Source organism: Ursus maritimus, unplaced genomic scaffold (genome assembly GCF_017311325.1).
Source record: "Ursus maritimus isolate PB19 unplaced genomic scaffold, ASM1731132v1 scaffold_30, whole genome shotgun sequence".
NCBI lineage: Eukaryota > Metazoa > Chordata > Mammalia > Carnivora > Ursidae > Ursus > Ursus maritimus.
This window is the reverse complement of record NW_024425564.1, coordinates 31,383,340-31,455,428: the sequence shown is the minus strand read 5'-3', so window position 1 is coordinate 31,455,428 and position 72,089 is coordinate 31,383,340. Positions and strand designations below refer to the sequence as shown.

The 72,089-nt window shown below is 42.0% G+C and overlaps 1 protein-coding gene across 1 annotated transcript; it reads right to left on the bottom strand.

Moving 5' to 3' along the window:
• Window positions 1-26,649: 26,649 nt before the first annotated feature.
• Window positions 26,650-49,669, bottom strand: LOC121106093 (60S ribosomal protein L31-like). The gene is given in 4 exon segments (XM_040645124.1): window positions 26,650-26,890; window positions 26,892-27,051; window positions 49,102-49,227; window positions 49,528-49,669. Coding segments are annotated over 4 exon segments (669 nt in total).
• Between the last annotated feature and the right edge of the window lie 22,420 nt (window positions 49,670-72,089).

Genomic DNA, 72,089 nt, shown 5'->3' with positions numbered 1-72,089 from the left:
ACCCAGGTATTTTGTAATGTAACTTTACTACCCTAAAAGAAAACTCATGGATCATAAAACCTACTTGCACCTGATATGTTTATAAAAATCAACATAATGGTCAAACTACAATATAAAGGAAAAATACAAGGTACATAATTTATAATAAAGCAATATACATTTGCAATGTGCATCCTCAGACTCTGTTTTACTAGAACACTCAAAATGTCTAGAATTTATAAACTACTCCCCAGGGGGTACTACTGCCCAGGTGTGAATTATGGGCTGTGGATGTCAGGCAAGTACTAAGTATTGGGAATACTATTGATATCCTTATCCTTAAATTCTTAAATTTATAGTGGAGGTGGTCCATTTTTATGATAAATCAACCTTCTGGTATTCTTGCCTCTATGTGGCCCTTCCCCCCCTCCTCCCTCCTTGACTCTGGATTTGGTCATAGGACTTGTTTCGGCCAGGGGGACATTCGTAAGCAAGACTCATGCAGAGGCTTGATAATTATCAATGCCTCCATATTGGGATTTGTCCACTTGACACCATGAGACTTTCTTGTTGTGAAGAATCTTTAGCCTAGCTTACTGCAGGGTGAAAGGTCCTATGGGTAAAACTGAAATGCCTTGCTAGTGCAAGCATTCCAGACATGTGACCGAAGCTGTCTTGGACTTCAGTGGGATTGTCAGATGACTGCAGACACATGAGTGAACCCAGATGAATCCAGCAGAAGAATCACTCAGATTAACAAACCCACAGAATTATGAGAACAATAAATCGTTGTTTTAAATCACTGTTTGGGGTGGCTTGTTATGCAGTAATAGAGGACAAGGTGGTATTAATTACAATAACCTGTGATAGATGCCAAGATACAAATCCACCCAAGAAGGTTGTCTTTTTTCTCTTTTTGAAAGACTTGATGATGTTTATGATTTTTTAATGGAAGTATAATTGACATAGAACATACTAGTTTCAGGTGTACAGCGTATTGATTCATTGTTTGTGTATGTTGCAAAATGATCACCACAATAAGTATAGTTAACATCTATTGTCATACATACATTTTTTTAAAGATTTTTATTTTTAAGTAATCTCTACACCCCACGTGGGGCTTGAACTCACAACCCTGAGATCAAGAGTTGCATGTTCTTCTGACTGAGCCAGCCAGGGATCCTGTCATACGTATTTTTTACCTTGTAATGATAACTGTAAAGATTTACTCTTTTTAGGGGTGCCTGGGTGGCTCAGTCAGTTAAGCTTCCGACTCTTGGTTTCAGCTCAGGTCATGATTTCAGGGTCCTGAGATCAAGCTCTGCCTTGGGCTCCATGCTCAATGGGGAGTCTGCTTCTCTCTCCCACTCCCTTCCCCCCCCCCATGCTCATGCTCGCTCGCTCTCTCTCAAATAAATGAATCTTTTAAAAAAAGATTTACTCTTTCTTTCTTTTTTTTTAAAGAATTATTTATTTCTTTGAGAGAGTGTGAGCACAAGCAGAGGGAAGAGCAGAGGGAGAGGGGCAAGCAGACTTCCCACTGAGCGTGGATTCCAACTCAGGGCTCAATCTCAGGACCTCAAGATCATGACCTGAGCTGAAATCAAGAGTCGGAAGCTTAACCTTAACTGACTGAGCCACCCAGGTGTTCCAAAAAAAGATTTACTCTTTTTAATGTCAAATATGCAATATGGTAATATTAACTATAGTCACTATGCTGTACATTACATCCCCAGGACTTATTTACTTTATAATTGCAAGTCTGTACCTTTTGACCCCTTTCACTCAATCTCCACCAAACCACCAATCTGTTCTGTGTATCTATGAGCTTACTTTTTTTTTTTAAGATCCTACATATAAATAAGATCTTACAGTGTTTGTTTTCTCTCTTATTTCACTTAGCATTATGTCCTCAAGGTCCATCCATGTTGTCACAGGCAGGATTTCGTTCTTTTTTTACCTTTGAATTGTCTTCCATTGTATATATCTACCACATCCTGTTTATTCCTTTATCAGTGGACACTTAGGTTGTTTCCATATCTTGACTATTGTCAGTAATGCTGCAATGAGGTATGTATGTGGGGATGCAGATATCTTTTCAAATTAGTGTTTTCATTTTCTTTAGATAAATACCCCAAAGTGGGATTGCTGGAACATAGGGTAACTCTATTTTTAATTTTTTGAGGAACCTCCATACTGTTTTTCCATAGAGACTGAACCAGTTTACATTCCCATCAATAGTGCACACGAGTTCCCTTTTCTTCACATCTTCACCATCACTTATGATTTCTTATCTTTTTGATAATCATTCTAACAGGTGTGAGGTGGTATCTTATTGTGGTTTTGATTTGCATTTCCCTGGTAATTGGCAACATTGAGCATCTTCACGTACCTGTTGATCATCTATAAGTCTTTTTTGAAAAAAAAAAAGTCTATTCAGATCTTATGCCTGTTTTAAAGTTTATATATACATATATGTATTTGAGTAATCTCTACACCCGATATGGGGCTTGAACTCACAAACCCTGAGATCAAGAGTCGCAGCCTGTTTGTCCTAATCTTATGCCCATTTTAAAATCAGGGTTGTTTTGTTTTGTTTTTCTGCTCCTAAGTTGTATGAGTTCTTTATCGAATTTGGATGGTAACTCCTTATCAGATACACGATTTGCAAATACCTTCTCCCATTCCGCAGGTTGCTGTTTCGTTTTGTTGATGATTTCTTTTGCTGTGCAGGTTTTGAGTCTGACGTAGTCCCGCCTGTCTATGTTTGCTTTGTTGCCTTTGGTTTTGGTGACAGATCAAAACCAAAAACCAATTGCCAAGAGTGATGTCAAGGAGCTTGCCGCCTATGTTTTCTTCTGCAAGTTGTATGGTTATCTTTTTTAATGACTCCAGGTCTTCATTATAAGTTTAATCAATATACTCATCACTGCATACAGTGGATATAGGTTTTAGCTAGACATCAGCAACTCCACACATCTTGTCTAGTCTAGTTCGAAGTTGCGCTCCTTTGCCTTTTCCCACATATTCCTGAAATTCTTCCTCCCCTCAGGGGGCTTGCTACTCACCAGCACTGTTATTTTCATCTCTCATTCCTGCTGTCTTTGGCCTTTCCTGGCTAGCTCTTCTCTTTAGACTTTTTTCTTCCTTTCCTTTCCTTCTTTTTTCTTTTCTTCTTTTTTCTTTTCTTTTCTCTTCTTTTCTTCCTTTTCTTTCATTAATTCATTCATTCATTCATTCATCCTGGTCTCATTTGTCTTCATTTTCCACTGTTGCTTTAACATTTATTTACTTTTGGTCAGTAAACCAGCCAACCATATTAAACCTTCAATAGTTTTCTTCTTTAGCTTACCTTGGCTTTTTTGCTATTGCTTCTGCTTGTAAATTTCTTTCAGTCAGTTGTTGGGGGTGAGATAAGTATCAGATCTGTAGACCCTGGAAAGGTGTGGTGTTCACATACAGGGTGTAATTCTAATGCCATGGGATGGTGTGTTAGGGTTCTCCAGAGAAACAGAACCAACGGAAGATCTGTATCTCCATCTCTGTCTATATATCTGTATATCTGTATCTATTATGGAGGCTGAAAAGTCCCAAGATTTGTAGTCATTTAGCTGGAGACCCAGGAGACCTGATCGTGTGCTTCCGGTTCAAAGGGCAGGAGGCTCAAGACTCAGGAAGAGCTGGTGTTTCAGTTGGAGTCCTAAGGCAGGGGGAAAAACCAATGTCCTAGCGTGTAGGCAGTCAGGCAGGAGAATTTCTCACTGACTTGGGGAGAGTCAGCCTTTTTGTTCTATTCAGGCTTTCAACTGATGGGATGCGGCCTACCCACATTAGGGAAGGTGATCAACTTCACTCATTTTATCAATTTAAATATTAAACGCATCCCGAAACACCCTCACAGAAATACCCAGAATTGTTTGATCAAGTATCTGGGCGTCTCGGGGCCCAGTCAGGTTGACGTGTAAAATTAACCATCACAGACAGTTACCAACAGTCCTGCCTTAGAGAGTTGACCTTACTCAAGCTTGACCTCTATGTATAGGTTGAACAAGTAGCACTCAAAGAAAGGTATTTGGATGCAAAATGGAGATTTTTAGTCTTCCCTTCTGAAATCTTACCCTTCCAACCAATAAATGATAGCAATGCTTTCGGATTCATAAGTAGGATTCGCCCCTTTAGATCATACCTCTATTTCTCGAATTAGAATGTAGGTCATCCAAGAAGAACTGTACTGAGGCACTATTAGGCAATACTAGCTTATAGTGCAGTTCTTTAAACTAGCTTTTCTACTAGGTTCAGGTAGGATTTAACGTGGGTGGGAGGGGCTGGGGAGAAGGAAAGAGAAGAACGCTTTGAGAAGGGGAGACTCGAATGCAGCACTCTTAGCTAAAGGGTATGGTATGAGAGATGAGAAAAGGAAGATTTAAGGTTAAAATTTGCTGCCCTCTTTAAACACAGAGCTTTAATTTCTTGAGACTGGAAAGTCCCTTATGTTAATATGCAAGATTGTATCACTAAAATTACTTTAAGTTTAAGGTATGATATAGCATAGCTCAGAATAGATAGTTTTCCTTTTCATGTTTATGCCTCAAGGGTAAAATGGGAAAAAAAAAGACTCCTAAGGAAACTCCATACCATGTAATTAAAGGATATTCTTTACTAACCATCCTTTACACGTTATTTATTATGATAACCATTGCCTATCATATCTAGTAGTAAAAACATAGTTTCTAGATTATTAAAATTTCAGGGATTTTAAAAAAACCAATAATCAGAGAAAATGCTATGTCTTTGTGTAGTTTAGGTATTCTTTCCTATATTTATTTTAATATAGAAATGTAGGTATGTCCAGAAAACTCAATGACTCCACACATGAAATTATTTCTTACTAATGCGAAGCCCACTGTGGGGCTAGAAACTCTCCAAAGTGGTTCCCCTTTCCCAGCAGTGGCTCATAGAACCAGGCTGAGTGGCTCCATATCTAAATACGTGACATCCTTCGTTGCCCTGAAAGAAGAGTGAAGAGAACTCTCACTCACTCTTAAATGCCTCCTCCCATAAGTGACACGTATCATCTGTGCTTGTAACCCACTGGGCTTAACTAGACACGTGGCCCAGCCTGAAGTCTTGGAAATATGACTCTGCTCTGTGCCCCAGGATAAACGAAAAATGGGTATGGGTGAACACTAGAAATCAGTGCTACATTACTTATAGAACCAATATACCTCATCTAAATTTCCTATAAAGTGAATTTAAGTAAATCCTATTTGCCTTTCAGCTGCATGTAAAAATCAAAGTTATGCTATTCCAGGAAAAATGTTTACCTGGACTGATATTTTAGGATATTTCCCTTTGTTTTTACAAAACCACATTAAAGGGTGCCTGGGTGGCTCAGTCTATTAATTGTCTGACATTTGGTTTCAGCTCAGGTCATGATCTCATGGTTGTGAGATCGAGCCCTGTGTCGGGCTCTGTACTGAGCATGGAGCTTGCTTGAGATTCTCTTTCTTCCTCTCCCAGCCCTGCAACTTGCACTCTCACTCTCTCTCTAAAAATAAATAAATAAATAAATAAATAATTAAAAAATTAAAAACCACATTAAGATTTAAAAATCATTAGAGACAAGAACATTTATGCTTCTGAATACATGATAGTAGCAGAAAGCTATCACAACTAGAAATGAAGAGAGATTACAGAAATCATATTTTTAAAGATACTGGGGAGCTGTAGAAGCCTGTGAGATTAGAAGAAATAAATTTTAGAGAGAGAAGTGGCTGAGGCTGCTGACCATTTTCTTGCCTGGGAGCATTTGCTGAGTCTGGACAAAGGCTGTCCTAGGAAAGTAAAGGGGGAAACCAGAATTTTTTATATCCATGATGGATGGCATGGACAAATTAGAATCTACATGGTCATCAAACAGCCATTTTCTTTTTTTTTTTTTTTAAAGATTTTATTTATTTATTTGACAGAGAGAGGGACAGCCAGTGAGAGAGGGAACACAAGCAAGGGGAGTGGGAGAGGAAGAAGCAGGCTCCCAGTGGAGGAGCCTGATGTGGGGCTCGATCCCATGACACCAGGATCACGCCCTGAGCCGAAGGCAGACGCTTAACGACTGAGCCACCCAGGCGCCCCAAACAGCCATTTTCTTTCACAGGATATGTGTTGAGTGCTGGGGAGTATTAGAGGCTGAGTCACAAAGACGGAGAGAAATTAGCTTCAGACGAAGCCATGCTAGGGGAAGGGGCATGCAAAAAGATGTTTATTTATCTAACTCTATCTATCTATCTATCATCTATCTATCTATCTATCTATCATCTCGCTTTTAAAGTATTTGCCAGATATTGAACCTGGATGATGTGAGAAGCGAAAGAGCAAAGCACCAAATCTCTGAAGGCCAGAACTTTAAAGGTGGAGGATACAGAGACAGAGACCCTCTAGTCTCTCAATCAAAACTGTAGGAAGGCCGTGCTTAAGAAATGGGCTGGGCAAGAAACACAATATAAGATTTCCTAAAGTCTCTTTGTACTAAGGAGACAGAGTTCCTCTGAAGGGTAGTGTCAGGAGCAAACACCAGAAGGCCTGGTCCTCAAGACATTTGAAACCACAGATGGACTGAGTCTAAGTAAGTGTGTGAGCCAGTCTCAAACTAGCACCATTCTTAGTTGGGTTGAGATGATCAGCTCCTCACTTTGTCTGCTTAATAGACAAAACCACAAATCTCTTTGGAGGGAGAAAGAGCAGCAATTTCAATCTCTATGGCTTTTTTGTATACAGTGGCAATTATATGATACCAAACTATGAGATATGCAAACAAATATAATTGACCAAGAGGAAAAGTAGGCAATAGAAGCAAATCACCCTGATTTAGAGTTAGCAGATATGGACTTTATTATAAACATTTTATAATAGAAGAAAACATAGAAAAAGTATATGAAAAGATAAAGTATTTAAGCAGAGCATTGGAATTTTTAAAAGAGAAACAACTGAGAATTCTAGAAATATTAAGTACACTCTCTTAAATTAAGACCTCATTAAAAATGTTTTACATATGGGGCACCTGGGTGGCTCCGTTGGTTGAGCGTCTGCCTTGGGCTCAGGTCATGATCCCAGGGATGGGATCTAGCCGAGGCCCATGTCGAGCCCTGTGTCAGGCTCCTTGCTCAGTGGGGAGCCTGCTTCTCCCCCTCCCTCTGCTTGTGCGAGTGCTGTCTTTCTCTGTCAAATAAATAAATGAAATCTTTTAAAAAAAAGTTTTACACAGGACTAGAAAAAGGAAAAGACAGCATTAGTAAATCCAAAGACAGGTCAATAGGAAATACACCAATGTAAGTACAGGAAAAAATAAATGGAAAGAATAAAACTGAATCCAAGAGATGTGAGGGATAGAGACAAATGGTTTAGCATTGTGTATTAAAGTCATATAAAAAGAGAAGTGAGAATGGGTCTGAAGTGATATTTGGAGAGATGATGACTGAGAATCTTACAAAATTGAAGATATATATGCCCAAGAACCCTAGTGAACTTCGAGCAGCTTAAAAACAAAAGACACATCTTTGCAAACCCAGAGAATATCTTAAAAGCAAAGGGGGGAAAAAGACACATTATACTAAAAGAAGAAAGAATGGATTTATGACTAACTTTTCAACAGAAACTATGGAAGTCAAAAGAATATAATTATATCTTTCAAGTTCCAAAAGACAAAAAATAAACTAGCTAGAATTCTAACCAATAAAAATATCCTTCAAAACTAAGGTTAAATGGAACAGAATAGAGACCCCAGAAATAAACCCACGATTATACGGTCAATTAATTTATAACAAAGGAGGTAAGAACATACAATGGGGAGAGGACAATTTCTTCAATGAATGGTGTTGGAAAAACTGGACAGCCACATGCAAAATAATGAAAGTAGATGACTGTTTTACACCATACACAAAAATTAACTCAAAGTTGATTGAAGACTTGAATATGAAACCCGAAACCACAAAGCTCGTAGAAGAAAACATGGGCTATAGGCTCCTTGACATCAGCCTTGGCAATGAGTTCTGAATCTGATACCAAAAGCAAAGGCAACAAAAGGAAACATGAATGAGAAGAACTACATCAAACTCAAAAGCTTCGGCACAGGAAAGGAAATCCTCAATTTTTAAAATGAAAAGGCAACCTACCAAATGGGAGAAAATGTTTGCAAATCATATATCTGAGAAGAGAGTAATATCCCAAAATATATAAAGAACTCATGCAACTCAAGAGCAAACAAAATAAAACAAAACAATCTGATTAAAAAATGGGCAGGGGATCTGAATAGACATTTTTTCAAAGAAGACATACAGATGGCCAACAGACACATGAAAAAATGCCTAACACCGCTCATCCTCAGGGAAATGCAAATCAAAGCCACGATGAGAAATCACGTCACAACTGTTAGAATGACTATTATCCAAAAGAGAGGAAATAACAAGTGTTAGTGAGGATGTGGAGAAAAGGAAACCCTTGTGCACTGTCAGTGGGAATGTCAACTGGTGCAGCCGCTATGGGAAACAATATGAAGATTCCTCAAAAAATTAAAAACAGAGCTACCATATGTTCCAGGAATTCACTTTTGGGCATTTATCTGAAGAAAATGAAAATGCTAATTTGAAAAAAATATATGCTCCTGTATGTTCATTGCAACATTATTGACATTACCCAAGATATGGAAATAACCTAAGTTTCCATCAATAGATGAATGGATAAAGATGTGGTATGTATATGTGTGTGTGCGTACACACAGTGGAACCTATATACCATTCAGCCACAAAAAATGAGTGAAAGCTTGCCATTTGTGGAAATATGGATGGACCTTGAGGGCATTATGCTAAGTGGAATAAGTCAGACAGAGAATGACAAATACCTTATAATCTTATTTATATGTGGGTTCTAAATTGTTCCGTTTTTTAGAAATAAGAAATTATTTAGAATTAAATATTTCTAAATAATTATTTAGAAATAAATAAGATTTATGTGTGGGTTCTAAAAAACAAAACAACAAACAAACAAAAACAAGCTCGTAGGTACACAGAACGGACTGGTCATTGCCAGAGGGAGATGGGGTGGGGAGTGGGCCAAATGAATGAAGGGGGTCAAAAGGTACAACTTTCAGTTATAAAATAAGTAAGTCATGGAGATGTAATATATTAGCACCATGACTATTATTACTATACTATATTGCATATTGGAAAGTTGCTAAGAGAATAGATCTTAAAAGTCCTCATTACAAGAAAAAAAAATGTAATTATGTGTGGTGATGGATGTTAACTAGTCTTACTGTGGTGATCATTCTTCAATGTACGCAAATATTGAATCATTATTTTGTACACCTGAAACTAAGATAATGTTTATGTCAATTATACCTCAGTAAAAAATAGTTAAAAAGAAAAATAGGTTAACAAACAAGAGATTTTGTTTCTAGCAAACACATACTGTGAGAAAGATGAAAAGTTCTTCAGGCTACAGGAAAATAATCCCAAGTTACAAGCACAGAAGTATAGTAGGAGTGAGCACATAAGAAAGGGTAAATATGTAAGAATATTGACTACTTAAAGCAGTCTTATGTCTTAGGGAGCTTACTTTTAGAAGGAAGATACCTGGCAACAATAGCACAGAGTGGGAGGGGTATGAATGTGATGGAGTGGAACTGCTGGAAATTTCTTGCCCTGTTTGAGAAGGAGACTGTAATAAGTCAAGGATACATATGCACATTTTTCATGTAGCCACTAAACCACTAGAAGGACAATACAAATTGATATAATTGAAAGCTAACAGAGGATATAAAATAGAATATTAAAAAATATTTGATTCAGAAGTAGGCAGAGGAGGAGAAGAAAGGAACAAAGCACAGACAGAATGAATAAAAATCAAATAGCAAGATCACAGACTTACAAGCAAACCAAATTAGGAATGACATTAAATAGGAATGGACCAATCACTCCTATTAAAAGACCACAATTGCCAAATTGGCTTTTAAGAGGACGTGGCTCTATGCTGTTTACAAAAGATGCATTTTAAATATAAGAATACAGACAAATTAAAAGTCAATAGATGAATAGAGCTGTGCTGTAAATGCTAACCAAAAGGAAGCCGGTGTGTCTATATTAATGTGAGAGACTTTTAAGTAGAAATATTCCCAGAGACAGAGACATTTCATAATAATAGATGGGTCAACAGAAGACAATAAAAAATTGACTTGTGTGCACCCAGTAACATAGCTTTGAAATATATAAAACAAACACAAAATGACAGAACTGAAAACAAATTCAAAACTGAACTTGGAGATTTCAACGCCTGTGAGTAACTGATAAATCAAAATAATAAAACACCAGTAAGGATATGAAGGATTTATACAACACTGTCAACTAACTGGACCTAATTAACACGATAAAACAGTACACCCAACAACTGCAGAAACACGATCCTTATCAAGAGAGATTAAATTGTATGTAATAAATCAACTTTTAGTAAATTTCAAAAGCCTGGTATTTCAAGAGTACACCTCTGATTGTGTAGTAGTAAACTAAAAATCAGCAATAGAGATGTAACCAGAATATCCCAACATGTTTCAAAATTAGGCGATCTCCTTTTAACTTTTTTCAAGAAATTAGCTCAATGCCCAACGTGGGGCTTGAACTCACACCCCAAGATTGAGTCTCATATTCTGCTGAGCCAGCCAGGTACCCCTAGGCAATATACTTTTAAATGATCCACACTCCAGGGGCACCTGGGTGGCTCCGTCAGTTAAGCGTCTAGCTCTTGATTTTGGTTCAGGTCATGATCTCAGGGTCCTGGGAACAATCTCCAAGTTGGGCTCTGTGCTCAGTGGGGAGTCTGCTTGAGGATTCAGCCTCTCCCTCTCCCTCTGCCCTGCCCCCAACTCATGTTCTCTCTCTCTCAAATAAATAAATCTTAAAAAAAACCAAAAAACAAAAAACCAAAACCCACACTCCAAAGGAGTATTCATGTTAGAAATTAGAAATTATTTGACCAACGACGAGCACCATTGAAATTGGAAGGATTATTAGAAATTTTTATCAACAGCTATATGCCAATAAACTAAGCAATCTGGAAGAGATGGAATCCTTCCTGGAAACCTATAAACTACCAAGATTGAAACCGGAAGAAATTGATTCCTTAAACAGGCCAATTAATTATGAAGAAATTGAGTCAGTGATAAACAACCTTCCAAATAACAAAACTCCAGGCCCGGACGGTTTTCCTGGGGAATTCTACCAAACATTCAAAGAAGAAATAATACCTATTCTCCTAAAGCTATTTCAAAAAATAGAAACAGAAGGAAAGCTACCAAACTCATTCTATGAGGCCAATATTACCTTGATCCCCAAACCAGGCAAAGACCCCATCAAAAAGGAGAATTACAGACCGATTTCCCTAATGAATATGGACGCCAAAATCCTCAACAAGATACTTGCTAATAGAATCCAACAGTACATTAAAAGGATTATCCATCACGATCAAGTGGGATTCATACCTGGGATGCAAGCGTGGTTCAATATTCGCAAATCAATCAGCGTGATACATCATATCAACAAGAAAAGACTCAAGAACCATATGATCCTCTCAATCGATGCCGAAAAAGCATTTGACAAAATACAGCATCCTTTCCTGATTAAAACCCTTCAGAGTGTAGGAATAGAAGGTACATTTCTCAATCTCATAAAAGCCATCTATGAAAAGCCTACTGCAAATATTATTCTCAATGGGGAAAAGCTGGAAGCCTTTCCCTTAAGATCAGGAACTCGACAAGGATGCCCACTCTCGCCACTATTATTCAACATAGTACTAGAAGTCCTTGCAACAGCAATCAGACGACAAAAAGGGATCAAAGGTATTCAAATTGGCAAAGAAGAAGTCAAAATGTCTCTCTTTGCAGATGACATGATACTCTATATGGAAAACCCAAAAGAAGCCACTCCCAAACTATTAGAAGTTATAGAGCAATTCAGTAACGTGGCGGGATACAAAATCAATGCTCAGAAATCAGTTGCATTTCTATACACGAATAACGAGACCGAAGAAAGAGAAATTAGGGAATCCATCCCATTTACAATAGCACCAAAAACCATACGTTACCTTGGAATTAACTTAACCAGAGACGTAAAGGACCTATATTCTAGAAACTATAAATCACTCTTGAAAGACATTGAGGAAGACATAAAAAGATGGAAAGATATTCCATGCTCATGGATCGGAAGAATTAACATAGTTAAAATGTCCATGCTACCCAGAGCAATCTACACTTTCAATGCTATCCCGATCAAAATACCAAGGACATTTTTCAAAGAACTGGAACAAACAGTCCTTAAATTTGTATGGAAACAGAAAAGGCCCCGAATCTCCAAGGAACTGTTGAAAAGGAAAAACAAAGCTGGGGGCATCACAATGCCGGATTTCGAGCTGTACTACAAAGCTGTGATCACAAAGACAGCATGGTACTGGCACAAAAACAGACACATAGACCAATGGAACAGAATAGAGAGCCCAGAAATGGACCCTCGGCTCTTTGGGCAACTAATATTTGATAAAGCAGGAAAAAACATCCGGTGGGAAAAAGACAGTCTCTTCAATAAATGGTGCTGGGAAAATTGGACAGCTACATGCAAAAGAATGAAACTTGACCACTCTCTCACACCATACACAAAAATAAACTCCAAATGGATGAAAGACCTCGATGTGAGACAGGAATCCATCAAAATTCTAGAGGAGAACATAGGCAGCAACCTCTACGACATCGGCCAAAGCAACCTTTTTCATGACACATCCCCAAAGGCAAGAGAAACAAAAGATAAAATGAATTTATGGGACTTCATCAAGATTAAAAGTTTCTGCACATCCAAGGAAACAGTCAGAAAAACTAAGAGGCAGCCCACGGAATGGGAGAATATATTTGCAAATGACACTACAGATAAAGGACTGGTATCCAAGATCTACAAAGAACTTCTCAAACTCAATACACGAGAAACAAATAAACAAATCAAAAAATGGGCAGAAGATATGAACAGACACTTTTCCAATGAAGACATACAAATGGCTAACAGACACATGAAAAAATGTTCAAAATCATTAGCCATCAAGGAAATTCAAATCAAAACCACACTGAGATACACCTTACGCCAGTTAGAATGGCAAAAATAGACAAGGCAAGAAACAACAATTGTTGGAGAGGATGTGGAGAAAGGGGATCCCTCCTACATTGTTGGTGGGAATGCAAGTTGGTACAGCCACTCTGAAAAACAGTGTGGAGGTCCCTTAAAAAGTTAAAAATTGAGCTACCCTATGATCCAGCCATTGCACTACTGGGTATTTACCCCAAAGATACAGATGTAGTGAAGAGAAGGGCCATATGCACCCCATGTTCATAGCAGCAATGTCCACAATAGCTAAATTGTGGAAGGAGCCGAGATGCCCTTCAACAGATGACTGGATTAAGAAGTTGTGGTCCATATATACAATGGAATATTACTCAGCTATCAGAAAGAACGAGTTCTCAACATTTGTTACAACATGGACGGCACTGGAAGAGATAATGCTAAGTGAAATAAGTCAAGCAGAGAAAGACAACTATCATATGATTTCTCTCATCTATGGAACATAAGAACTAGGATGATCGGTAGGGGAAGAAAGGGATAAAGAAAGGGGGGGTAATCAGAAGGGGGAATGAAACATGAGAGACTATGGACTATGAGAAACAAACTGAGGACTTCAGAGGGGAGGGGGGTGGGGGAATGGGATAGACCGGTGATGGGTAGTAAGGAGGGCACGTATTGCATGGTGCACTGGGTGTTATACACAACTAATGAATCATTGAGCCTTACATCGGAAACCGGGGATGTACTGTATGGTGACTAACATAATATAATAAAAAATCATTTAAAAAAAAAAAAAGAAAGAAATTATTTGACCAAATTTAAAATGAAAATGTGACATATGAAAACATATGTATTCACAGGAAAGTTTATAACTTTAAACATAAATGTTAAAAAGGAAAATTAAAGACCTCTGTGATTCTTGGGGCGCCTGGGTGGCACCGCGGTTAAGCGTCTGCCTTTGGCTCAGGGCGTGATCCCAGCGTTATGGGATCGAGCCCCACATCAGGCTCCTCCGCTGTGAGCCTGCTTCTTCCTCTCCCACTCCCCCTGCTTGTGTTCCCTCTCTCACTGGCTGTCTCTATCTCCGTCGAATAAATAAATAAAATCTTTAAAAAAAAAAGACTTCTTTGATTCTAACTGAAGAAAGTAGAAGTAGTAAATTAAACCCAATGGGAAATAGAAGGAAGAACAATTATAAATATAAGTTCAGAAATCAATGAAATAAAAAGCAGATGTACTACAGAGAATAATAACCAGTTGACTTCTGGAAGAGGTTAATACTCCTAGCAAGAATGATCAAGAGAAAACAATGAAAGAAGAATTGCCAGTATCATAAGTTAAAAGGGTATATCCATAGAAATTATATAGATATTTAAAAGATAATGAGAAAATATAATCAACAGTGGTATACCAATTAATTAACAGCATAAAGGAAATGGGAAAAATCTTTAAAAAAATACAGCTAACAAATATTGATACAATAAGAAGCCTGAATATTTCTATACTATTAAAGAAATTGTATCTATAATGTAAAAACCTTCCCACCAAGAAAATGCAAAACTCACATCAGTCCACTGGTGAATTTTCCAAAAATCTAAGAAAGAAATAACACCAGTTTTGCAAGAAAAATTTCAAAGACTCAAGAAAGAGGGGAGTCTGCATAATTTCAATACCAAAACCTGGCAAGGATATTACAAGAAGAGAAAATTACATTCTAATATTTCTACTGAGCCTAGATCCAAAAATTATTTTAAAAATATTAATAAATCAAATCCAGCAATATATAAAAAGGTAATACATCATGACCAAGCAGGGTTTAGTCCAGGAATGCAAGGTTGGTTTAACACTTTAATCAATATAATACATCACATTAACAGAATAAAGTACAAAACCCATATGATAATCTCAATAGAAGCAAATATTAAAAATAAAAAGCATTTGACAAAATAAAGCATCCAGTTAGGATAAAAACTGTCAGCAAACTAGGGATAGATGAGAATTTTCTCAATCTGATATCCCTAGAATTATAGAATTTTGAACACTTCCTGCCTGCAGTAGAAAGAGTACAAGGATGTCTATTCTCATCACTTTTATTCAGTCTTTATATTGGAGGTCCTGGCCACTATAGTAAGAGAAGGAAAAGTATTAAAAAATATATAGATCAGGAAAAAAAGAAATAAAGCTGTTTTTATTCAAAGATGATATGACTTTTTATACAGAAAATCGAAATACTCTATCAACTATTAAAAGGTGAGTTCAGTATAGCCAGGGAAGCAAAAATCAGTTGTATTTCCAAGTACTAATGACAAACAAAACAAAATGTAAATGATATGCCATTTACAATAGTATTAAAAATCATAAAATACTCAGGAAGAAATCTAATGAAAGAAGTGAAAAGCCTTTATCCTGAAACCTAAGGAGATTTTCTGAAAAATTAAAAAGACCTCAACTAAGAGGTATATCTTGTTTCTGGATTGGAAAACTGAATATTGTAAAGATGTTGATTCTTCAGAAATTGATTGATAGATTAAATGCAATCTCAAATGAAATTCTGGTGTTTTGTTTGTTTTGTAGGATAGCCAAGCTGATTCTAAATTTGATGTAGATACAGGTCTCCCTATTTTCCAAAAGTTTGTGTCACACCACTTGGCTCTTATGAAAGACCTACATTAGTATGTTAATGGATTTTTTTCCCCCATAAAAGTAAAAATCCTCTTTGGATTTCTTTCAGTTAGCAAAAACAGGTACTAATGTAGGTCTGTTGTGAAAGCAAAGTGGCCTAATGCGAACTCCTACAAAGTCTCAGATTATACAGCAGCTTGGCTTCCAGAAGGTTTCATAGGAATGCTGTACTTTAAGATGGCAGGGAAACTTGTGTAGCCAAGCAGATTATAAAATTAAATGGGAATGCAAAGGAACCTAGCAGTCAAAAAAAAAAAAAAATCCAGAAGAATGAAAACAAAGGTGGAGAATTGATTACAATCCCAGATTTTAAGAGCTTCAGTAGTTAACATACTGTGGTACTAGTGTTAGAGTAGACAAATTATAGGCCAAATGAACAGAAAAGAGATTCAGAAATATACTCACACTTGTAGAATTACTTAATTCCTAACAAAGACACCATTGCAATTCTGTGGGGGAAAGGATAGTGGGTTTATTTGGCCCCCAAAATGATGCCAAGATAATTGTATATTGACATGGCAAAAAAATGAACCTTGACCTCTATTTCATACCATCTACAAAAAAACTTACTATATATCATAGTTGTAAATGTGCAGAGAAGACATAGGATATCTTTATGATCTTGGAGTAGGAAAAGATTTTTTGCACAGGACACAAAAACACTAAGCATAAAAAACCCAAATACCGATAGAAGATATTGATACTGCAATGAAGGATATATTCTTCCCCCCCAGGTTTAAAAAATGGGCAAAACACTGGAATAGCCACCTCACAAGAGCATTAAGCATATGAAAAGATATGTATCAGGGGCGCCTGGGTGGCACAGCGGTTAAGCGGTTCAGCGTCTGCCTTCGGCTTAGGGCGTGATCCTGGCATTATGGGATCGAGCCCCACATCAGGCTCCTTCGCTATGAGCCTGCTTCTTCCTCTCCCACTCCCCCTGCTTGTGTTCCCTCTCTCGCTGGCTGTCTCTATCTCTGTCGAATAAATAAATAAAATCTTTAAAAAAAAAAAAAAGAAAAGATATGTATCAGGAAATACAAAATACAATGGCAGTGAGATTCTTCTATGGACCCACAAGAATGGGCCAAAATTAAAATAGTAACAGTACCCAGTGTTGACAGAAATGTGGAACATCTGAAATTCTCATGTGTTTAGTGGGTATGTACACTGCTACAACCAGTATGGAAAGCTGTCACTACTTACTAAACTAATATGTCCAGCAAACTCACCCCCCAAACATATACTCAAAAGAAATGAGTATATGGACATACATATTTCTCTCAACCTCGAGGGCACGTACACGAATGTTCATACCCCAAACCTGGAAACAATCCAAATGTCCATTAACAGGAGAAGGAATAAACATCTTATGGAATTTTCATCTGATGGAATTTGACACAGAAACAAAAGAACAGACATTATGTTGAGCAAAAGAAGTTAGCAAAAAAGAGCATGTGCTGCATGATTCCATTTATTTATTTTTTATTATTTTTTAAGATTTTATTTATTTGACACAGAGAGAGAGCACAAGCCGGGGGGGCAGCAGACAGAGGGAGAGGGAGAAGCAGACTCTCTGCTGAGCAGGGAGCCCGATGTGGGACTCGATCCCAGGATCCTGAGCTGAAGGCAGATGCTTAAACGACTGAGCCACCCAGACGTCCCACATGATTCTATTCGTATGAAGCTTATAAACAGGCAAATATAATTGTAAGTGATAGAAATTAGAAAAGTGGTTATCTGTCATTGAAGGGTTGACTGGAAATGGCCATGAGAGAACCTTCTAGAATATTCAATAACTTTAAGTAATGCTTGCATGGGTGTATACATATACAGAATTTTATCAAGAAGTACACTAAAATCATGCTGTGTATGCCTTTAGTGTGTGTATAACTCAATAGGAAGATAAAAACAATTCTGAGAAAGACAAAGATATTTAATGGAACCTACTCTTCACTACTTTAAAGCAGGAGGCAGCTCAGGTTATCTGTAAAGGTTCAGATAGCAGATATCTTAGGCTTGCAGGCCATTTTCTCTGTTATAACTATATAAATCTGCTGTTGTGCCAAAGCAGATACAGACAATATATTCTAATAAACTCGATTTACAAAAAACAGCTTACCAACTCCTGCTTGAAAACGTTAGCAAATATACCACCCCACAGTTAAAATAAGTCACAAAATACAAATCCTTCTTCTGTAATATGAGATTATTGTGGTAAACTCTCTTGTAGCCCAAATATAGTATGATTGGTTTTTTTTTAAGATTAAAAAAAAAGTTTGTTTTTAAGCAATCTCTACACCCAACGTGGGGCTTGAACTCACAACCCAGAGATGAAGAGTCACACAATCCACTGACTGAGCCAGCCTGGCACCCTAGTATGATTGTTTTTGAAGTCCTGAAAGTAAGGTGTTTGTTTGTTTGTTTGTTTGTTTGTTTTGGTAAAGATGAAAAGAGGTGCCAAGTAATCATACTAAAATAATTGTAGAATATCTCTCCCACCTATCTCTCTTTCCCATTCTCCTTTCTTACTAAATCAGGAATGAATTTTCACTCAGCCTTAGTTTAACAGATACTTCTGGGACACTCATTATACAATATGTACTATGTTAAGAGCTAGGATGTAGTGAAAATCAAGTTGTTTATGATTCCTGGTCCTCAAGGAACTGTCTGATGAGAGTCAGAAACAAGCAAATACACAAAGAAGTTACTATGTAGGTGTTGTAAAGAAAAAGAAATTGGCAAGTTGGAAGGAATAGAAAGGGCATAATTTAAAGATGGAGTTGATCAAGCAGACTTCTCTAAGATGGAGTCATCAAATGTGAGGCCTAAAGAATGAACAGAATTCATCTTCCTGAATGGTGAGGAATATGGGGGAGGCAGGGAGAGCACATCATGCAGAGGCAACAGATGGTGCCAAGGCTGGAGAAGGGAGAGCTTAGTCCATGAAACTAGTATGCCTCGCATGCAATGAGCAAGAAGACAAGTGGCAGAGATGAAAATGAAGTGGTGGGTCAGGCCCAGACCACACAAGGTACTGGGTTATAGGAAAGAGTTTAGACCTTATTCAAAATGCAGTGGGAAGTCATAGACTGGTTTTAAGTAAGTGAATGGCGTGGTCTGATTAACATTTTTTTTTTTTTTAGAATTTTTTAATTTTTAAGTAATCTCTACAGCCAACATGGGACTCGAACTTACATCCCTGAGATCAAGAGTCACATGCTCCACCAACTGAGCCAGCCAGGTGCCCCAACCTGATGAACATTTTAAAAACATCACTCTAGCTCCTCTGTGGAGAATTATGGAGAGGGCACTAAGATGGCAGGGACATGTAGAAGACTACTGTGGTGATCCAGTCTAGAGATGATGATGATGGTTTGAATAGGAGGAGAGAATGAGAGAAGTGAATGGTTTGTGATATATTTGGGGTGTAAAATTGATAGAATGTAGTGATGGACTCGGGGAAATGAGAGAGAAAAAGATTTGGGGATTAAGGAAGTACAAAATAATCACTTAGGGAGTGATCAGCTGAGTTTACTAGAGATACATCATTAGGTTGGAGACATTGATTTTTCATCTATACCAATCAGTTCAGTGGTGTGTTTTCTCCAATTTGTGTGAGAACAGATAGACGGTTGGGGTTTGTCTCAGGTGGGGTTCGGTGTATTTGACAGGGGAGAGAGAAGCATGGCAATTGCTACAGTGTTTGCAAAGGACTTACCATATTGAGAATGACTGAAAGTATCTATGTACATAAAGAAGTAAAGGCAAGAGGGGCTGATGGGCAAAGAGAAAGCCAAGGGGTTGTGGATGGGGAATCTTAATGAGAGGAAAGATGGCGGAAGAGCAGGGTGATGAATTGAATAAGTTGAAAGTAAAATAGTTTTATTAGAGAATGGGATGTCTGATCTGATTTTTTTTAAGTTGCTGAGGTAGAAAGTTCAGTGAACTAGCAGCTCAGAGTTTTGGATGGGTCATCCAATATATGTTGACGTTGTCTAATACAATGACAGGAGTTAAGGTAGGCTGGAAGATTGGAAGTCAGGTGTTGAAATCTCAAGTGAATGAAGAGAAGTGACAGCGGATGACAGTGATGAGGAGGGAAGTGTGATTCAGCTGAATGGTTTGAGTCTCAAGAGAGAGGGGATATTTACAAGAGGAAGCAGATTCAATGTCTGCAAGGAGGCAAACATTGACCCAACTACCAAACCTGAGGTGAGAATAAGCAGTTTCTGCTTAAGAGGCCGGGGTGGGCGTGGGGATGGTGTTCTCAGCCCCTGGGTTTCACTGAGGCAGAGACAGGGAGAGGGTGTGGAGAGCAGAGGTGAAGGCACAGGAAAGTTGGTTGAGCACAGAGCAGCATTTCCAAGGGCATAATGAAGTCCAGAGTTGGGTCACATGGAGTGTGGATGAAGTAAGCAGGTTGGGAATGAAAGATGACAAGATAAAGGATTTCTGGAGAGGCTTTATAGCTGGCAGAAGATTTACTCCTGGATGGTTCTTGGAAGAAGGTGGGCACTTCGCCTAACACTGAAGTCTGAAATGGTTTTTTTGGGTTTTTTAAAACAACAAATTGGGTAACTGTTTGGGTCATTTTCATTTTGAGGCTCTCTTTTCATTTTAAAGTTGATAATAAAAATGCACAATAAATTAATAAGAACAGAATTTCTGCTTAGGATGACAAAAATGTTTGAGAAATGCATGATGGGAATAGTTGCACAACACCGGGAATGTACTGCATGCCACGCAATTATACACTGAAAAAATAGTTAAAATTGGTAAATTTTATATGATGTATATTTTACCACACACAAAAAAAGCCCCTGCAACATTTAGTAAAGTTTGTAAATGAGCAGCCTCTTGGCCAAATCTGCTCTCAGACATGTTTTGCTTGGCCTCAAACTGTTTTGGCCATCGTGTGTGTACAAAAAAATGAAATTAGAACACATTTAGAATCTAGAGATTTTGTATAAAATCCCTCCTAAAACTGGGCTGCCCAGTAACTGGGGACACACATTCCTACGTGGGTACAACCAGTTGGAGCCAAGGAAGGCCTGGTCCCCCTTACACGAAGCCAGTCTCCACCACCTGCACCGTGTTCTTGTCGGCACTGAGGTCTAAGCTCTCCTGGCGTTCAGCCTGGTGCTTGCCCTGTTGCTTCTCTTTTCACAACTCACAGAATGGTCAGATCGTTTTAAAGCTCAGCCTCCATGAAGATGAGCAAATGCAAGGTAGACTGAGCAGGGCCTTGTGTTTTAAGAAAAGAGGGAGAAAACACATTTCTTGGTGGAAATGAAGCTGCGTGTTTAATGTGTAAACAAGGTGTGTCCCAAGAATACAGTCTGGCCAGCTCTAGTTATTTTTATTACCTGCCCTACTCCGGAGGGTGGTTGTGTTTGCCTCTCTGATTTATAGAAACTGTTTTTTACTTTAAGTTTTAAAGAATTCGTGTAAAGCAGACAACCTAACACAATCTGAAGGTCATAGAAAATCTCTGAGTTTCAGCACGTCTTTGGCTAATAAAAGTACTACAGCTTTGCGACTTTTGAGAATATCTGTGAGGCATTCATTAATTCATGGATGAACTACTGTTCTCAGTATTTGTTCATATGAAAACAGTGTTACATATTCTGGTGTTGTGTGTGTGGGGGGGGGGTGGGGAGAAAGGTGTCACGTACATCTCTCTTATTCATTGGCACATAAAGGCAGTGTTTGTGCCAAATCGATCACTAAGAGATGAGAACATTAAATCATTGTGTGTCAACATGGCTGTGAACAAAAAAAGTTCTAGTACACAAAATGGGCACGTACTGTCGCCAGAAAAAGTGCACTGGCTTCTTTTTTGAAAGTAAAAATATAGAAAACACCAGATATTCTGGCACTGTGATTGACTCTAGTCTAAAATACCCTAACACTTCTAAATTTACATACAAGGCAGTTTGACTTTTTTTTTTAGTTCTCTTCCTTTTGGATGAACTTAACTTTTGGACATCTTTGCTTGGCAATCACAGTACATTGAATTACCATAGCGCTGGGTGAGAGTTGAAAACGACACTTGATGAGAATGAAAAATGTCCAGTTTCTACTTAGAAATAGAGGATTGCGCCAGGACCTGTCAATCACGGGCTGACGTCTCTCGGTGTCCTGGGACATGAAGGAGTATGCCCAATCCCAGGCTAAGTCATGCATAAGCATGAAGGCTGTATTCGTTGCCTAGAGCTGCTATAACAAGATACCACAAACAGAATAAACCACAGAAGTCTGTTCTCTCTCATGGTTCTGGATGCTGGAAGTCAATAATCAAGGCGTCAGCAAGGCCATGCTCTGTCTGAAGGCTCTAGGAGAGAATCTGTTCTATGCCTTTCTCTTTGCTTCTGGTATCGCCAGCAAACCTTGGCATCCCTTGGCTTATAGACACCACTCCAATCTCTGCCTCCATTGCCACACTGCGTTCTCCCTGTGTGTCCTTATCTATGTCTCTTCTCTCTTTTTTTTTTTAATTTAATGATTTTTTTTATTATATTATGTTAGTCACCATACAGTACATCCCCGTCTTCTCTTTTTATAAAGACACCACTCATATGGGCATAGGGCCCACCCAAATGGCCTCTTCTTGATTTGATTGTGTCTGCAAAGACCCTACTTCCAAACTGGTCACACTGTCAGGAACCAGGGCTTAGGACTTCAGTGTATCTTTTTGGAGGACACAATTCAACCCATAACAGAGGGACAGAACGGTGGTCAGACCATGATCTTTCCTTAGACTCCGGCCCAGCATATCTCACGACAGCCATGGCTGTCCTACTTTTCTCCCCTCCTGCTGGGTTTCTGAGCCAGCTCCTGCTTTATCTTTCTATTCTGGCAAATTAATCAACGTCTGTCAACTTTCGTCCATTTGCACAGGTTCCTGTTTGTGACAGGTCTCCCTTGTAGCATGCTCTCCCCTTACTGCAGACCCTGGAAGTAGGATGCCCAGAGTGGAAGTTGGAACCCCATTCCTGTGAACGTCTGCTATCAGTCATTTCCCTTGCCTTTAATTCTTCCCCGATGCTGCTTAGACTTTCTGTTGTCTTCACTTACACATCTTGCTGTTCTGTTGCCTGTTCATCGTTCTCGTTCACCCAATTGTTGAAACCCAGTCTTGAGGAAGTCCAGCTGTTTAGTCTCTGGGCTCACATGTGGGCCACTGAGCACAGCTTACCTCACCACCTTGCTCTCCATTCTCTCCAGAGACCATTCATTCCACCTATAAGCTCCTTACAACCATGGCATCACCGATTTCCCCCACTCACACCTCTCTCTTCAACTCTTAATTTACAGAGAAAATACATAGGTATTCTCTAGTTTCAGGCCACCAAATTACAAATTAGCCTTGATCAGGACCCACCACCTTTCTTCCCACTTGCGACAAAAGAAGCTAAGTCCATCCCAGGTTGGAAGCTGCTTCCCACCTCCTCCTCTCCCCCATCCCTGGATGTGATCTCTTCCTGTCCTCTAAAGATTTCTGTGCCTTTCTAGCATTTCTCCTGCACTTTTGATCCCCATCTCCTTCATTTGCCCTTTTCCATCAACATTTTAAGAGTCTCTTCCATTTTCTATTAACTAACAATCCTTCTTTCGCCCGGAAGTCCTCCCTTAACCTGATATTCACATTTGTTTTTAAAAATTAATTACAATATGCTTTATTCATATGGTCTTTTACAGGTAATTACCTTCAGTTTTTATTCTCTCTAGCTCTTCCCTGTCTCAGGTAAACTTCTTGAGTTATCCGTATTTGTGATCTACACCAACTCACGCACATGTGTTCTTAGATCCAGTGGAATCTGTTAACCTATCGTTCTGATCATTAAAGACTTGCTTGTAGCTGAATCCAAGGACATCTTCTTGTCTTTTACTTCTCCTGCTCTCTCAGTAGCACACGACACACTTTTTGCTTTCTACTTGTTGGCTTCCAGACACCTAGAACTTCTGGTTTTCCTTATAACTTATGGATGTGTCTTCTCATTCTCTGCTGGTTTCTCTTCCTCTCACTGCCCCATAAGTATGGTGTTTAGTGTCTGCCGTTGGCCATCTTTGTTCCTCACTCCATGCAGTTTCCCATGAGATTTCTGCCACACTCGTGAATTTACATGACAATTTCCGAGTCTGTAACTGTAGATCAGGTTACTCCCCACAGACTCCTAGTCACATAACCAGCTATCTACTGGACAACTTCACTTAGACGTCCTATGGGCACCTTACACGCACCATGTCAAAAATTCAACTCATGCTCTCTACTCCCCAGCACCCCTCTATCTTGTGTTAAGCCCTGGGTTTCCTATTTCATTTAACCCTGACCCTGTTTACCCCCACCAGAGACTGGGTGTCATCTGTAGCCCATATCCTTTGGGCCTGACCACTCCAGGTACTCCTCCTTGTTTCCAGTGGCCTGTATCTGTGTGGGGTTTTTTGTCGTCGTTTTGTTTTGTGTGAGGAAAGCAAACTTTTTAGGAAGCAATAGAAACTGTTCTGCCTTGAGCAGAGCAGGCTGGAAATGTTGGGTCAATGACTCATGGGAATTGGTTTATACGTTCCTCAGCTCCTCAACCTCTTGGCTGGGATAATTCTGAGGCATTTGTTTTTTAACATTTCTTTTTAAGATTTTATTTATTTCTTTGTCAGAGAGAGAGAGAGAGAGAGAGCGAGAGCACAAGTAGGGGGAGTGGCAGGCAGAGGGAGAAGCAGGCTCCCTGCTGAGCAAGGAGCCCAATGTGAGGCTTGATCCTAGGACCTTGGGATCAGAACCTGAGCCCAAGGCAGACATCCAACAGAGGCACCCAGGCGCCCCCGTTTTATATCATTTCCTAGGATTTGTCCATGAGTTCATGGTACAGTTGGCTTGNNNTAAGGCACTCTTTCCTGGCTACCTTTCCTTCTCCCTACCACTTTTTCTCTTTCCTACCCATATTCCTTGTTCTCCTTAAATGAACTACTTGCTCTTGAATCCTTGCCTTGAGGTCTGTTTCTGGGGGAAACCAAAGAAAGACATCATCCTTCTTTCTACTCCTTTCTTTTCTTTTTCCAATTACCAAATTCTATTAATCCTACCTCGCAATCATCTTGAGACGCTCCTCACTTCTCTCCAGCCCGGCTGCCACTAGCCTGGTGCCCACCTGCCATCACCTCTAGCCTGGATCACTGCAGTGGCCTCCTACCTGCTCCCTTCAGTATTGTCCCCCTGCAACCCTTCTTCTTCCGTCCAGCAGTGATCTTTCAAATATGCAAATCTGAAAAAAATCAGGAAGTAAACTTTTCAGGTGTCAACTTAGAATTGAGAAGCTGTTCTTGACGATTCCAGAGCCGTAGTAAAAGGAGCACACTGTCATTTCCCTGTTAAAGCACTTCTCACCCTGTACAGGAAATACCTGTGTATACTCAGTTGTATTCTTCACCAGACTGTAGACTCTCTAAGGATAGGAATGTTGTATTTGGCTTTCTCCTCTTTTCCTTTCCTTTTCTCTCCCCATCTTTGTTGTTGTACTCCTAGATTGTAACTCCTTGTGATAGTTAGTCTAGCTAAAGTTTTGTCAGTTTTGTTTATCTCTACAAGAAGCCAGCTCTTAATTTTGTAGACCTTTTCTATGATTTTTCTGGTCTCTATGCCATTCATTTCTGCTCTGATCTTTGTGTTTTCTTCTTTCTGCTAACTTTGGGTTTGGTTCTTCTTTTTCTAGTTCCTTGTGGTATGAAGTTAGGCTGTTTATTTGAGATCTTTTTCTTAATGTCGGCATTTAGTGCTATAAACTTCCCTCTTAGAACTGTTTTGCTGCATCTCATGAGTTTTGGTATGTCGTGTTTCCATTTTCATGTATTTCAAGGTATTTTTTATTTCCCTTTTGATTTCTCATTTCACCCACTGTGTCCTTACTGATTTTCTGCCTTGATGATCTGTCCAGTATTGAAAGTGCGGTATTGAATTCCCCTACTATTATTGTATTGTTGTCTCTTTCTCTCTTCAGCTATATTAGTATTTGCTTCATATATTTAGGTGCTCCAGTGTTGAATGCATATATATTTACAATTGCTATACCCTCTTGATGAATCGACCCCTTTATCCCTATATCATGGCCTACTTTTATCTTGTTACAGTTTTGACTTAGAGTCTATTTTGTCTGATACAAGTAGAGCTACTTCTGCTCTCTTTAGGTTTTCATTTGCATGGAATTTTTTAAAAAAAGATTTTATTTATTTGAGAGAGAGAGACAGAGCACAAGCAGGTGGACAGGAGAAGGGAGAAGCAGACTCCCTGCTGAGCTGGGAGCCCAATGTGGGGCTGGATCCCAGGACTCTGGGATCATGACCTAAGCCAATGGCAGATGCTTAACTGACTGAGCCACCCAAGCACCCCTTCATGGAATGTTTTTTTTCCAGTCCTTCACTTCACTTTGAACCTGTGTGTTTCCTTCAAGCTGCAGTATCTTGTAGGTAGCAGATAGTTGGGTCTTCTTTTTTTCACCCATTCAGACACTGTATGTCTTTTGATTGGAGAACTGAATCCATTTACATTTAATGTAATTATCAATAAGTAAGGGCTTACTAATGCCATCTTGTTGATTGTTTTCTGGCTGTTTTTGTAGTTCCTTCGAAACTTTCTTTCTTGCTGTCTTTTTGAATTGATGATTTTCCATAGTAGTATGTTTTGATTCCCTTCTGTTTACCTTTATGTATCTATTACAGGTTTTTGCTTTCTGGTTACTATGAGGCTTACATAACATCTTATCATTGTAACAGTCTATTTTAAGCTGATAGCAACTTAACTTTTCGTTGTTGTTGTTGCAGTTTTATATCTTTATTTGATAGTCAGCAATTAGTTCTCATCCACACTAACAGTCTGTAGATTTTTGAAAATGGTTACAGGTACATAGGTAACCAATGTATAAAGCTTGTTTGGTGAGTCTTCATCCTTGTTACATTTGCTGGACAATGGCACATAGATAAGGTATAGCACATTCCTTATTCCTTTGGCCCCGACAGCTTTGTTGAGCCTGGTGTCAATGAGCACATCTGGAGTTCCTGTCTCCTTTATAGCAAATTTCCAGATCTCTTTGAGGGGCACGCTTCTTGAAACTCACTCCATGGGTGCACTTGTGAATATTGATGGTGTATTCTCTGGTCACTACCTCATTGATGGCAGAATGGCCCTTCTTCTTGCCACCCTTCTTTGCAGGAGCCTTTCTGCTGGGTCCAGGTTGGAAAGGAAAGATAGCAACTTAAATCTGATTGCATACAAAACTCTACTCTTTCACTCCCCCTCATTTTATGGTTTTGATGTCACAATTTACATCTTTTTTATATTGTGCATCCAAATTACTGTGGCTGTAAGCTACAACAGTTATAAGCTTTAATATTTTTGTGCTTTAACAGACATAAGCTTTGGTACTTTTGTCCTTCAACCTTTATACTGGAATGAAGTGATTAACACACTACCATATTATAGTATAGTATTATAGTATTAGACTGTTCCGAATTTGACTATGTAGTTACCTTTACCAATGTATATTTTAATATATTTTCAGGTTATTAATTAGTGTCCTTTCATTTCAGCTTGAAGAAGTCCTTCAGTATTTCTTGGAAGTTAGGTCTAGTAGTGATGAACTCCCTTAGCTTTTGTTTGTCTGAGAAAGTCTTTATTTCTCCTTAATAGCTGAAGGACAGCTTTTCTTTTCTTTTTTTTATTATTTTTTTAATAATAATATTTTTTATTATGTTAGTCACCATACAGTACATCCCTAGTTTTTGATGTAAAGTTCCATGATTCATTACTTACGTGTAACACCCAGTGCACCATGCAATACGTGCCCTCCTTAATACCCATCACCAGCCCATCCCATTCCCCCACTGCCTTCCTCTCTGAAGCCCTCAGTTTGTTGAAGGACAGCTTTTCTGAGTAACGTATTCTTGATTGGCAATTTTATTTTTCTTTCAGTGCTTTGAATATGTCATCTCCTCCTCTCCTGACCTGCAAGGCTTCTGCTGAGAAATCTTCTGACAGCCTTATGGAGGTTCCCTTGTAAACGAGGTTTGTGTGTTTGTCTTTGCTGGTTTTAAAATTCTCTTTGATTTTAGATAGTGTTATTATAATCTGTCTTGGATTTGAGTTGAATCTCTTTGGGGACCTATGAGCTTCATAAATTTGGATGTCCAGATTTCTTGCCATTTGGGAATTTCTTAGCCATTATTTCTTTAAATCATTTTTCTGCCCCCTTTTCCTCCCTTCTCTTTCTGGTAATCCAGTGATGCATAGATTATTTTTCTTGATAGTGTTCTAATGATTCACATAAACTCTTTTTACTCTTTTTTTTTTTAAGATTTTATTTATTTGAGAGAGAGAAGGAGAGAGAGAGAGAGAGCGCATGAGTGGGGGGCGTAGAGGGAGAAGCAGACTCCCTGCTGAGCAGGAAGCCTGACACAGGGCTTGAACCCAGGACCCTGGGATCATGCCCTGAGCTAAAGGCAGATGCTTAACCAACTAATCCACCCAGGCCCCTCCTCTTCACTCTTTTTCATTCTTTTTTCTTTGTTCTTCTCTGACTTGATTTCAAATAACGGGTCTTTGACTTCTCAGTTCCTCTCTTCTGCTTGACCAAGTCTGCTGTCAGTGCTCTCTATTGCATTTTTCATTTTATTCATTGTATTCTTCAGCTCCAGACTTTCCGTTTTTCTCTCTCTTTTAATTTTTTTTTTGATTTCTGTATCTCTGTTAAATGTCTCATTTTACTTGTGTATTGTTTTCTTGAGTTCATTGAATTGTCTGTCTGTATTTTCTCGTAGCTCACTGAACTTCCTTTAAACAACTGTGTGAATTCTTTATTGGGCAAATTGCAGATCTTCATTTCTTTCGGGTTGGTTACTGGAAAATTACTGTGTTCATTGGGCGGTGTCATGTTTCCTTGATTTTTCATGTTCCTTGAAGTCTTGTGTTGCCATCTTCACATTTGCAGAAGGAATCACCTTCTGCAGTCTCTACTGATTGTCTCTGGGAGAGAAATACCTTCTGCCAGCCCTGCTAAGCATTCTGAGACTCTCTCAGACATTTTCTATGGATACACATGCTCCACTGCTCCTGTTCTCTCTTGGTGGGTGGGTGATGATTCTTAAGATCGTGTTCTTTCTCCTGATCCTCCAAAGCCCAGCTGACTGCTGACAGCCTCGCATTTGCCTTCTCTAGGGCAGTGCTGAATGCTGAAGTTTTTGTGCTTTTTCCCAATCCTGCGGATTTGGGCTGGCTTTCTGTATTTGCTCACTAGCTCTCGGCAGAGACTTGCACTCCTTGACCTTGGCAGTGTGAACAAGGAGCTGGCCACATGGTGGTGGTGGTTGCAGGGTGGCTAAGGGTGAGCTGTGCAGAGTGTTGAGGGTACCCGTGGGCCGGCTGGGGGGACGCACAAGTGAGGCATCCCCAGTGGTTCATGGTGGGGCTTCCTGATGGGGTCCACATGACCGGATCTGCATCACTTCTGCCCTCCAAGAGCCCTGGCTGTTCTCCCAGCCCCTCCTGACCCTTTAGTCGTGCAACACATCTCCGTAGTCTAGATGGGGCAAGACAGAATGGGGCCTCTTTGGCAGCATCCTGCCTAGGTGGGGAAGCCAGGCACGCCGTCACATGCCCCCACTTTCCTTGTGAAGAAGTCACTGGCAAACGAGGTCTCTCAAAGCTGAGCTGTGCCACTGTGGGGGTAGGGTGGCGGGTAGAGTGAAACTGTTCTTATCCTCTTCAGTGTATCCAATCTTGGATTTTCCTCCAACAGTGTGTTGGAACTTGTTTGCTGGACTCCTGGACATACACGAAGCGCCCTCATTTGTGGGTGATGGTCAAAATTGGTGGCTTTTTTTGGTGGGGGGAAGACAGCGGAAAACTTTTGTTCCTCCATTTCACTGTTACCTCTCCCTGCATTTTATGTTTAGTAATGCAGATTGCCACAAATATCTAAACTTTTTGGAAGAAAATAATTTTCATTCCAATGTAATGGGGATTTTGTGTGGTTTCATTCAACATAGACTCAGGTTCAGAGCCTTTGCTCCTTGGAAATACGCTTGGAACTCTGCTGAAAATGTTCGCTTTCTCTTTTCTCTATAATATTGATACACCTGTCACATTCAAGCAGGGCCCATGATTAATCTTAACGTGCAGGTGTTCCTAACCGAGGCTGGGATGTTTGAATTTGCTTCATTCTATGCAGTCTGTTTTAATTTTGATTAATTGCCATCAGGAATAATAACTCCTCAGGGCAGATCATTAGGAAGCTACAAAATCGATGACGTTTAGCTACAGGATATGTAAAACTAGTCACCACCACTGAAACCATCATAGATACCCTTTCAGTTGCATGCACAAGGAATACTTCGGTCATTCCAACTGGATTTCAGGAACAAATTGAAATTGAATTGGAAATGCTTTTTCATAAATAAGTTAGCTTTCAAATTTGCCTTTTTTTGCCCCCCTCAATAGATTTTCCTAATTTTGACATGAAAATCACTAACCACAACCGATAGTCATGGATGGTAGGGAGAAGATGCTTGAGATATATGCTAGGGAACATATCTCAGCACATGTCCGCAAAAATTAATTGACAGATCCATGAGCTTCTAATGTGTACACAAGGAAGGACCTGGGCTTACTGCTCATTCCCCACCTGAGACCAGTGCCGTTGTTGAGGCACTGACTGGTTCACTTTGTGGCTTGATGCACTAGGCTCTCAACTGCCTCTAGTGTCCTTACCTCTGGTGTAGTTTCCTCTTGGCCCACGCGTACTCAGCTATGTGCTCTTTCCTAACTAAAGCCAGCTCCTGCCTTTGCACCTGACTCACTATGCCTGGAATGCTCTTACCCCTCCGTTTCATCTGGTTACCTCATACTCAGTACTTCTCTTAAATGTCACCTATTCCAGGGGGAGCTTTGGGGGCTCTTCTCTGTGTCCCATTCCATTCTGGGCCATTTCTACATAACTGCTGTTGTATTTTATCGTCACTGAATGTCCATCTCCTCTTTTAGACTGTGAGGTCTCTGAGGGTGAAATTTCTGTCTTGTATCTCTCTAGCCCCTAGTTCAGCGGATCCAACCCTTTTTTGCTTCACACACCCCCTTTGAGAATCTGATGAAAAGGATAAACTCGCTCTCTACATGAACAACTCTGAATTTTGCAAATAATTTCAAGGAATTCTGGGATCCTCTAAATCCATCTGTGGACCTTAGAAGTGCGTGGACCCCCAGTTAAGAAGCCGTGTACTAGCTCCTGGGGACATCAAAACAGTGATCACTTAACACATGCTCACTGTGTGTCCGACATTGTTCTGTGCACTGCACGGGGTCCACCCATTTATTACTTACCGCAACCCTGTGAGATGGATATTCGGATTACCCCCAGTTTCAGGATGAGGAGACGGAGGAACAGCATAGAAGTAAGTTGCTCATGACGATCCCTGAGCCTGCACTCCCCACTAGCCTGCCCTGTCAGCCACAATCCTGCCTTCCTCCGGGCCGCACCATGCTGCACTCCACCTATCGGGCACTGCAAACTGTCTTTTGAATGAACCATAGAATGAGCAATAGTAGTATATACACCAGAACCTATGAATAAGGTTAAAATCATGCGGAAAAGAAAGAGGCTTAGCATTCACATGGTTGGAGCCTCCTCAGTAGAGTGGATAGCATAGAAGGTAAGCTACACCCAATCTCCATTTAGCTTTAAATATAGGGAGTGCGGTGGGGGGGAAGGGCGCCTGGGTGGCTCAGTCGGTGAATCATCTGCCTTCAGCTCAGGTCATGATCTCAGGGTCCTGAGATTGAGCCCCACAGCGGGCTCCCTGCTCAGTGGGGAGTCTGCTTTCCCCTGTCCCCCAGCTTGTGCACTCTCTCTCTCAGATAAATAAATAAATACAATCTTTAAAAAAAGTATAAGGAGTGGGAAGGTAAAGAACTTCTATTGAATGTTTAATACACCCCTGACCTTGAGTTTGGGACTTCCTAAACAAACCGTATCCTACAGTAATGGTAACACAGCTTGGAATAAAATTGAATTTTGAGTCAGGTATTGACCTCGGGGAAGGACTGGATGGGAAAATAGAAAGTGCTGTGTTTTTTAAAGCAAGCACGAATAAAGCACAGTTTGTAGAAGCCTAACTAGCCCTGTGACCTCTCGGAGTGGAAGTTTTAGGGCTAAACCAGAGAAGGATTAAGGAGGAAAGGGTGGGCTAAGCTTCTTCTTTCTTTTAATAAAGATAAGCCTTTTGCGTATTTTGTGATAAGGAAGAGTTTTACAATTCCAGTCTGACGTGTTGGCCCTTTATTAAAGTGTGCCTCCAAAAGCACTTCTGCTCTGGTTCCAGAAAAGCAGGAAGGGAAGGTGGGAATTAAAGAGAAGAGAGATTTGTTTGTTTCTTGTGTACTGAGTTTGAGAAGTTCTTTGTAGATCTTGGATACCAGTCTTTTATCTGTAGTGTCATTTGCAAATATATTCTCCCATTCCATGGGCTGCCTCTTAGTTTTTTAGACTGTTTCCTTGGCTGTGCAGAAGCTTTTTATCTTGATGAAGGCCCACAAGTTCGTTTTTTCTTTTGTTTCTCTTGCCTTTGGAGATGTGTCATGAAAAAAGTTGCTGTGGCCGATGTCAAAGAGGTTGTTGCCTATGTTCTCCTCTAGGATTTTGATGGATTCCTGTCTCACATCGAGGTCTTTCATCCATTTGGAGTTTATCTTTGTGTATGGTGTGAGAGAGTGGTCAAGTTTCATTCTTTTGTATGTAGCTGTCCAATTTTCCTAGCACTATTTATCGAAGAGACTGTCTTTTTTCCACTGGATGTTTTTTCCTGCTTTGTCAAAGATTAGTTGCCCAAAGAGCCAAGGGTCCATTTCTGGGTTCTCTATTCTCTTCCATTGGTCTATGTGTCTGTTTTTGTGCCAGTACCATGCTGTCTTTGTGATCGCAGCTTTGTAGTATAGCTTGAAATCCAGCAACGTGATGCCCCCAGCTTTGTTTTTCCTTTTCGACAATTCCTTGGCGATTCGGGGCCTTTTCTGGTTCCACACAAATTTAAATTGAGCTACCCTATGATCCAACAATTGCACTACTGGGTATTTACCCCAAAGATACAGACGTAGTGAAGAGAAGGGCCGTATGCACCCCAATGTTCATAGCAGCATTGTCCACAATAGCTAAATCGTGGAAGGAGCCGAGATGCCCTTCAACAGATGACTGGATTAAGAAGATGTGGTCCATATATACAATGGACTATTACTCAGCCATTAAAAAGAACGATTTCTCAACATTTGCTGCAATATGGACGGCACTGGAGGAGATAATGCTAAGCGAAATAAGTCAAGCAGAGAAAGAATTATCATATGGTTTCGCTCATTTATGGAACATAAGAAGTAGGAAGATCGGTAGGAGAAGAAAGGGAAGAAGAAGGTGGGGGTAAACAGAAGGGGGAATGAACCATGAGAGACTAGGGACTCTGGGAAACAAACTGAGGGCTTCAGAGGGGTGGGAGGTGGGGGAATGGGATAGGTTGGTGATGGGTAGTAAGGAGGGCACGTATTGCATGGTGCACTGGGTGTTATACGCAAGTAATGATTCATGGAACTTTACATCAAAAACTAGGGATGTACTGTATGGTGACTAACATAATATAATAAAAAAATATTATTTAAAAAAAATAGAAGAGAGACAAATGGGGATTATCATGTGCCAGTAATCACATGAGATGATTCCAAGTAGAGTCTGTCCGCTAATCTAGCCTCTGGTTCCTACTGTAGTCAACGGTTTAAAAGTCAAATGTCAGGGGGTGCCTGGGTGGCTCAGTCGTTAAGTTAGTCTGCCTTCGGCTCAGGGCATGATCCTGGAGTTCTGGGATCGAGCCCCACATCAGGCTTCTCCACTGGGAGCCTGCTTCTTCCTCTCCCATTCCCCCTGCCTGTGTTCCCTCTCTCTCTGGCTGTCTCTCTCTCCATCACATAAAATAATAAATAAATAAAAAATCTTAAAAAAAAAAAAAGTCAAATGTCAGGTAGGGAGCTGGCAGAAAAAAACAGTGGCAGGAGACTTTACTTGCTCAAAGAAACTTGCAGTCTTCTTCATTATTGTCCATGACCAATTTTAACCACAGTTGGAAAAGCCTAGAAGTGAGAAAATGCTCTTGGTGTCCTTCATTCCCCCATGGTTGCTAGGGCTGATCTTACTGTGTTCTGCATATCAGATTTAGGGGATCCATCTCTAGATAAGCCTTGAACCACTTCTAGCCTGTGTGTCGAGGGGGCTCAGGTCTTCAGAGGGCCAGAGTCTAACCCTAAAGCTCCTGGGATATAAATCTATGTGTCTGGTGGGGAGGACAAGGGTATGTGACATGGGTCATTGCCCAAGTTTATGCTCTCACTGGGGCTCTCCTCAATGGTCAAGGTACTTACAACTCTATCTCACAAATTGTGGGGGGTACTTCTCCTGTCAGTCATTTTTATTGCTCTCACGCTTATCCAGATCCCTGACTCTGGATATGTTGGTGTCTCGGTGTCCATATATTTGGATTATAGAGGATAGTATAATGTACAAATGAACACAGGACTTTTTGGAACTAAATTTGGGAACACTTTCTGGTTTCATTTTTTTAATAATATAGCAAACGGTGTCCTAAAATGTTAGCAAGTCATTTTAAAATATTTGGCTGGAAATGTTTTTAACTTTTTCTAATATTAGCTTGGCTTTATAACTTAGCTGTCTTAAACTACAAGCAATCATCTAAAGGGGGCTAAATCAAGCCAGTTTTCCACGGAGTTACAATAATGGAGACTCTAATTATCCAGTCTGCATCTCAAGTTGTTTGTAATTCATTAAAATTCCTTTTGCCCCTTTTCAGCTGGATGCATTTCAGCGTTCTAAATTCTTGTCTCTTCCTGTTTCAAAAATGTAGACAGTTAATAGAGTATATTCATATCTCATTTGTTTGTTAATTTGTTTTTGTAATGATCTCTTTGTCCCTTCATTTCTCTAACCCATGGCTGTACCTATATTACCAGTTAAAATGCAAATTTTCGTAGAGGCTGGCCCCTACTGTTGATAGCAAAAGAATTTTGATCTTGCAAAATGATTTGCGTTTGGATGAAGGATTCCCACCGCATGTATGAATTTGCACCTGGATGCAAATCCAGGGAGAGCGAGCTCTGTGGTGGACTTGGGGAGAGGGAGGTGGCGTCTTTGGGGTAAAGGAAGGTGTTACACTCTGTGAAGAATGCAACCCTGTGCTACAGAACAGGACTGAGACCGAAGCATTTGATTTTTGCTCTTTTGGAAGGTCTGCATAGGTGCGAAGCCTTAAGATGTTGGCAGGTTCGCCGCGGATCATCGGGGCAGTTGAGTTTATGTGAGTGTGTCCCCGGGCTTTCAAAGATCTCTCTGGGCAGCCTGACTAGGACAGGTTATCAGCTTCCCTGCCTCCTTGGTGGGGGTCACTCTTTAACTTGTATAAACACTTTATGGGAATGTGTATCTTTCATCACCACGGACCAGATCATTCTTGTAACTAGGCACCCAAGGAAGTCTCGAAGTATTCCTCCTGGGGCTGTGCAGGCTTGGAGCTGCTCATGTGACGTTTCTCTTTGCCTTTTCTAATGTTTGCTCTCGGGAGAGGATTATCCAGGGAATAGTTCGGCTTAGGCGTGAGGCTGATCCTTTCATTTCTTCTCACCCAGTGAAACATAGGTTCTTTAGATGACAGACCCAACGTAATTCCATCAGGAAGTGTAGACTCCCAGGAGGAAATATCAACAGTTGAGGATTACTGAAAAATGAGATACAGTGTGTTTTTTTCTTTGCACTTTTTAGAGAAGAAAGGACTATAATTTACACTAAATTCTGCTCTGTGTTTGAAAGTGTGAATTGGAGACTCTTGTGGAAACCATTGCTTGCCTCAAATCCAAAGGGTAATGAAGCTAGAAAGAACTTTTAAAACATATCCGATGACATGAATATTATTTTACAGGCCTGAATAAAGGGTGAGAACATGATTTAGATGATATGCGATAGCTCAGTATTTGGTTAATAAGCTCATGTAAAAATTAAATCAGGTTGTGCATTCTGTACTCCGTGCTTTATCTAATTTAGTTTTACCAGATAGGGATTTTCAAGTGTAGTCACTGTGGTTAATGTACCAGTTAAGGGTTATGCACCATAATAAGATAAAAGATACTAAAAAAAAAATTTTTTTTTTTAGAGTAAGCTCTACACCCAACATAGGGTTCAAACCCCCAACGCGGAGATCAAGAGTTGCACACTTCACTGACTTAGCCAGCCAGGCGCCCCAAGGAGATAAAAAAATATTTGAGTTGATTATGAATTTTATCTAATTACATTGGTCCATTAAAAAAAAATACAGTGCCCATAGGTCAAATTGCAGGAGCATAACACCTACAGTTATTGTTGGAAATTCAAGAGCTAGCTTCCGAGTGTTCCCTTCATCTGTCCTGTGGAACATGGCATACCAAAGACCTTATTCTGCAAGTTTTTGGAAGATTCTTTTAACAGTCCTCTCTCTAAATTCCTTCTGCCAGAGTCATTCACTCTTTCGAAGAGTGACTGTATAATTTGGCCCTCGAACCCCTGGGAACCCTTGAAGTTTCGTTAAGGAGTCCTGAAATCTATATTTATACCAAGTATTATCAAGGACAGAATAAAGAATGTCCTGGCATATACGTACTATTTTTCATGTGTAAGTGGCTGTTGTGATGATTAATAAATACAAACTATGCTGATTTCATGGCAGCTTTTGGTCATCTCAATCCACAGAGACTAAAACAAAATGACTAGTATTGGGTAAAAAACGGGCTCTCGTACTTGAAAAGTTTAGAAACTAGTAGAAAACAGGAGTGGAACGTGTCACCAGTATGGCAAGTTTCCATTTCAGCTACAGTTCCTTGTGTGCCTCTGAACTCCCCATGGTCAAAGGAGTTATTCACTTCTCAGAATGATTCATGCTTATAGAACATACTGGTAACAAAAGTGTAGAGCATTAGGATTTGTGGAGGGAAAAGAGGGGGGCATATTCAAATGATCTGCTAATATGGAGTCTCTCTTTTTTTTATGCTCTCAAATTACCACATTGTGGCTAAGTAGATGACAGCTGGCCGCAGAAGTCTATAAACATTTTAATCCTGCTTTCAGCCAGCCAGGATCCCCTGAATCATAATTACGGAGGGGACTCCATGAACCGCACTCAGCCCCGCCCTGCTTCCCAAGCTGAGCCCCACTTGTCCTGCCTCAGGATCAATGCTGGGTCACAAAAAAGGGGTCATGAGAGCAAAGCCTGGTTGGGGGTGGGGGACAGATGCACCAGAAAGAACTAGACAAACTTATGGAGAGAAAAGTTCCTGCTCTGTGAAGGGCAGACTCACTCGCTGGCTGACAGCACGCAGTCATGAGTTCCCTCTGACAGAAACCAACCCTACCGTCTAACACTGGAATGTAAAGCACATCACGCAGGGGCTCCGGGCCGGCTCTGTCGGCGTGGCTCTTGATCTCGGGGCTGGGAGTTCGAGCCTCCCCATTGGGTGTAAAGGTTACTTAAAAAAATAAAATCTTGGAAAAAAAAAAAAAGGGCACAGGGAAGAGGAGGCATGTCAACAACCAGGAAAAGGTCCGCTTCCACTCCGAGCAGGTAAATAAATCCATTCATGTTACACACGCCACAGAAGTTTTTATTGTTTATCAATAATTACAGCTCTCTTTCATGTTTTCACACGCTGGGTCTAAGGAGGGAAGGGAATTGGGCCTGTTAACCTTCGTGTGCGACTGGGAAGCAGTTTATGGCTGGCCAGGTGCAAATGCCGTATCTAATCTCCCCTGTGTCTGTCGTAGGGCAGCTGCAGCAGTTGGAGGGAGTTAGGGAGCTATTAAATATCAAGGAAATGTTTGTGCCAGTATTGTCCCGTTTCGGGGTGGTACGAGAAATCCACAAATTGTTTTCCACTTAGAAGCACGACAGATATTACTGGGGAAAAGCCATTTTTACGAGATCCCAACAACGGGGGTGGGGAGAGGGGCGGGGGGCAGAGTGACCCACCTCAAGTTCAACGGGGCATTCGAGGCCCTTTCTCAGTCTCCTTCCTATAGCTGCAAAAGCAGTCTTCAGCCTTCTGCCTTACTACCGGTTCTTTGTGACTGTGGACGGGACACCAGGGTACTGAGAACCAGAGTGCTCACCTGGCAAACAAACACTTTCTTTAGTCCGGCATTGATGCCCGAAGATGTTTTAAAAGTTAATATAATTAGGGGTAAAGTAAAATGAGATCCTGAAGCGAGAGTGTAAGACAGAAGGAATGTGTGCATGAGTTGACTCAAACGGGGTGGTGCAATGCAGTATACACTGGCCGTGAGACTGTGGGGTGCGCGGACCCTAGGACTTCCTGGTGGCCTGAGTGGGGCCCCCAGTGGGGCCCCTTGTCTGTACCACAAGGAGTTGATCACTGCATGATCCCCTTTGGTTTTACAAATCTATACTGAATGATACCACCTACCCAGCAGACACAATCTCAATGACCTAATCATGGAGACAAAGGCCAACACAGGTGCGACTCTTACCTATGGGCACATGTTGCAAAGTAAGACATTATAAGCTATGTACATAACTCGTCACGTTTGTACACCTTAAACTTACACGATGGTATACGTCAGGTATAGTTCAAGAAATCTGGAGTAAAACAAAGTGGAAGATGGTTTGTAAAGATACGCTGTAGTGTTCCAGCTTTAGCTCTATTCCGTGTAGTTTTCCTGCCCCCCTCCCCAATATTTAGATGAGATTACAGATGGCATCTGTAGCAGGTAGGAATTGCATTTGCTAAATGTAACAGAATCCTGATGGCGGAGGCAGAACCAAATAGGGGTTGTTTTTGTCACGACAAGGACTCCACAGTCGCACAGTGAAGGGCCTGCACAGCAGCCGACGAGGACATCAAGCCCCCCGCCTCGCTCCTTTTCCTTATCCTCCATCATTCTTAGGATCCCGCTCTCCTTCTCATGGCTCTAGCCTCTTTAATAAACATACTGGACACCCACGTGGTGCCTTGTGCTTTTGCCTCATTGGCTAGAACTGTGTCACATGACTGTTCCTACCTGCAAGGGATGCTGGGAGACAGCGTGCTGCAATTGAGCCCACTGCTTGGGTTGAACCAGACCTAGCCTCTGTCAGTAGGGAAGGAGGTGGAAGGGGATACAGAGTATGCAGTAGCAGTGGCGGCCCCAGGACTCTCGAGACATTCACAGATCCCGCAGGCTGGAGAGGGCAATAAATACATGGAGTGATGGCGTCAGAACACAGAAGGATCTTAGGAGAATGGAACAATAAAATGAATCTAACATGCACACAATTCAATAGGGTTAAAGTCTTACCCCTGAGTCTAAAAACATCAACAGTACATAGATAGAATGGGGGAAATGTTTCTTAATAACCCTACAAAAATATCTACTGATTTTCATTTACCACAAGAGTAGTAACAGCAATCAAAACAATAGTTTGTATTTCCTGAATGGTTACTATTAGTTATCTCCCATGTAGTTCTCAGGGTAATTCTCGGAGGTAGATTTATTATTTTTATTATCTCTATTTTATTTTATTTTTTTTGAAAATTGAGAATTATAAATAACTTGAGCAAAATCCTCCAGCTAGTAAGTGGGTAGGCCAGGATTTGAACGTAATGCCAGAACCCTTATTATCTATCTTTATATTATACTATTTCCCAAGGAAAAGTGATTTATTGTCTAAAAAAGCTAATTCAATCCTTAAAAAAAAGATTTTATTTTTTTACATCATCTCTACACTCAACATGGCACTCAGACGCACAACCCTGAGGTCAAGAGCCACGTGCTCCATTGACTGAGCCAGCCAGGTGCCCCAAAAGCTAATTCAATCTTGGACTGCATTAATAGTATCACAATATCTATGTCTGGGGAGATAACAGTCTCTGTCTCTGATCGAAACATTTTTGCAGCATTGCTCTTAACTCTGGAAGCCAGGTTCAGACAGATGGGAACTGCTAAGTCCTCCTGTACCCATGCCATCTTTACTTCAGTTTCAGAGGGTAAGAAGGATGCCCAAGGCCAACACCTCCACCTTGCTCTTGGCCCTGTCCCATGTCTTTCTGGAGCTCCGACAATGGACTCTTCTGTCTCCTCTACCTCCAACTTGTCATTTTCTTTCAATTCTTTTTTCCTCAGCCAATAAGTTTATTTTAAAAGTTTCCATCCTAAATAAATAGCCCTCCAAAACCTCATTTGTAGCACTACGTACCTTTTAAACTATGACTTCCAACGAGTCCTTGTTAACCACACTTCATGAAAGAATATTTAACATATGCTGTCTCCACCTCACTTTCCAGTTATACCCTTTTCAATTTCCAACTATGTCAAACATCCCCAACAATTTTAAAATACAAGTCCATCCCCAGTGGCAGCCATCTTTGGAAGTCAAAGAAGCTGACTAACTGGGCACTTGGTGGAGGCTTGTATTTTAAGGGCTCATCATTTATCTGATATGCATCTTGAAAACATTCCTAAATCTGTTAAGAAGTCTAGTTTTCACAAATGTGTTCTACTAAGTCAGCATGACTTTTAATTCACCATGAAACGGTGAACCTAAACTCTGCAATGATTTTGTTGGCTTGCTGTTCACTTTTCTCATTATGTTATGCTTAGAAGAAATCTGACTATTTCTGTTCTTTTATATTTAAATGATTTTGGTGCCTGTGACCGTATTTAACTTATATAGAAACAAAGGCATGTTGAATGATAAAGTAAATGAAAAATGGCTGTTCCATTTTTAATTATCAGTGGAATGAGCATTAGTGAAATGAAGAATCTAGGAAAAGATCATCGATCATCAGTTTGCATCTACCCCCATACTTGTCATCCCCCAGCACCACATCCTCTGGAGATGGAAGAGACCTGAGTCACTTTGGCAACAGAGTTTGGAAGTAGATAATTTCACAAAGGCTTGGAAAACCACAAGTTTCAATTGCAAGTATAATATAACTACATTTCTAAACTCCACCACCTAGACTTTATTAAGAACACTGGTGGTGTTGGAAAGTTCCAGTGCTGGCCAAGTTTAGCTCTTAGGACACTTCTGTATCCACTGGATTGGAGCAAACAATATTCTTCAAGAAAAAATTCTAAAATTTCCTAAAAGTAGAAGTAAACAGTACAGTTGACCCTTGGACAGCATGAAGGCCAACCCCCTGTGTGGTCAAGAATCTGCATGTAACTTTTGACTCCCTAAAAACTTAACTACTAATAGCCTACTGTTGACCTGAAGCCTTACAGATAATAGTCACTTAACACCTATTTTGTATGCTATATGTATTATATATTATATTCTTACAATAAAGATAGAGAAAAGAAAATGTTATTTAAAAAATCCTAAGGAAGAGAAAATGCATTTATAGTATAAGACAGTAAAAAAATCCTCATAGAAGTGAACCCATGCAGTTCAACCCCATTTTGTTCAAAGGTCAACTGTAATGAATCTCTTATTAAAATACAAGAAATAATTTTCTACCAGATTATTTCTTTGGCTTTTTGTAGTTTCTCATTCTGGACCACTTGGAAGCACGATCAGCACAAGAAATTGCCAAAGGCAGGAATGGAGTGAGAGGCAGGGTCCGGGAGCAGTGGGGGTGGAGGGTGAGTAGCGGCAAACAAGTAGATCATTCTAGATTACAGGGGCCCCCCACAATATGATGGTTTGACTTATGATTTTTTTTTTTTTTGGCTTCACAATGTACAAAAGTGATACTAAATCAGTAGAAACCGTGCTTTGAATTTTCGTCTTTTCCCAGGGTAGTGATATGGGGTCTGATACTATCTTGTGATGGTGGGCAGTGGCAACAAGCTTTTGCTCCTGGTCAGCCACACAATCATGAGGGTAAACAGCCAATACGCTTACAATCATTCTGTACACACACACCCATTCCCTTTTTCAGTTTCAGTACAGGGTTCAGCAAATTACATGAGATACTCAACACTGTTATCATTTATTGGCTTTTAAAGTTGATCATCACTGCAGTCTGTTTTAGAAGAATACATAGTAGGGCAAGTTTCTTGTGTGTTTATTAATGCGGGACTCTTTGTAGCTTCTGTACGGGCTTGCAAAATGCGTCCCACGTATCGCCAACTTCTTACTCCATTTCATTCTCATAACAAATGTGGCTGTACTTCTCCCTTTCTCTCTCTTTCTCATCTTACATCAGGAAGGGAAACTAATAAAGATCAGGATAAAAGTAAAGAAGTACATATATGTGGCATGGGGGAGAATCTTTGAGCCAGGAGATAGAAGACATCGGGCAAATCACATGCATGTGAACGTTTAAAGGTCTGAAATGCTGTTTAAAATCCAAAGACTAATCTAATAATATTCTTAAAAATGTTGAGTAATTCTATACAGATCTTCCTCAACTTACATCCCAGTAAACCCATCATAACTTGGAAGTACCCTAAGTCAAAAATATAGTTGATACACCTGGCCTACTGGACATCATAGCTCAGCCTAACCTCTTTAAACGTGCTCAGAACTCACATTAGCCTGGAAATGAGCAAAGTCATCTAACACAAAGCCTATTTTATAATCAAGTATTGAATTTCTCTTAAATCTCCTTCCTGTAACATAGGGGGAAAAAAAATCAAGCTTTATACTGAGTTTCTAACCTACACTTAGGGCCTATATTTTAGTACATTTGGCCAAAAACATTATTCAAAAGAGTTAAGGAAAAAGAATAACCTTAAAGTCTTCCACAGGTACAAGTAACAGTTTAGGGGAACATTCTATTAAGCCTGTTTTCATAGAGGGGTCAAATAGCATGCAATTATTCTGTAATTGCCTTCAGCCCCTTGCTATATAATTATTCATTTGGTTATATGTGCTTTACAAATTAGTACCCCCAAAGATCTAAAAAAAAAATTACACAGAACATGGTGATTATCCTTAGAGTTACATCGTTTCTCAAAGGGTAATTGCCATTTCATTTGCTAGGTCTGAATTCACATCATGACCTCATGGTAATCATGTACTTACAAAGTGACTTGCCTGGCTCTCGGGGGCTCAAAATATTATGTACAGCTCAAGTATGAGAAAGTGGTTGGGAACAGGTGCAGATCCAAACTGGTGAGTGCTGTGTGTTCAGACATGCCCCAGGCTGCAGAGGGCTCACAGTAAACAGTGTTGCATGCACACGTGTGTGTGCGCGCGCATGTGCGCACGCCTGTGTATGTGTAAACGTAACATCTGTGGGTTTCTCAGGTCTCCCAAAGGCCGACCAATTCACAGAGGAAAGCTTTTACCCAACCAAGAGTCATTCCCACTCCAAAAGCCACACACATTTGTTAGATTTATTGTAAGGTCAAGGGAAGAGAAATATAAATGTCTCACCTTCCTCTTAAAACCAAGAACAACAAAAGTAAAAATGTCTTTCATTAAATACAAGAAGTACACATTGCTTGGGAGGGAGAGCAGGAAAGAGACTACCTACGGTCTTGGAACATCACAGAGCTGTGTGTTTACTGTGAAGTCTGCCCTGAATGTACAGGCATTATAAAATGATATGGTTCCTGGAGGGAGTCGAGTAAGCCGCTCCTGGAGCCCAGACTGCCAAGTGCTGAAGCCAATGCCTACAGGCTTTCGAGAACCAATTGTTAAATACTCAGGCATCTTGCAAACAGATTATTAGACTGCTGGAATCTTGAACTCGGCCATGGTGGGAATATTTACACCATAGAAATTGGCAAACACTACAAGCCATTCTTTTCTTCCCCAGAGAACCAATTTACTAGCATACCACAGAGTTCAAATATCCTTAAAGGAACACTTTGCTGAAAAGTCCGTTTTGCTAATAATTCTTATGGGACGGGGGTCTCACTAGTCACTGACTCTTAGATTTTTAACCCTTCCCTGAAAGACTCCACGATGAGTTTCTATTTATCCCCTCCCTTCTCTTAGGCTCTTCCAAGCCACTCAAAGACTGTTACAACTGAACACTCCTCTGTAGGAATCCCATGTTTGAATATTAGTGTTTAAGAGCACAAGATTTGAATTTGAACCCAGATTAGACAGCGTGGGTTTGAATGCACAAGCCTGTATTTACTAGATGTGTGATCTGAACAATACTTCTCTCTTCACGCTTCCTTTTTCTCATTTGTGAAAGGGACATAGGTCTTACCTCATGGAGTTGGTTTGGGAATATCTCCCTCATAGGGTTGTTGTGGGGATTAAATAAGTTATTATATGTAAAGCATTTGGAACGGTGGCCGTAGAAGGCCCCATGCATGTGTTTATTGTTGTATTTATGACTGGGAAGATTACCCTGTGTGCCTGGCACACGGCAAACACTCAATAAATGGAAATTGTGTCTATTTTTCTTTTTTGCAGTTCTGTTATTATACATTGGTATTTGGGTTAAAACATCTTTTTCTTCAGGGACTGGAAGGCTGATGTCTCCAGGGCCACAGCCTGGCTATTTAGAGGGTTCCTGTTGTCCCAGCTGATGCCATTTTCTGGGAGTGGACCTTCAGCTGTGCAAAGGAGCAAGCCCAGAGTAGGTGGGCCAAGACGAGCCTGTGGGAAAGGCAGGGCAAGGAGAGCCAGGTGACCTGTCCTGTCTTTGAACTGATAGAACTTACTGCCTGTAACACTTAGTCTATCAGAATGGCATGCCGTCATTCTGTATTTCCTTGGGTTTCATTTGAACCTAGGGTTCCACGGTAATAACACTGTCCCCCTTTTGCTCCTCTGTGCTTGGGCTGGGATGAGCGGAAGTAGGGTGGTTCTGCCCCACCTCTTCCAAGCTGCTTCTCTACCCTTTCTCTGTCACAGCAGTCCTGTGTTCAATAGCAGTCTGACTTCAGAGAAGCCCAAAAGATGGGACAGAACCTGTGGGACCCATTCCAGGGGCATACCAATGCCAATGGAAATGGGCGGGGGTGTCTCCCTGGCTTGTAGCCCTCCAGACAGAGCCAACTTGACATTCCAGTTCCTTGCTCCTGTAGACTAAGTCCCCCAGAGCCTGCAGGCAAAGCTTAAGGGAGGAATTCTTAGCTCTGAAAAATACAGTACGTCTCGGCACGTGTGCAAATTGGCCGCTAGACGCCACAAAGGAAAACACATTCATGAAGGGAGCTATGTGACTGCTGTGGCCTCCAAGGCCCCATGATTGCCTGTTTTGTGTACAGTCTGCAACTTGGTCTTTGCCTAAAGACCCTGAATACAGTGTATACTTCTAATCTGCCTTCTCTTAGATCTCTAAAACCATGCTGAAGTCACGTCGCTCAATAATTTCTCTGAATCGTGATGCTCACAGAATTTATGCAGAAATGACAATGGCCCTTCCAATCTCTGTTACCCACGAAAGTCAGGAACCACAGGCTGACCCTCCACTCTCCAGAATCCCAAGTTGGTTGTATGGGTTTTTTTGGGGGGGGGGTGTTTTTGCTTTTTGCCTGTAATCTCTTAAAAATATCCGTACCCATCTCAGTGCAAATAATGTCAGTCTGCTATGATGAGCATCGGAGTCAGAAAAGGAGAAGGAAGAAGAGGAAAATAATCACAGCTAACGGCCATTGGTTGCTTAGCACGTGCGAGCACGGCATCACGAATCTACCTCACTGGGGTGCACGGTATTACTATCTTTGTTTTACAGAAGCAGTTGAATCCCAGACGGGGGAATGAGCTTGCCCAAGGCCATACAGGTAATCAGTGGCATAGGATCAAAGACCCTCTGACCTGAGAGCTTCATGCTGAACCATTAGGCTTCATATTCTTAAGCACTTTGGATTCTGGGGTTGAAATGAAAGAACACGTGATTAGAAGCTGGCATAATTAAATACATCACACCACGTCAGTCAGCTCTCCGGAGGGAAAACAACAACCCTGACTGTAGTGTTTGCCCGTTTCTGTGGTGTAAATAGTCCCAGTGTGGTTGATTTCAAGCTGCCAATGGTTTCGTAGCCGGCTTTCACAATTCCTGCACGTGACTGACCGAATACGTCCAAGGAGGGGGTGCTGATGCAGATGCAGGAGATTTGGGCCCCGGGCTCGACTGCCACTTTACTTACATGCTGCTGCAAGCTAGACTCAGTCTTTCTGAGCTCCAGTTGTCTCCCTCATCTGTAAAACAAAAAGATGAAAGAATAAACTGCCTCCATGTTATTTTTTTTAAGGTCTTAGGAAGGGTCCATATGATTTGAGTTGACGGTTTGGGAAGTCTAGTGTGTTCTTTTAAATGTGAAAATGGGGAATGTGCTAGTCATTAAAAAGGTCACTTCGGAGAAGAAACGTGATTTCAAGTTCAATGAAGTTCAGTAAATACCGTCATCTAGTCTCCTTCCCACCCTTTTATGTTGTCTTGGCTCTTTTTGAGCTTGTTTTCTTATTGGATAAAAGTGGGAACAGAGACCATCAGGGTCACTCTGCAATTTCACCTTGGAAGTATTTGGATTTTCCAAGGCAAGAGTTCTTAAGCTAGAATATTTAATACCATTAGTTTCCTTGATAATCCTGTTTATTGTACTGCATATGCATATAAAAGCACTGAGAACTGATCCACAAACTTCCTCAGACTGCCAGAGAGTGTGTGGACAATAAATAGATAGATAATAGTGCACGTGTCAAAATGGACATTTCCAGAGAGCTTAGGAAGAGATTATCTTTCCTTCTCTAGGCTGGAAAGGGCAGACTTCTAGCGAAGGCCTGGACAGCCACCACCTCACTGGCCTCGTTCTGCAAAATGCAAAGGAAAATGGAATGTGTGCCTTCTATTTCTGAATACCTAAAATTAAGAGAAATGTATTAGTCATTAAATACATATAGGTTTTGATTGATTTTCATAAACCACATCATCCATTTTCCACACACACACGCACACACACACCCTTTTCTAAATTACTTGCTACAGAGATTTTAATTCAGTACTTATGGTTGAGAATTAGCATTTTTTTTTAGTCATTGGGAACCATGCTATTTGAGGGTAGTCTGCTGTGAAAGGAAAGCCTGATGTCCTCCTGCGGGAAACTTGGGTGTCTCTGGGCTTTCCTAACAGCATCCCCCCTTTCCTTCTGCAAATACTGAAGACACGCCACTTGCCAGGCAGAGTGAAAGAACTGGGGGGCCATTAGGATGAATGTGTGTCCTGCCCCTGCCCACGGAGAGCTCTCAAGTCCACTGAGGAGGACGCTAGGTCAACAAAAAGTCTCAACACAAGGCAGCCAGCACTGGAAGAGAGGAAGGACCAAGGTGCTGGGCGAGGGTGTGACAACCACATGACTGTCGCCCATCACAGATATGTGGGTGTACGGCAGCCATATAGATTTGCTCCGTTAAGAATCGTTTTCTTTTTTCTGACCGGTACAGAATTTTAACATTATAGGTAGGCAACCTGAAGGATTCGTTTTTGTTTTTTCTTTCTGCTATTCAACTAAAATATACGAAGTACGTTTGAATTTCCAACCGCAGGTTCACATGTTGGCAAAAGGAATACATTTCATATGTAATCAGTAGTTCTCAATCTTGGGGACCAGGTAGAATTAATTACCACTTTTTAAAAATACCAACGCTTGAGCCACTTTTTCTTGGTGGGCAAGGACCTGAGAGAAATCATAAGCAAGGATGGCATGCCCTAGAGGGAGGGAGGCATGCTTCCAGCGTCTCCCTTGCCGGCCCCAGGGTCCCACGCTGACCACCCACGGTCACGGTGCCCGCTGGCCTTAGGAGGTTCCAAGGCTGAGCCTTACCTACACCGTGGGGAGGTCAGCACCACGGGCACAGATCTGCCATATGATGAAGGAGAAGGCTGCCTTGCCCCTCGGAAATGAATTAGTGCTCGAAATGCCCCAATAGAGCACCATAACTTTTCTGGAAGCTTTATTTTCCTCAGAAAGTGTAAGTGCCTTCTAGGAGTGATGCTAAAACTCACTAGTTATTTGTATCATTTGGGGCTTATTTTCTGGTAACAGGTTTTGAAAGAAGGTAGCAAGGTGAACTTAAGAAACTTGGATTCTATAATGAGAGAAGGAGAGAATGGGAAGGAAAGACCTCTGTTGGGCTCTCTGCAGGAAGCATCCCTCAGCATGGGCCTGTGGCTCCCTCCTACCCACCCACTGCCTCAAAGTAGAATCAGTTCTTCATGTAAATACTCCTCGTCATTCTAATCTTAACACTCACAGTATCCCCAATACAGTAATTCTATAATTGCATGGATGAAGTTCTTTCATCTAGTTTTGACCTCCTGTTGGTTTCGCATGGGATTCATGTCAAGACAACCCGATACGGAGCAAACAGAAAAATAAAATTTGTAGGAAAAAACCACACCCCCTGCTGAGTCCTTATGAAGTGCCTAGCATAGGGCAATGCTCTGTGCGCTCTTCAGATCGTATGTATGTGTCATTCTGGCCCCGAATCGTAAGCACCTGTCCTCAGAGAGGCGGGTCACCGATTGTTCTGTAAGGCACTTAGCACATTCTGAGTGCTCTGTAAATGCTGAGATGAGATGATCTTCAGAGGAGGTCTCCTTGGAGGAAGGTGCTATGCAAATGCTATATTGTTATTCTTCTAGCACAAATTTATAATGCATTTTCTGTTAAACATTGCAGCAAGTTAAATTAATTCAGTATGATTACAGTCATTAAACAAATGCCTGGTAATGACTGCTTTCTTATTTTGGCATTCCTCAAACCACTGGGGTAATACCATGTAAGGCTTTTTGCTCCATTGTCAGATTAATTGGGATGTACAACCTGCATTTCGTACTAGGGGACGCACACTGCTTTACAGCAGCTGGACGACGACTGAAGGCTACTGCTGGACTGCTTTACCTTCGAGATTTCCCTCTTGCTCTTACCATCCCGCTAGGGTACAATTTACTAGTCCGTTACAGCATACAAGTAGCTTAAGGCAATTTCTGCCTGTTTAAAAAAAAAAAAAAAGTGTGCTTTTCCAGTCAGAACACAGGCAGGAATTCTCCCATGTTTCTCCTTCCGATGCTGAAGCTAACTAAAACAATAGGTGGCAGAGATGATTTCAGCCTATTTTCACGTCGGAATGGTCAGTCCAAGAATTACCTGCCATCTTACCAAGCAGGGCAGAAATAGTTAAGTCCTGAAGGCTGCGAGTTAAAAACTGTGCCCTAGAGATAAAGCAACGAACAGGAGCTGTCCCTGCCAGGTGTGGGGGATCGCTGCCAGGTGCAGAGGGAGGCAGGCTGCCCTCCTCCTGCGCGGGGGTGCCTTCAAGGTCACCTGACCGGTGCCACCCTGGAAACCGGCCTGATGCTGGGGAGGACTCGGCATGGGAGCACCCTGCGAGTCAGCTGACTGCTGCGTCACAGCTGCTGCCTGCTGCACGATCACGGCTGCCAGAGCCCCGGCTCCTGCAGTTTCCCAGCCGCGGTGCAGCGAAGCCGGGGCATACAGCTAGGCGCACAGCGACCGAGTTTTAGAGTGTCATTTTCCTGCCACTACTCGGCACTCCTTACATGAGGAGTATTTTTACCTTTGCTTAGCCAGGATGAGAGAAGCAGTCTGAATGCGCACGACGTGGCAGCGGGAGTTCGCCGCAGAGCAGGCACTGCTCGGAGCCTCGCAGCCACACCGCCTCTGGNGGAGCGCGGCTGGTCCCCCCGCCACCTGTGCGAACGGTTTGCGGGCTTCTCATGCCACGCTGCTCATACCTGCAGGAATAAAGGCTAGGACCAAGGAGACGAGGCTGGCTGTGGCTGATGTGGCCGTCGCTGGTGTGGCCGGGGCCTGTGCAGGAGGCTCCACCGAACTGAACCCATGGGACTCTCCCATCTCACAGTTAAGGCTGGTCATGGGGGCTGGCGCAGGGCCGCGCTCCTCAGTTAGAACACGGTGTAAAGGAGAAACCAGAGTCACTGACCTAATTCAATCCCAGTCCTCTCTGGATGCGGGGACAGCTGTCGACTAGCAGGGACACGGCCAGCCATCAGTGGAGGATTGCTGAGTGCAGCCAGAGAGAGAATGACAGCCTGACTCCGGTCATCTGATGGCTTCTTCTTATTTTCCTAAATAATCGTGCTTGCTAGGTATACAGTTGTCTGCTTGAGCCTGCCTTCGGTGCAGCCTTCTCTGCTCTGGTTGGAAAGCAGGGTGCCAGGCAAGCCTGCTTTAGTACTGGCTCCTCTCTGCGTGATGCTACGTAACTGGGATGGGTCACACTGACAACAAAGAAAGAAGCAGGAAGCATCACTTTATCTTCTCTTGCGATGTTAGCAGAACATAACTCTTTTGCGCAGGGATGCCCACCCGCGCATGTCTGTGTGTGCGCGTGCGCGCACCTTGTAATTTATCTAATCGAGGAGCCTAACAGATACCATCGTGGATGTGGTTTTTAATGATTTGGAGAAAAAAAAAAAGGCAGCCTGTGGAGACAGCAGCACGTTTAGGTTATTGCCAATTCGAAATACTTTGGTTTTTGAAGCGGAGCCCTAAGGGACAAAGCTCGGTAACTGAGAAAGAGATGGTAGATAAAGAAATAAAAGTGACAAGCATAATGGAGGCTCTGCGAGACGACTGTCAGAGCATCAGTTCATGGATGGCAATTTCGCCAGGCTGAGATTGAATAATTCATAGATTGAAATTACCCGCTTTCACCTTTCCATTTAAACCGGCATGATCTGAATCTCTAATAAATTTTCAAGATAAAGTAAAATGCCAATTTGAATCTGAAGAGCTTTTAAAACCAGATGCTGCATCCCTGAATCTTTCGGCATCTTTCCCAATTATCCTGTGAGAACTGCACTTCATCACGAAGCACCATTACCAGGGAAAAGGACTATGATTACAATAGCAACAATAGCACGCCACCAAATGATCTCTCATTTACCTAATTTGCTAAGACTGACGGTGTGGTTTTAGTGCCCATCGTCCGTCACCGTGCCTGGCATCCGCGGATCTGTCTCGCACCGGAACAAAAGTGAGGCGGTGTGTAAAATAAATACCTTGACTCTGAAAGCCTAGCGGAGATCGTTCTAGGCTGCATTACCTCTTTCGTTTGCTTTGTGTTCTTGCATTTTTGCATTTTGTTTTTTGTTTTCCAATGCTTATACCCCAAATGCCTGTTTGGGAGAAATGGTGAGCCTGTCCTGGATTTGGGGTGGATGCCTTGATACAGGAGAGCATGGATTTGTTAATTTATATCCCCTCTTTATTTTAATGTATACAAGCATGTGTTTACTAGAAGGGAGGAAAGATTCTGTTCTGGGAGAGTAGTTTAAAAATGCAATCAAGATGAAGTGTATGTCTTTGTTTCTTCTTGGAAATCCCTGTCTGCTTTTCAGGTTAGAGAGTCCTTCAGGACATTCTAATCCTAGTGTGATGTGCTAAAAACAACCTCTCAGACTGAAGAGGAGCTCAGGAGACACATCCAGTAATAACTCTGTGCAGCTTTTATTAAAAGCACGCATTTCCGATCAAGTGATTAAATGCAGCTTTGCTGGGACTTTGGTTGTGGGTATGTCTGCTGGCTCTCTAGTGGGGTCTAACCTAAAGAGGACTTTTCGGACCGCCTGTGTGGTCCATTTCAGGGTAACTGTGCCCCCCCCCCCGAAAAAAGTGGCATGGCTCATAAAGCCTCACTGGAGAACAGACATTGTGCCACCATGTAAGAGCCACGGTGACTTCTGGAATTTTACTTCTCAGTAGCATGAAGATAGGGTGTGGGTTCCTGCTAGTCAAGTGATTTAAGTTTGATTTTCTAAAGCAGGGTTTCTGAGGGATGATAGTCCTTGGGGAGAAAGGTAGGTTTGAAACATACCTGTCTAATATTGTGAATGTTTTGCTTGAGACCCTTAGCTCTGATGTGCTTGTCAATCCATTATTGTGCCTTTCACCGTTGCATACACCCCCAAATACCTTTGTCAGAAGGAGGTAAGTCATATTTCTAATCATTAGGATAGCTGATTATGTTCTTCTTGTCTGGTTTCGGTGGGCCGATGTGTTTTATGCTGTGCTTTCTTTCCACTTATTGTTACTGTCACTATCCTCAGCATAACTAGCAACTTTTTTTTTCTGTGTTTTTTTGTAAATATAAATGAAAATATAGTATTTTAAAAAGTGATTGAAATATAATGTCTATTCCCTTTATCTAAATACATTCAAGGTTCTAATGCTTTTCAAAGGAAAGCAGGAAACAGTTTTACTTAGTAATTTTTAAAAAAATATAGTAAGCAATTCACTAGATGCCAATTATGTTACCCTACTGTTTTCTTTAGATAGCTCACATTTCTAATACTGAACCCGTTATTCTTATCTTTCAAGAAAGCGGCTTGGCTGATAGTGACAAAGGACTTTTCACAAACCCACGCTGTCTATGGGCCAGTGTTTTCTTTTTTTATTAACACATAGTTTTGATACTCTACAAAGGATTTTTCATTTCTGATATTTTAAAGCTCTTCAACAGCCATAGATTGAGCAGGATAATCATTGAACACACTGGTTTATGTGTCTGATATTTAAGTGATACAGGCACACTAAAATTATCTAAGAATGACTGGAAATCAGACTTTTGTTACCTTTTGGGGACTCAGAAACTAAATATATTCACTTGATAGAGATAGCCACTTTGAAGCTCGTAGTTTATGATTCAAGTATTTATACTTTATATTCTTGGAAAATGAGGGGTTTGTTTTATTTCTTTAGGATGCAAGTGCCAATCGTGTTAACACTATCTCGTGTTAGTGCTTGATGATATTGAAATGTAATTTGCCACAGGAAACCGGTAGAGTCAAATAGAGCTGCTCACTAACTTAAAAACCTTCAACTCCAGTCTTTCCCTGAAATTAATTTTTTTTCAAATGCTATTTAAGTAATTGAATGTAAATATACAGAATGTAAAAAAAAAAAAAAGTTCATTCAATAACTTTTAATCTCCTGTTGGCAACTTATTCACTATTTATGGATATGTCTTACTTAGAATACTCTAGATAAGCATCACGTAGGTAAAAAAAAATACTACAAGAATAACTACAGTGGCAGGTAACTTGAAAAATAAAGACTCAACCGTGGAAGTATACTATTGGGGTTAATTTGGGTGAATCTCAGACAATTATGGCTTAACACTATTTTGTAGTGTTCTATTTTTTTTTTTTTTCCTAGCGGGCATGAAAAAGCTAGGTACAAAGTCAGCCCCTCCCTCCTTGCTCCTAACTCCCAATCACTGCAAAGCATCGATTGCAGTTAGGAGGGGTGATTTAAAATTTAAACACCCACAAGCACACTCTTGGAATTCACCAAAATGCCTCGTGCTTGAAGACAGAATGTGTCATAGATACAGAGAACAGATGGGTGGTTACTAGAGGGGAAGGGGGCACGGGGGCCTGGGCAAAATGGGTGCCGGGAGTCGGTTCTATGATGATGGACGGGAACCGGGCTTCTGGTGGTGATCACTTTGTCATTCACGCGGATGCCGAATTATGTTGTACACCTGAACCTTATATAATGTGATGTACCAATTTTACCTTGATTAAAAAAAAAACTATATCCCATGAATCAGGAAAAAAAAGAATGTATAAATTTTATCACTTCATAACTGGTCTTTTCTGGACATTACTAGATTTTAGATTCCAACTCATTTTTACGGTCTGGCTTCGAGCAAAAATGAAACAAAAAAACTTTTCAGGGACAATAGAGATTAACCTCTACTTCATATTTGTTAGCTCGTTAACAAATACTGTAGTGAATACATGCATTTCACATATAATCAAATAGAATATTCATCATTGCTACGGGATTTCTCTAATAAGTTCCAAAAACAATGGCATAGGGTATCTCCCCCTAAATTTTCAATGTGTAGTCATGAAATGTGCTTTTACCAAGTACCAATATTTGTGCTATATGAGGGCTGCCAAAGAGAAAAGTGCAGGTGGGACCAAAGAAACAGGTATACACAGGTATTCAGTGAGGCTTTCTTTTAAGTGGCACCACCAAAAAAGAGTTGAAAATCTTCTGTGTACTATCTTTTTAGAGAGCCTCTTGTCTCTAGAAAGAGAATCCTTCCAACATTTTATTATGCAAATTTGCAAACATCCAAAAAAGCTGATAATGTGTAAGTCCCCATATACTAAGACTCTATAAATAATACTTTACTGTACTTGCTCGGTCACATATATATCCAGCTGTCCATCTCCCTGGTCATCCGTCAATCCGTCGTATTGTTTTGACGCATCTCAAAGGAAGTTGCAGATGTCAATACACTTGACCCCTAAGGATATGCCTATTGAAGTGTTGAACTAGAATTCAATATTTGTTTGTAGCACTTTCCTTTAAGTAAAGTTTATACATGATGAAGAAGGAGGGGTGCCTGGCTGGCTCTGTCAGTGGAGCGTGTGAGTCTTGGCCTCAGGGTTGTGGGTTCGAGCCCCATGTTGGGTATGGAGATGACTTAAAGATAAAATCTTTTTAATTTTTTTATTTTTAAAAGATTTTATTTATTTATTTATTTGAGAGAGAGGGAGAGAGCACAAGCCGGGGGAGCAGAAGAGGGAGGGAGAAGCAGGCTCCCTGCTGAGCAGGGAGCCCAATGCGGGGCTTGATCCCAGGACCCTGGGATCATGACCTGAGCGGAAGGCAGACGCCCAATCGACTGAGCCACCCAGGCGCCCCTTAAAGATAAATTTTTTTTTTTAAAGATTTTATTTATTTATTTGACAGAGAGAGAGACAGCCAGTGAGAGAGGGAACACAAGCAGGGGGAGTGGGAGGGGAAGAAGCAGGCTCCCAGCAGAGCAGGGAGCCTGACGCGGGGCTTGATCCCAGGACTCTGGGATCATGATCTGAGCTGAAGGCAGACGCCCAATCGACTGAGCCACCCAGGTGCCCCTTAAAGATAAAATCTTAAAAAAAAATTTTATATATGATGAAGAAAGAATTTTGAAGGACAATGTACTGTTATTTCTTATGAGGCAGTAACTATTTCTTTAACATGATGAGTGGTTTGATGCAAACCCTGATGATCCTGTGTTTTAACTTGGGATGTACAAAGCCCACATTTATGGTGGAGGGAAGCGGGCTTTTCCCAGTCTTGGTTCCACTGCTAGTGAGCCTTGGCCAGCTGTGCCCGGGGAATACTGGTATCCCCGCATTGGTATCATTCACTGCCAGGGTCTGTCTCTGTTCTTGGACCAGCTTTCCTTTCTCCTGCAGGCCTGTGAACGCTGACCCGTGCCTCTTCCACAGTCATCGAGGACTCTTTGGTGTGGGTTCCTCTCTGCCTCTCCCTTTCCTGCCCTACTTTCCTAGTCAGCTTTCTCTCTTCCACTTTTCCCCAACTCCTCATTTTTTTCCCCTCAGAACAAGGGAACAAATTTCTTCATTTTTCAAATCACGCTACTGCATGCAGCTTCAGGGAAATCGTTAGGGAAAGCAAAAACGTCGAGTTAAAGAATCGCAAGAACTCTTAAAGGGATTAGTTTCTCTTGGTCTTAATAAAAATGAATGAAGGACTGCCTTCTCAAGCCCTCTTCACATCATCTTTTGGATCCAGCCTTGTAGATGAGATTTATCCATCCTTCTCTTAACTGAACCCTAGACCAAGCTTCTCTAAGATTTGCATTGATGCAGCTCCCAGGAATGAAGACAATCCTCATGCTTCCAAAATCTGCCAAGTGTCCGCTCACTAGTTCCAGTCCATAGCACTTCCCTTCAGTAACTGTACAAGGCCTCAAGTTATGTCCTTGGCCCCGGCCCCTGGGTGGGGGTGCAGGGATTCTCAATGCTTTTTTCCCCAGGCTTTGGTCCCACCTACACATGGCGGTCTCTTTCTAGGTGGATTTTCCCTCAGGCCATCTTTCGGTAGATACTAAAGTAGTGAAGGCTGGTCTGTCTTTGGCTGGAATTCCACCAATGTGCCTATTTTTATCAAGTACTAGTTGTTATAATGGACTGTGTAAGAGGCTCTGTAGTAAGACATACCGGATTATAATCTGTATCGTGACTCGACTAGCAGTGTTACTCCAGGCTAAGTTATGGAAGCATTCTGAGCTTCACATCTTCAAAAGTTTGCTAAGTATTAAACTATATATATGCAATATAATATAATATGTATAATTAATATATTAATAAATACAATCATATAATTATATATAATTGTATGTTATATATAATTATAAATTATATATATATTATAATTATAAATTACGTTTTAATATATATACTATATATATGATACTCTATGAGCACCTGCTTGGTACTCGCCATACGTCAGTGTCCTTGTCTTCACCATCATCATCACATCAACAGAAGGCGCTATCATCCTAGAATTCAACTGGCCTTCCTCCCGTCAGGGCTATTTAACAGATCCCAGCAGGGGGGCCTGGCTGGCTCCGTAGGGATGTGACTCTTGATTTCAGGGTCCCGAGTTTAAGCCCCACATTGGACGTGGAGTCTACTTCAAAAAAAAAAAAAAAAAAAAAAAAAAAAACCCCCTTTTTTAAAAAAATAGATCCTAGCAGAGTGCCTTCTCTTCCTGTGTCCAAATTTGCTTATCTCGAGGGACTTCCCATTAAAGTTCTTTTTTTTTTTAAAAGATTTTATTTATTTGACAGAGAGAGAGACAGCCAGCGAGAGAGGGAACACAAGCAGGGGGAGTGGGAGAGGAAGAAGCAGGCTCATAGCGGAGGAGCCTGATGTGGGGCTCGATCCCACAACGCCGGGATGGCAGACGCTTAACCGCTGAGCCGAAGGCAGACACTTAACCGCTGTGCCACCCAGGCGCCCCTAAAGTTCTCTTTTTTTAAGGTCTAAAAATGCGTCCAGCTTTTAGCTCAGTGTGGCACGGAACCAACGCATAGGACTCAATAAAGGCTTAAGCTGTAGGAAGATCAAAGGTACCATCATGGACGATTAATTTTCTACCATATCATTTCCTACTCCTTTCCATCCCACAAACCATAGCAGATGGCTGAGGATATACCAGAGAAATCCAGCCTTTAGACCCAGCAGGAGGGGCTGCTACCCTGGGCCCACACTTTTGAGAGCTGTATTCAGAGGGCCTGGCTCTGCCCCTTCACTGACCTTCCCTGTCCCAGCGTTCCCCATGGGACAAGGTGGGTCAAGGGGACAGATCCACCCAGAGCCTGTGCTTTACCCCACGCTTCCAGCATGCTCTGGGGATCCAGACCCTGGACTCTGAACTCCCACACAGACACCCCTGCACCACCCGGGCCTGTGTGGCTAAGGTGAGCTATGCTGCCTGTGTAGACACTCCCAGGAATTAGAGGTGGGTGGAGGACGCTGTGGGGAGCGGCTTCCTGGGGCTGGATGTCCACAGGGGTGGAAGAAGCCTCTCCTAATGCTGCAGAGAACTGGGGGTGGGCTGAGGAGGGGGGAGGGAGGCCAGAGGCTACCGCCCACACACACTGCCACCACACTCAGATGGACGCCAGAGCAGGGAGAATCCCAAGCTCAATTCTCGTTTTGCATTTGTCAGGGTAAGAGAGCGGAATCTATTTTATTTAACAACACGTTGGCTTGACTGGTACCTTTTAAATATTTGGAGGCGTGATGGTGGGGAGGTCAGCTGAATTTTCGCCCAGGCCCTGCAAAGGCTGGGGCGGGCCTAAACCTGAGCTAGCTTTTGGAGGTCTTGGTTCTCCAAAAGCCTGATTGGTTGGTAGTTGTCGCACTGGTGGGTAAATACATCTTCACTCTTAGTGCAAACGAAGGAGGCTGTTACTCAGCTAAAGTCTAGCCAGCCCATTCCTCAGTTAGAGTTTCTAATAAAAAAAAAAAAATTTTTTTTTTAAAGATTTTATTTATTTATTTGACAGAGAGACAGCCAGCGAGAGAGGGAACACAAGCAGGGGGAGTGGGAGAGGAAGGAGCAGGGAGCCCGATGCGGGGCTCAATCCCAGGACCCTGGGATCACGCCCTGAGCCAAAGGCAGATGCTTAACGATGGAGCCACCCAGGCACCCACCCAAAACAATTTTTTAAACGTAGTCTAAATTCTAAAAAGTATGAAAGTTCTGCTTTGTATTTGGGTCTGTTCTACCAAGTAAAAATAGTGCTTTCTCTCTCTCCTGGCATATCAAAGAGGCAAACTGTGTTTCTTTGTTTTGTTTTGTTTTTTACTTGACCTACTCTGAAAGCCAGCAGTCAGCTGAATTAGGCAGGCGGCCCCTAGGATTGCCACACTGAAGGCTGTGGACGGAAGGGGCCATTTCGTTGAGCTAGCTAAAGAAGGGATCTCTGTTTCACTGCACTGAACCCCATATTCAATACCGAATAGGTGACTTAGAAGTTGAGAAATTAATATGCGTTGGAAGAGAGTCATTGTTTCATAAAATAAGACCTGGCGTGAATATGATCGCTTTCTCAATTGGTTTTCCATAAGAAACCTCAGGAGACAGGGAGGAAGAGACTTAGGGAGCAGGGACAGGGAGTGTGCCTGGGACCGGGCAGGGGTTTCACCCGCAGTAAATGGCAGATGACGTCAGTTCATCCAGCGGGGCAAAAACACGGGGATTAGAATCCTGGTTTTGTAGCTTACGATCTGTGTGACCTCTGATGGGTTTCAAACCTCTGTTTCCCAGTCTCCTCACACATGAAGTAGGGATAACGGTGCCCTCCCTCCTCATAGCGTAGGAATGGGGATTACCTTAGTTAACATCTGCGGAAACACTTAGGAGAGCAGCTGGCAGGTAGCAGGCGCTAGGGTTGTATTTGTTGAGGGCGCCTGGGCGGCTCAGACAGTTGAGCGTCCGTCCGACTCTTGATCTCAGTTCAGGTCTTGATCTCAGGGTCGCAAGTTCAAGCCTCACATTGGGTTCCATGGTGGACGTGGAGCCTAGTTAAACAAAAAAAGAGAAGTATTTTTTGAGTAACAGTAAAAAAGAAAGATGAAAAAATGAAAGTCTAAAGAGATGGTTGACTTGTTTTCGATCACATGGTAAATAGAAGACCCACCATCGAACACAGGTATTCGGACATCAGGCCTGTTTCTGAAAGTTGGCACGTGCCCAAGAGCTGATGTTGGCCAAAGTGAAAAAGATATTTGTGTCACTTACATCTCTAAAGGAGAGACTTAAAACAACTTAAAAAAAGTACTATAGTACAGTTATCCTGGTAAAAATTTATTTTTTGGCCTACCTCTTCTGTATTTTGCATTTTGCTTTTCACGTTGTTATGCCCTTTGCAAGTTAACTTCTTATTCCCAACCAATAAGTCAAGATGGCTCACTGCCTCACGTGAATTAACTACTCCAGAAAAAGGGCCCGTGCCACACACACACACACACACACACACCATTGTACTGTGAAGTGTCATTAGAAAAGTAATACAAATAGATGAAAGGAATTGGAGAAATGCACAAAAGCATGAAAAGGAAAATAAAGCTCAACTATAATCCCCCTACTCTTGAGATAAGCCCTGTTTGTGTGTGCCTGTGCAGAAATAAAGTCTACAGATTGGACGTAAGTTGCATACCGTGCTCTGTAACCTACTTTTTTTAAAATGAGCGTATCAAGAGTATTTTTCCAAATCACTGAAACAGTTTTTAAAAACAGAGCCCTGTGTATTATTCCAATATACAATTCTTTCAGTGGGACATTTAAGCTTTTCCAGATTTTTACTAGTATAGATGTAATTGGATGACATTAAAGTTTTCATGTGGTAGAATGCATTGGGCATAAACTAGGCCTGTTTTCTAGGCTGGGGGTTCATTATAAAGCAACAGAGGTCTTCCCTTCTCTTTCTAAGGAGCCACATAGAGCTTTGAGTTGGGGCCATCTGGCCTTTCCTTGGTCCCAGGAGCAAGTTAATAGGTCTTTGCTTGCAAAAGTATGTGTTCAGGAAGGAAAGTCAACTGAAGTCCAATAAACTAGCAGTCCTAGAGAGAAAAGGGTTGCAGGTTTTGAACTCAGAGAGTGCAGAGGGAGAAGGGCCAGACCGGAAGCAGAAGGGTAGACTATTCCGAGACTGGGCACAAGGAGGGGTGGATTCCTCAGGAGGGAAGGAATCCTCAGGAGGCTGGTGGGGGCATCCTGGAGGTGCCAGAGCTTTGGATGGGGGCCTTCGAGGAAACCTGGGGATTATTCTACATCCCTGTGGCTGAGTTAGGTCCAGAAGGTTGTGAGGTCCATTCAAGCCTAGATCGTTAACTCCCAGGTACCGTACCTTCTCCTAAATCCCTGTACTACCTAAACGGAAGGATTGTCCACTATCCCAAAGGACAACAGAGAAACCTAGAACTCAGAAAAATGCCTGACGGAGTGCCCCACCAGCCCTGGCTACTGGTGATAAACCAGATTTCATTTGTTTAGAGAGAATATGTGGTACCCGGGCATCAGATGGACTTCGTGCCTGGGGCGCCTGGCTGGCTCCGTCAGTAGAGGCTGCGATTCTCCATCTCGGGGTCGTGAGTTTGGGGGCCACGTTGGGCACAGAATATTAAAAAAATAAAATAAAAGAGTGCTAAGGTGGACTTCATGCCTGTTACTGAAATAACACTACTCTTACAGGTGTGACTTAGTACGCCAGATTATCTGCTTAGGATACATTCCTAGAAATGAAATTACGTAAAAATTCCAAACGGTTTGAAGTTTTTTGTATATGTTGTGTCTTATTTACAAGTTTCTGTATTTTTGAAGTCCACTGATTATCCCCCACAAAAGATTGTGAAGGAAAGGAGGAAGAGCAAAATGAGCCAAGCTTATCGATCATTAAGTATAATGGACCTTTAAGTGTAAATTTCCATTTGTAATCTACCCCCTCCCAGAAGATTTCAGTTACTGCATTATGTTATTGATAAGCCCGGGAGATAAGTGTTAAATATTTAAGCAAACAACACACATTTCCACAAGAGAAAGTGACATATACGTTATCGGTTATGCAGGCTGTCAAGAAACTATCTAAAAGACTGGAATCAGACCCTAGAAAAAATAGAAGCAAATCTGAACCAGCCCCCAAATGCGCTTAAAATCTCAGTATCTTCTCAGTGGTCTTAGGACAAAACCCAACTCCTTGGCAGACACTCCAGTTGTATGACCTTGGGCAAGTTACTTAACTTCTCTGGGCCTCACCTTCTTCCTCCCTAAGCAATGGGTAATCAGGGTGGGCTTCATGGTGGGGGCAGGAGGATGAGAGAGTTAATACATATGATGTACTAGAAAAGTGCCGGAATGTCGTGAGTACACCGCATACTATCCAAGGAGGACCCCTCCCTCCTGATGCCCCAGGGTCATCTCTCCCTCACCTTGGCCTCAGCTCCAGTGAAATATTTGCCATACTCTGACCTTTCCATGCTGTCATTTTTCTCACCTTTGTGCATGCTTTTCCACCTGGAAAGGATCTCTACCCTCTTCTTTTCCTAGCATGCTCCTATCATCCTTCCAGATTTAGCTCCTGGGCTACCCCTCCCTGTGCAAAGCCCCTTCTGTGTGAGCTGGGCACTCCTCTTATGTTCAGTTATGAGATTTAGCAGAGTATATTTTAACTGCTCATTGCACTGCTGTACCCCACCCCCAGATGAGCCCCCTGAGCCCAGGGGACATGCCACATTTATTGTCATATCTCCAGGGTCCAGCCCAGTGTGGCCCATCATAGATACTCACTATATTATCATTGGCTTGATGACTGCAGTTGTCGTAGGGTCATGGAATGGAAAATGGGGCTGCTTTATATTTGCAAAGTGTTTTCAAACATTCCCACAGACGTCTCATTTGATTTACGTGGATCAAACAAGCAGAGATCATTCCCGCCTTTGCTCATGTGGAAACCAAGGCCCTGGACGCGGGAACGGGAGCCTCGCTGCTCTCACCCCCTCCTGGCGGCGTGTTCTGGGCATTCCGCGGCTCTGTCTCCCTAAAGCTTTCTCTAGAAGGCACTCTCTGTGCTTCTGACCAAGGGCTGACCTCTCCGAGGAGGAGTTACAAGAAAGTTGGAAAGGGCAGCGTAAATCCTGGAGACAAATGAGCTGGCTGGACATGTGGAGTGGGCTGCTGGAGGAGAGGACACAGAAGGCCACCGTCTGGGGAGGTGCTTTGGGAAGGGGAAGGAGTGGGTTGGGGGATAGGCCCTGCCTCTGGGTTGGAGATGTGGCCCTGTTACCACTTCCGCAGAGGGCGCTGGCCAACAAAACTGTGTAGGTCCTCTTTCCTCCGTGCCTGCCTCTTGAGGCCTCAAGACCCTTCACACCTGCCTCTCTGAGTCTTGACCATGGCCACGCGGAGGTGATTCAGGGCTCACGAACCACATGGCAATAGCCACATGCCTTCTGTTCTCTGACACACTGTGAACTTTCCACTCAGTCCGTGATCGAGACCCCACTAGTTCTCTGCCTCTGCTAAACCATCATACGGGGGTTGAGAAGCTCTCTGGGGCAGGACGGATCTACCCTTGAATTGTTGCTTTTGTGTCCAAGAAGTTGGAAGGCTCTTCCTCTTCAGAATCTCCTTCCCCAGACACCAGGGTGCAAGGGGCTGTGACAGACAGCGTGTGATCTCATGACCCTCCCCAGAGCCTAATTAAATGATATTTTATTAGAAGTTGTGAAACATTGAGCTGAAGTGTTGTGTCAGGCTGCCCCTGGCTTTCAGTCCCTTCTGGGGGCAAGCATGGAGGGTGATCATTCTTGATAGCTGACTTCTCCAAATCTTCAAGTCATCCTGTCCAGTGTCACCTCACTTGTTTCTCACCACCCTGAAGTTGAAACATATAAAATTTGAAACAACAGAAAGTTGCCCAGATGGGGAGCAAGGAGATCAGAAACTTGGGAGCTCCTGATGGCAGATACGGGGTTCTTTCCTTGCTCCTCTGAGGACATTCCAGCCAGGACCCACATAACTCCCAATCCGAGGCTGGCCTGTCAGGATGATTCGTGGAAGCATGAGTTGGCATGCCTCGGAGCAAGAGGCTTCTGAACTCAAATTCTGAAGATGAGTTTATAAAGAAAAGGAGTGAACTTTTATACCAGGTTCAACAGAGGCAAAATCCGCTATGAATTCAAAGAGCATGAGCTCTTTGGGCAGAGGAGCCGTCAATGTTCATGAATCGTAGTCTCAAAGGAAAAGGTGTCCTGCGTTTACAGTGATGGCCCACTCTGACCAGGCCAGTCGCTAGCAGGAAGGAGACACTAGGTGAGCACAGTAGGTGCTCAAGACAAATCAGCTGACCAGATGAAAGGAATTCTGAGGTAATGAATGTCGCACCTCGCGAGGAGCCTGGTCCGTGGGGGAAAGGAGCGTTCAGCTAGCAAAACTTGTGGAAGCCGTGGAGGCCAGTGTTTCCCTAAACTAATCTAGCAGTGTAATCAAAATCAAGGTGCACGAAGGGGATGATTTGTTGAACTATTGTGAAACCAATCCCACTTCTCATTCTGGCCGTTTAAAAGACAAGAGGGGGAAGAAAGTAGCTTTTAGGTGGTCTTTAAATGCAGTTAAGAAAGGAGGACTTCACCCTAGACTTCCTCATGCTTTCTGGCTGACAAGTACAGGCTAGCTGGAAACTTTGGTGGGTTTGTGAAGTTCAGGCCACTGGTACACCAAAATTGCACCATATTTGCAAATCTTGTGTAAGTTCACAATGGGGCATTGTCTTCTCTGCTCCGGGGCATGAGGGGTTGTCTGGAAAAGGTTAGTTGTTGCCATTAGGGAACCTGGTGTAGCCAAGACTACAGTGTAATGTGAAGCAGAAATAAACCATGGGCTCTCGACATGTTTGCCAAGTGATTTACAAATGTGTTTACTTAAAAAGTAAGCATAACACATAATCTTGTATAATATTATGTCTGGGGAAGGTTTGTGACTCTACTATAAAATTCAAGTAATTGCTTCGCATCTACCTAATAGGATCTTAGACCAATTTTTAGTTTTATCCAAATGCATTTCAGTATACTAAATAAATCTTGATGTCCTGATCTTTTACTTCTACTTCATTTGCCAAATTCTTTTTTTTTTTTTCTTGGCATATTTGAAACTAGTTTTGATTAAGAGAAACAGCATTAGCCTTGGAAGCTATAATAGCAAAGTGCCGTTGGAAATTTTCCAGTGAAGTAGATGGAGGAGGGAGGCATTGATGATGAGGGGCGGCCATCTTGTATTTTTTGGTATTTCACAGTGCTTTGAGAGGTAGGCAATGTGTAGCTTGGAAACAGTGAGTCAAATAATCATAGACCTAATGAAATCATCTGGTCCAGTTTCCAGGCTTTAGGCAACTGAATGTCTAAATCTTCTAAGACACACAATAGTGATTTCTCAATGTGAAGATCTCCAAGGATAGAGGCATCACTGTCTGCCTCAGTAGCCTTTTAACCAGAGAGTTAACAAACATTTTTCCTATGTCCAACTGAAACTTTTCTTTCATTTCCTAAATGAGAAATGGAAAATAATGGATCAGTCTTCTTAGACAAATAGATCAATGGACCCGACACCCATTCCTAATCACTTTTTCCCTTCTTGTCTCCACCGTAAAAGCTGGGAAGGTGAACCACTCACTTTTTCAACTTTCTTTGTAGGTAGAAGTGATGCTGTGAAAATGCAGGCTAATGTTCAGTGGATGAATATCTGCTGGGGGTGGTGATGGAGCAAGGCTCTGGATAAGCTTCTGTTTTCCTTTTCTCCTGTCTTACATGCATATATGGTGCCTGGAGTTACAGCTTCCATCTTGGAGTCATGAGGGAAAGGCCAAGAGAATCACATGGACAGTAGCCCTACATTTTTGAGCTATTGAACCACTGCCAGCGACCACTAGCCTTCAGACGTCTAGTAAGATAAATCCACCCCTGTTTGAAATACAAATCAAAACCATGCTGAGATACCACCTCACACCAGTCAGAATGGCTAAAATTAACAACTTAGGAAACAACAGATGTTGGTGAGGTTGTGGAGAAAGGGGAGACCCTCTTGCACTGTTGGTGGGAATGCAAACTGGTGTAGCCACTCTGGAAGACAGTATGAAGTTTCCTTAAAAAGGTAAAAATAGAGCTACCCTATGATCCAGCAAGTGTACTACGAGGTATCTACCCAAAGGATACAAAAATGCACACTCAAGGTATGTGTATATCTGATGCTTACAGCAACATTATCAACAATAGCCAAACTATGGAAAGAGCCCAAATGCCCTGATGAATAGATTTTAAAAATGTGGTGTACACACACACACACACACACACACACACACACACACAGAGGAATATTACTCAGCCCTCAAAAAGAATGAAATCGTGCCATTTGCAACAATGTGGATGGAGCAAGAGTGTAGTATGCTAAGTGAAATAAGTCATTGGAGAAAGACAAATACTATGTGACTTCACTCACATGTGGAATTTAAGAAACTAAGCAGATGAACATTTGGGAGGGGGAAAAAGAGAGAGGGGGAAATCATAAGAGACTCTTAGCTATAGAGAACAAAAATTGAGGGTTGATGGAGGGAGGTGGGTAGGGGATAGATGGGGGATTGGCATTAAGGAGGGCACCTGTTATGATGAGCACTGGGTATTATATGTAAACGAGGGACCACTGAACTGTACTGCTGAAACCAACACAGAACTGTATGTCAACTAACTAGAATTTAAATATTTAAAGAAAAAGAAAAAAGATAAATCCATTCCTGTTCCTTTAAGCCGCCTTGGTTGGGTTTTCTATGATTTGCAGTTGACCTCAATTCTATCTGAAATGCATCATCTAAAAGACTTCATATGGCCCAAGAGACATAAATCTATTCCACTTCTCAAGACAGGCTCTGTTCTCCCGCTGCACTTTTGTGAGTGCCTTTGTTCCCCAATCAAATCAGACTCTTGAAGGCATTGGTTCCTTGGTTGCTTTTCTCTTTTGATCCTGGGTTTACCTCCCTCTCTGCCCCTCATCCCTAAATCTCCCATCTTTAAGGGCACATCCTTGTCGGTAGTCTTTCCCACAGACCGAGCCCTGCATAATTCCCCAGCAAGACACTTAGCGTTGCTGTTGCCTACACTTTCTTGTGTGGTCTCAACTGTAATAACATTGTCTCTGTAAATGCATTTTTACTTGTGAAACCACACGTCCTGGAGTGTGTGTGTGTGTGTGTGTGTGTGTGTGTGTGTGGTGGTGCTGGTGCTGGGAAGACAATAAAAAAATTAGTCTCTCTTAGTTTACTGTTTGTTGGAAGAATAAAGTCACTGCACCTTCCCGTGTGAGCTTCCTCATGGAACAAATTTTCCAGCTATTGGACAGCTCATCTGCTCCTCCAGTCCCTCTGCCGGAAGCACAAAAGACGGGCAGGAGAAGTACACTGAGTGGGGTGAACAAACTACTTGAAGTAGCCATGTTACCTAGAAAATGTGAGCATTGCTTCTCCTAGCTTGCCAGTAACCATGGAGCTTCTGTAAATAAGAAGTAGCTTCTGGGAAGCAGTGGTTCTAACTCCAGAAGTTTCTTTACAATCACAGCTCTGTTCATGCACAATATTTTTTATGAGACTCCGTTTCTCTTTAAGGCAAGACAAATTTTTGGGGTGGCTGGGTGGTTCAGTCGGTTGGGCATCTGTCTTTGGCTTAGGTCATGATCCCAAGGTCCTGGGATGGAGCCCTGCATCAGGCTCCTTGCTCAGCGGGGAGGCTGTTTCTCCCTCTGCCTGCCGATCCCCCTGCTTGTGCTCTCTCTCTCTGTCAAATAAATAAATAAAATCTTAAAAAAAAAATTTTTTTTTAAATAAAGCAAGAAAAATGATCCCTAGGAATCAAGTAGTTATGAAATAAAATAAGATGGTTGTAGATGATCTTTCAGGCTCCTTCTAGCTTCAAATTTATTATTATAATGAACTTTTTAGACGTTTGCTTGATAAAACACATCTCCCCTGAATGATCAAATGATATTTTAGGGTACTAAGCAAAATCTATTTCCCTCTCTTCCTGAAGAGGTCAGCCCCAACACCATTAGATGAAGCCAAGGAGAGTAGAAGTTAACAATGGGGGAAATGAGGCAGACATGACGGCCCAGAATGGGAAATCAGAGCCCAAGGAGGTTGAAGAGGGCATCCCCATGAAGAGGTAGCCCAACGTGGAGGGTCGGAGACCCCAGTGAGGGACACTGATCAAATAAATAAATATATTAAGAGTAATGGAAACCATGTATATTGATCTGCCTGGGCTGCCATACACCAAGTACGATACACCAAGTGGCTTAACCAGCAGAACTGTATTTTCTCCAGTTCTGGAGGCTGGAATTCTGTCAGGGTGCCAACAAGGTCACGGGCTCTTCATGGCTCACATACAGCTGCCTTTTTGCTTTGTCCTCACACGGCAGACAGCTCTGCTGTCTTCCTCTTCTTGTAAGGGCACTAAACCCATCACGAGGGTACCACCATCATGACCTCATCTAAATCTAATTACTTCCCAAAGGCCCCGTCTCCAGATACCATCACATTGGGGGTTAAGGCTTCAACACAAGAATTTGGTCGAGGGGGAGGGTGAGGGAAGGGACACAATTCAGTCCCTAATACCGTGTTTCTCACTACCAGAGAAGGGAGGTACGAATTAAAATAATAGAGAAAACTGGATAAATCTGTGGGAGTAAAGTGCAAAAATTGGTACAAACCCACAGTTTTCTCTCTATATCTTTTAAATTTTATTTTTTTTGAGAGAGAGAGCACAAGCAGGGGGAAGGGCAGAGGGAGAGTGAGAAGCAGAGTCCCCGCTGAGCAGGGAGCCTGACGCAGGGCTGGATCCCAGGATCCTGAGATCATGACCTGAGCCGAAGGCAGACGCTTAACCAGCTGAGCCACCCCGGCGCCCTCAGTTTTCTCTACATCGGCAGACACAGAAATACAGATGCAAACATGTGTGTGAACACGTGTATCTGCATATATATTCCTGAAGCAGCACTGCCAGAAGAAATGAGTATCCTTGGGGTCCCATCTTGGCCTCCCCACTAAATGGAATCAGAGCTCCTTGAAGAAATGGCTAATTCCAGGGTTGGGGCAAGCAAAATACAGTATTTTTGTGCTGGAAATGAAAGAAATGGTCAAGGAATGATGGAGTGATGTAAAAAAACACAGAAGCTACCTTAAATGGACTCCTACTGACCAAATGTAGGATAATTTGAACCTTAAGATAAATCATTTTAAAAGTGGATTTAACCCATCAAAGAAAATAGCAAACTAGGAATCCTTACATATTCTTAAATAAAAACGTGATGATGAATGGAATATTTACATGGCTTCAAAATACCACCTACAATATGTTGATTTCATCAGAATGGGGATAAAGGAGTAGCTTGGCAGGTGAGGAAGCCTGGTGAACATTATCTTAAGCCGTTGAACTGAAGAGCGCCTGTCGGGGGGCAAAATGAAATCCTCCGCCACTGAATGGGGTGCAGAAAGAACAGAGCACAACTTCTGTTCCTTCTGCCGAAGATACGTAACCTGAATCTAGCCACGGAGAGTAGTTCATAAATCCACATTGAGGTATGCCCTCGAAAGTAACCGTCCTGCCTGCCTCAAAAGTATGTCAGGCTCATGAAAACCAAAGATCGAGGAACTGTTTCTGACAGAAGAAATGTGATTCTGGACTGGATCCTTGTGCTGTACAGTTTTGGGACGTTATGAAAACAGATGGAGGGGCACCTGGCTGGCTTAGTCCGTAGAGCATGCCACTCTTGATCTTGGGGTCGTGAGTTCGAGCACCATGTTGGGGTAGAGATGACTGAGAACAGCAACTGGAGAATCTCGTATAGACCCTGAAGATTGGAGGGTGGTAGTGGATCAATGTTAACTTCCTGATTTTGATGGTTGTGTTGTGGTCCTGTAGGAGGATGTCTGCGATCTAGGAAAAAATCCACATGAAAGTATTTGGGGGGATGGGGTATCAGGGCAGCACTTACCCTCAAATTACAGAAAAGAAGTTTTGTGCTGTAGCTGTGATTTTTCTGTAAATTTGTGATTATTTTGAAATTAGAAAAAAATTAAAATAAGGGTTTTAGGAGTCCAAAACCAAACCCAATACATCTTAAAAGCAAGATCAGTTAAGTTTCCATTATCAAAAAGCTGCCAGCTGGAACCCCTAGAATGTACCACACCAACAGTGAACCCTGATGTAAACTATGGATTTGGGGTGATTACGATGTGTCGATGTCGGTTCATCAGCTGTGACAAATGAACCAGCCTGGTGGGGGCTGTGGGTACTGGGGGAGACCATGCATGTGTGAGGGCAAGAAGGATACTGTACTTTCTTCCCCGTGTTGGTATGAAGCTAAAACTGGTCTAAAAAATAAAGTCTTTAAGGGTGCCTGGGTGGCTCAGTCAGTTAAGTGTCCTGGGATCGAGTCCCTGCTCGGGGGAGGGGGTGTCCCCTGCTCAGCGGGGAGTCTGCTTCTCCCTCACCCTCTCCCCCTGCTCATGCTCTATCATTCTCAAATAAATAAAATCATAAAAAAAAAAGCAGACAGCAACCTATTTGTTGTAGAGTTTGCAACATACAAACGTAGCCTTATTAGAGGACGCAAGTATATTCTTAGCCTACCCGACAGGCACTTACTAGACACCTATTTAATGCAAAGCTAAATGCTAGAAGGGTTTTTTTTTTTTTTTTTTTTTTTAACCAGTCCAGTGTGTACTCTGCCTGCAAGGAACTTACCAGCTAGTTACAAATGCATGCCCCTGACCGCAATTCCATCCCGTGTGATTCTAGTGAGTCAAACGTTTATTTCAGCCTGTCCCTAAAACTACACACATGTTAACAACTAACTGCAGGAAGGAAAGGAAATTGAGCTAAGAGCCCCGAGCTGACTTAATAACACAAAAGAAAGCAGACACCTTCACAGCAAACCGTGGATTCCTAGAGGCGGACTCTCGGGGCAGGTGTCTGTCACGCGTCGTGTCGCGCACGTCATTATAATACCCACCGCGTAGGTAGGTACAGACACTTGATAGACTCTCTCCGGTGACTTTTTTCTTTTATCTTCACCGTGGAATTGATGACACCTACGTGGAAATTAGACTTGCCAAATAAGGAACTCTTTATTTTTTGAAGCAATGGACGCTTCTTCAAAGTCCGCTTGCCGGGTGGGTGATGACACCTCAAAGAGGGACATGTGCTTCGCTTCCTCAGATCGTCTCTTGTTCCTCAGGCAGCTGGCTTTGAAGTGCTTGCCCACCCCTCACTCCCTGCTTTGGTTTCCACTCGTAAAACCCAAGTCCAGATGCTAGCCTATCTCCAGTGAAAATTCTCCAGAAGCCCCCCAATGTAAATGTCTTCCTTCACCCAAAGAATGTATGAGGAGCTGTAATGAGATTCTTATCTGATATTAAAACAACGTGCGCAGAACAGAAAAATCTAAGGTTTTCAGCTTAAATATACAGGGAAGAGGTATTTTTCATTTTTTAAAAAGATTTTATTTATTTATTTGACAGAGAAAGACAGCCAGAGAGAGAGGGAACACAGCAGGGGGAGTGGGAGAGGAAGAGGCAGGCTCCCAGCAGAGGAGCCCGATGTGGGGCTCGATCCCAGGACTCCGGGATCACGCCCTGAGCCGAAGGCAGACGCTGAACGACTGAGCCACGCAGGTGCCCCGGTATTTTTCATGTTTGAATTTAGACCTTGGATAACCCTGTGTCACTTCGTGAAGGTTGTACAACCAGATCTTGGGTGATAATCCTGTCTGTGATCGGCTAAACCAGGTCTTTCTTTCATTTTGGTAAAACCACACTCTTGCTTCTGAGTTTGTTATATTTTTTAAAGATTTTATTTATTTGGCGGGGGGGAGAGAGGGCACGCACAAGCAGGGGAGCAGCAGGCAGGGGGAGGGGGAGAGGTGCGGGGCTTGATCCCAGGACCCTGGGATCATGACCTGAGCCGAAGGCAGACGCTGAACTGACTGAGCCACCCAGGTGCCCCTTATTTTGTTATTTTTGTCAGTGCTCATGGGTCCTTCAACTTCACCTGTCTAACAGAGGTCTTGAGCAGTTTCCTGCCCTCCAGACATCAAACTAGGCACTGAGATCCGTGAATTAACAAGATGGTTACGGTTCCTGCCCTCCAAGAGCTCCACTTCATCCTGTGATAACCCGATGCTGGGCTGTAGGGCCACATGCAGATGCGGGGGAACTTGGAATGTCTACCCACAGGCAGGGGTACGAGTGAAACAAATGACTACGTGAAGTTACGGAAACCTTACTGGACATCACTGAAGGGAGAGGACTGATCAACACCGACCTTGGTTGGGCTGCAACCACATTTTCTAGAAAAACAGGGAATGGACAACTTTTTGTTTGTTTTTGTTTAATCTACATAGTCCATGGGAATCTCCCTTGGTTTTCATATAGAATGATGACTCTATCTGGTTTGCTGTTTTCTAGAAGTTGGGATACATTTGCCTCCTTCCATCCATGTTCTCCCACCAGGTTTTTCTTTTTTTAAAAATTTATTTTATTTTATTTTATTTTTTTACAATTTTATTTATTTGAGAGAGAGAGAGAGCATAAGCAGGGGGGAGCAGCAGACTCCCTGCTGAGCAGGGAGCCTGACTTGGGGCTCAATCCCGGGACTCCAGGATCATGACCTGAGCTGAAGGCAGATGCTTAACTAAGCCACCCATGTGCCCCCCCACTTTTTAAAAAGATTTTATTTTTTTAACTAATCTCTGCACCCAGCGTGGGGCTCAGACTCACAATCCTGAGATCAAGAGTCGTACGCTCCACTGACTGAGCCAGCCAAGTGCCCCACCCATCAGGTTTCCTTAACACTGACATCCATCAGACACTTGATTCAGAAATCGGGTGAGACTGAGGTGAGCAACCCCTTTGGAAAAAAGGGAAGCTAATTATCTGCTCCGTGGGGGCTTTGGATTTATGTGAATGTGTATAGCATAACACGATCAGGAGGGAACACTCTAGATAAGCATTCTGGGAGGCAGCAAGGAAAAGAACGTGGCCTTTGGCACCACACTGGCCACGTTTATGTGATCGTGGGCAGGTTACTGGAACTCTGGGATTCTCAGCCCTCTCATCTGTGGAATGTAGGTGGTAGTTAATCTATCAGATGGAGCTCTTGTGAGAATTCAGATGAGATCATGTATGTAAAGGGCCTGAGCATGAATCGATGTACCTTGAGACCACCCCTGTGTATCAGTCCTACCTTGGGTGTATGTGGGTGTATGTGTTCTAATCCATTCCAGTCTCTTACGTGTGAACACACTTAATGACAGTTAATCAGCTGTTGCATGAGTTAGGCTAGGCTGGGGTCTACCCAGTAACAAGCAGCCCCTAAATCTCAGTGCCTTTCGAAGAATCTCAAAAGGTTTTTTGCTT